The sequence below is a fragment of the Phaethon aethereus genome (assembly GCF_964289735.1).
Source record: "Phaethon aethereus genome assembly, chromosome: 2".
NCBI classification, from domain to species: Eukaryota; Metazoa; Chordata; class Aves; order Phaethontiformes; family Phaethontidae; genus Phaethon; species Phaethon aethereus.
The window spans coordinates 32562094-32634182 of NC_138582.1; the positions used below are offsets into that span (position 1 = coordinate 32562094).

The window sequence follows — 72089 nt, forward strand, 5'->3', positions numbered from 1 at the left end:
TATCGGTGCTTCTACCCCACGCACAGCAATACATACCGGTGGCAAGACAGCGTCGCAAAGCCCTGCAGCCATGCCTGCCAAGTGTCCGCTGAACCAAAGAGCGGGCTAAAGCGCAGCGCGTTCCCCGAGTCACACTCTGCACACTCTTACTGCCGAGGTCACTTGTGCCACAGTGACCTGTTTCCCATAGGGGCATGCTGACCATAGCATCGGTCCTTCTGATCCACATATGGCCACTACATGACTGCAAGTCATTGTGGCACTTATGGCAGGGGACGGAGGCTAAGAGCAGGCACACCTATGCTTCGCTCTCCTTCCTGATACTAAGCACGTGCTTTCCTCGTGCCGAAAATTTGCACAGGCTCAGTTATTATTCTCCTGCACTCCTCAGGGCTTGCAGAAAGCTGCTCGGCATTGGCTTGGGTTCAGAGAATTTGGAGAAGTCAGTTTGGAACCAAGTACAAGCTCAGGCCCATGCTAGCAACACTGTCTAACCACTGCATACGGCTGCCTAAAGAATGGATTCGTTTCACAGGTAAGCAAGGGAAACTATGGCCAGTCCTGCCAATCAGGGACATTTCATCAAAACTAATTTCACCTTTAAGCTCTGTCACTGAGTCTTTTGTAAGCCCATTATTTTCAGAACAGCCTAAAACACTGCAGCAGAAATTCCTGAAAGCCCAGAAATCTCTGCAACATAGAATTTTACCTGTTTGTGAAATATTTCCTAGTAAAGCAGGCTATGTCTTGACTGAAGGAAGCCCCAGAGAAATCTGGTAGATCTCCCTGCTTATTTGGATGCACAAAGCTCCACAGCAATACCGGTACATTTCTGAAATAGCTGATGGCAAGCCATGCTTATTTATTCGTTCAGGTCTACAGGTTCAAATTGCCTCAGCTAACTTACTTGGAACTAATGCCATTATGTATGTTTGTAAATGTCAGAGATTATCCTCTCGGCTGATTTTATATTACTTACTCTTCAGTGCTTTAAAATGATACAGAGCTGTCCTATTTAAAAGTAGACTTTTTCCAAGTACATGCAAATGCACCAAATTCAAGAGTTTCCTATTGTTTTCAAGTTTCTCAAATGGCAGAAAAAATCATCCTTCTTCCATAAAGAAAGCTTCATTGTACTTTCATTGCATTTACTTAGGGAAAACAATCTGCTACAAATAATAACTTTAGATTCCAGACCTGAGAATGTTAAAGTTCTCACCTATCTATCAGGGAACATGCATAATTAAATATATAATTTGTAGTATGCACTGAGATTAACTGCAGTTCAACCTCTCTTCCCCAGAGTTATCAAGGGAGGAAGACAGAGATACCAGTAGCACTTTCTAGAAGCGAAGACAGAGTGTTTGCTTTGAAAAGAAAACATTCCCCCCACTATTCACCTCTCTAAATCCCTTTCAGAAGAATACTTAGAAAGGGAAAGCTTATGAAAATTAATACAGAAATTATAAAAAAGTAGTCCAGATCAGGTAGTAATACAACCACTCTTGACATAAGCAACACCTACTGTCACAACATCTACCAATGGATTCAGACTCAGTGCATATTATGCTCTATTTTTATTTCTGAATTTTAGGTACACTTATATTATGCTTTGCTTGAAATGTCAAGCAATACTTAAGAAGAAATAAGGGCCAGAACTGTCAAAAGACACAAAATCAAACCTTACTTTAAGACTAAAAATTACACAGCTCTTCTGTACTTACAATCAGCATGTGCCTTACGACTTGGAGAATGGAGCTATATCCAAGTTATAAAAACAGGAATTCATATATTCAAAATCTGTGCACTTTTCTGCTTCTCCTTCCTTTTATATTCTTAAAAAAAAAAATGTGCTTCTCACCCTAGTCATCAATTATGCATATCACTGTAAATATTCAGTAACACACCACAGCACAACAACCCAATTTTTAATCCTAAAATAATGAGCAATAATCTAAACAGCAGCACATTTATTTTTCTGTCAGATCACTTAAAGAAAATCAGGTTGTACAAAAGCAAAAAGTAGCACTGGAATAAAGGAGCAAAGAAATTACTTTGAAAGAGCACATACAGAAAACCAGTTCATTTTCAATGGCCAAAAATTTGCTTCATGTTTGCATTTATCAGCTAAGGACTAATGCTGGTGATGACACTAGATATAGTCTAGAAATAGAAGCCTCACTGTTTGGAGAGAGGGAATGAGGTAACAGAGACAAACCAGCAGAACTAACTTTGAAATTACGTATTTGCCAAGAGCATTGAGTGTTCGCATATTTGAGCGAAACATCCTGTTAAACCAATCTCACTGTAACATATACTTCCTGCTTACTAGGCACAGCTTATGAAAATCTTGAGGCTGATATACTTTATTACATTCAGTAAGCCACTACATAGTCCAAAGTAATTCCACATTTATAAAATTTTCACATATGGAAATTCTGTTTACAATTGCAACACTCCTAATCTAGATAGCCAGATGTTAAAAACAGTCCTTTGTGAATACAGTTAATTCCATTCTAAAATACATCTTATATTATGATAGCAAAAGAACTCTTTTCCCGGTATAATACACATCTTCCTTGGAAGATGTGAGGGGTTCACCAGAAAATCTTTTTAAGTGATGACAGAAAGCAATACTTCTGACATCTAGAAATGATAAATATGCAAGATACAAAATAAATTCTTTATTGTTGCCTTGTCAATGAATGAGAATATGAGTTTTTTTACATGCTGGATGAGTTCATAATATCTCCCTTATGGTTTATTTGAACTTTTCCAGAGAAGAAGAATGATTTGCCTGGCCACATTTTATTACTTATAGCACAGATTAGAAGGAATCTTCCTTCCTCCCTGAGACATATTGCAGATCTCTGCCAATCTCTCCTGAACACCCTTCTTTTGCAGGAGTCTTTCTTCAAAAATGGGAAAGGTGACCCCATGCAGATGAGGGATGAGATGCAACAAAAAAAACCTTAAGCATCATTAGCTATGGAGATCACACTGTTTTAGGCAAACTAACAAAGATGAGTGAGCAGCCTGCTGGAATGTTCAATGTACTCTCACCAAATATAAGTGTGAGTTAGGAATAAGTGCATGCTAGGAATATGTCTATGAGAAATGCACATTGCAGGATCAGCACAAAGGCATACCATGCATGCCAATTCAAAATGCCTTCCTAAATCCACAGAAAAGCACCTTCCTCATTTGTTTCTCTGAACAAGAAGTGTTCTATACAGACAATAATTGATATTAAGAACTTTCCTAGGGACCACTGGATTCAACATATTATGTAAATGATGGAATTCATAACTTTTCTCCATCTAAAATGTAATTATAAATCTTTGCAGTGATATAGCAACAGACAATCCTTCTCTGCAAGAGACAATCCTAATCAGGTTAACCTGAATTTTGACATTCATTTGCGTACACAAAATATTGGGACCCTAACTACTTATGCATAAAACAGCAGTTATCTGCCTCTACGACATTTCCTACATCAGTACTGATCTGTCACCTTGCATGACTCTCCCAGCTTCCAAATTGAGCTTCTGAAGTGGTCTGATTTTCACATCACTGTTCCAAAGTCAGCAGCTATTACCCATAACTAATATAATATGACAACAATCCTCAATGTCCCACTCTTCAAATGCCCTTAGTAATTGCTGTCATTCAATATTTAGAATTATGCATGCTGGGAAAATGTGGTTCGTAAGCATAGTGTCTGTTATGGACAGAGGTTCCTCTCAAGCCTTTACTCTGGAGCTCTTGGAGCTAATATGAGCTCTGTGAATGTAAGTGCTTCAAAACAAATACATTTCAAAGCACTGTTTTCTTCTATAGAGAGCATCCTTGAAAATATAATAGAAGGAATTTCAACCAAATTGCCTTCTGTTTGCCTGATGCCAAGAAAGGTGGATCACGCTCAGTTCCTATTACTTGAGCCATTCAGGTATGCCAGCATCCCATGAGCTCTGCAGCTAACTTTGCCAACGTCGCTCTAGATTACAGAAGAGGAATACTGGCAAATAATGGCATATAATCACTGCTTGTGTTCTTCAAGTTGTGCTATCCTGCTGACCTGTTCTTTCTTTCCCAGTGTCAAATATTTCTTTTACAACAGCTCACTTCTGTAACAGAGACAGTTAATAACCTGTGTCCCATTGGGCTTAAGTGCAAGCAGCCTGATTTTGCTGCCCTTTCTCACATAAGCAGCACTCTGTCACATAAACAGATCCACTGAATCTAGTAGTACTCGTCCAGTAAGGTATTATGTGAAATTGAGTCAGGGTGGCAGAACTGAGCCCTTCCTCTTTAAATAAGTCTTAATTCTCAGGTACACACCACTACTGCTCCGGCAGCATAAAAGGGCCTTGAAATGGGTGCAAATACAAATGTTAGATCAAAACCAGGCCCATCTCACACACCTTTCTGTGTATGCATACTGCAAAGCCATTAGCAAGGTGCACAGTGTGAATGATGGAGACAGAGGTGGTGCTCCCGTGCACAGAAGACAGACAATGAGTGACTGAATGGCTGTGCATGACCAAATGCCACCAGGAGTAAAACAATACAACAGTCAGTGCTCCACTCGTTTGTCAGAGGTTCACATTGCCAGCCACAGATCCTTGCACAGAAAAGGGGAAAAGTAAAATGCCCTGCAACAGCGGCAGTGGCCACTGCAGCCCTTAGACCACCACTGGAAGTCCCTGAGACCATGAGCTTTCCTAATGCTTTGTATTATGAATTTTATAAAAAGTCGTATTGGTAATATCATAAATTTTGAGACATGACTGAGGTCCAAAGAACCATGGCTCAAAACTCAGTAAGAGGAAGGCAATGACAAATAAAAGAGGCATCACCTAAGAAGATTGGCTGTGAAGGAAATTAATTAATTTTCTACCAATGATATGCAATGTTTATTTAGATGAAGGCAAAAGAGTTAAACATGAACCAAGTATAAGGTAGAAATGTAAAGGTGTCTTCAGGCAAGCTTCTCGCCTATAAAAGACTGACTTCACCTCACCTGACTTCTCAGCATCTTGAGGCGAGACAAAGCATTAACAAAAGCAGTATTTTTCCCTGTACCCTGAAATCTTGAGACTGTGACTTGGTCAATGATCTGAGTGAACAACTCACCATCCTTCCACCATCAAATATTTGACAGGGTGTTATTTTATCAGTGCTAAAAAGCACTGATTTCTCAATTCATTGCAGAGTTTCTGAGGGTAAAAGTCTTCTCTTCAGTCTGCAAACCACAGGAACGGGAACGTTTAAAGAAATCTTTGAAAAATTATTAAAGAGAAAACCAGTCGATGTCCATGTATGGTCACTGTCCTTGAAAGCCTCCTCTGTTTGCATGGAGGGAAAAAATAGAGGATATTAGATTGTATTAAATGCAAAATTATATGTATCAGTGTCTTTACTCTGCATTAAATGAAGTATTTTTTTATATTCTTTAGTAGAAATAGTTGAATGGACTCAAACATAATGAAGTTAAATAGGAACAGAAGAGAGTTTTGCAAGAACTAACATAGCCCCATTTATTTAACAAGGCCTCTTCACTTTTTGGGATGTAAATCTATCTAAAGATCATGTTAATTTTGGTTTGCTTTAGTTTTTAAGGGGTTTTAAAGAAACAGAAAAGAAAGTAGGCAAAAAAAAAGACATGAATTGTTTAAATGTCTTGGGAAATGGCCACATTTTCAGACGATACTTAACTGGAAGCATAGCAAATGATGATAGAAAATGCAAAAGAGCTTTAAACTAAATCCTCAAGCAAGCAGAAAGCATATGCAGTTAAATGGGGACAAATGTAGAAAGAGACTGATGGGAGAAAAAAAAACAAGCTCAAAACTTTTTCTGTTGAACACAAAACATAACACTAAACTAAGAAAACATGGAGAAGAGATTAAAGACTTTGTGAGAGCACATGTACATTGCTAACAACTAATACGTCCACACTTTTTTTGTTGTGAAAAGTTAGCTCTGTAAGTGGAACTAGTTAGTCAAGATTCAAATCCTGCTTGCCTACATAAAGTTATAGATCGTAATAGGATATGCAGTCTCCAGTCTTTAGGGAAAAAGTAATTTTGAAGTATAGTGGACATACTGCAGATGAGAGAAATCTAGAAAGTGTTAAAGTAGAATTAACTATGAGCAGGATCTAAATTTCTTGAAAAATAGCCAGATTTTCCTAGTGTGATTAGATCAAATTAATGCTAAGCTTTCATTAGAAACCTTTTTTTAAAATAAATAATGGGTAATTTATTATACACTGTCCCTTTTTTATGATGCCTTTATAGTACAGCTGGGTGCTTTAAATTTATTGCCTTTTATTAAAAATTCCTATTGAAAAGATATGAGGTAGCTTGTTGCACCTTTCAGCACTAACTCAGCTACAGGAAGACAGCAATTTTGTCACCCCGGAGAAGTGCTTGAATTATTGCCCTGCTCTTGGTGTGGTTGATCCTGCATCTAAGTAAATCTCACAGGTTTCATCAGCAAATCACACAGCATGCTCTATCCAGTACCTACCACTGAATTACCTTTTAGGGACACACACTGAGATTTCATTGGTCCTATTTCCAACTTTTAAAAACAACTTTCGGAGATTGCTTGAATCTTTCTTATCTTTATGGGGATTCTCAAATTCAGACATGAGACTTACAGGAAAGCTCAAGTACATTTGTGGAAAACCTAAGGGGAGATAACAGATTTTTTAGACCACCCGGAAAGCTGGAACGCTTCACCCTTTTCTTTAACCATACTGACTAAAATTGTACATAACAATAGGGAGTTAGCACTGAAAAAGCTCATCTTCTAATTTAGCACAGCTTTGTGAAAGCATTATTCTCTCACCATTGGAAGGCAGCGGAAAACGGTACCCACACTGTATTACTCCTGAAGAGGTTGCTGAGATATCTGTAGATTCAGACAGTGAGACTGATGTTGTAAATTACAAAACAGTACCTCACTGAAAAACATAAAGAGGTATTTCTCAAAGCCAAAGTCAGAACAGACAGTCTTTCAGTGCATTTATCTAAGCAATCAAAATTCACAATTCAAGGCAACAGAGGCAGTAAAATAAGATAATCAAAGAAACTCACTTGCCACTTGTCTAGATACTTTTAATAAATAGTGTCAGGGGCTTTTTTCCTAAAGAAGAAGTGCTGATCTGTTGTTTTTGCCAACATATTTTCTTTCTTAAGCCCTGGTAGTAGACAGGCTATGTAACATTCTCTGCAATACAGAGAATGATTTGTTTTATACAAACACCTGCTTAGGGTTAGAGGCAAAGATGGACCTTCACCCAGAAATCAATCATGTTATGGTTAGTTACCCTTTTCCTCATTAGCACAACGGGCTGTAGAGCAAACATCTGGTCCAGACACATGGATCTTTAATAAGACATGGCAATAATTTGTTTTCCAATTTTCCATAACATCCCAATATATCACCAAGAGTACAGTTTAGAGTAACCCTTCTGCTCTGTATTTTCCCTCTGGAAAAAAAAAATTAAAAATATTTAAGACCACAACCAAAAAAGAAGCACAAGGGAGGACTCAAAAACTGCAGCTGAAAAATTTATGTACAGCTTATAACTATTTGCCAATAGAAATGTGACAGTTACATATTTAAGTCTGTACCATCCACTTCAAGAGATCCTGGTGCTAGTCCAGGACTTTGAGCACATACAGCATATACCTACCACTGTTCACCTATAATTCAACACTGAATTCTTAACTAATATTTTTCAAGAGAGATATAAGGTACTGTTATCCCCATTTTATTGACTTAGAAATTGAAACAGAGCGCTAAGTAACGAATTTGAGGCCCCGGAAAGAAGAGCTATCAAAGACAAGATTACACCACAGGTATCTGTGGAAAGTCTGTGCTCTGAGTAATGGGAAACACTGCCTTCTGCCTTCAGAATAAGTTTCATCACTAACATTTCCAGTGTGAATATTTAACACCCACTAAAATGTTACATTTCCTCCTTTGTTTTTTCATAGGAATAGCTTCCCAGAATACATAACATTTTGTCTTCTGTTCATCTCTGCTCTTAATCTTGTGGCCGTCAAGGAAAAGTTAACCCACATATCATTTTACTTAGAGTTTTTACATTAATTTCCTCTCTGGGCATATGAATAAAACCAAGATCCAGTCACTTCTGTAGGAGGGGACAATCTGAAGTTCAACATTTCTGAACAGTACTACATGGACAACCTGTACAAAGTGATTCAAAGCATCTCCAAACAGTTATCTCAGAGAAACTAAAGTCCTCTGAAAATGCTTTTGTCTCTGTATGGGCTATGAGGGATCCTAGACAACGATCTCAAACATAAATTTAGATGGCTAAACACAGGTAAGAAGAAGCCTTGTCCCCAAGTGGGTATGGAAAGACACTCCACTGAAGTGAGACTAGACCAGATCACACAAGAATCTAATCAGCAAAAAGGACAAGTTTCTCTATGACTCTGCATCACTCGCTTAACCCTTTCCTAGAAGGATCATGTAGCATGTCAACTGCAATTTTCTCTCTGCAATGAATCCTCCACCACTGCTTTGTCTCTGGTATCAGTTGGGTGGTATTGATCCTAGCAATCTTTCTTTTCTGATGTAAATATCTAACAGGAACAAGAATGAAACAACCAATTCATTTCACATAGATCACTGAATAGTCTTCTGGCAATAATAACTTCAACCCACCATTGTCATGGTTGGAAAAGGACAAATGACTTGGATAAGAAAGACTATAACACTGGCAATCCTTTTGCCCTCTACTTGCCCCCGCTACAACCTTTCTAAAACTTTAATCAGAGAAAGAGGTTAAGGAAAGATGGCTTGTAATGCAGTATCAGATATAGTGCTTCAAAAACTTCAGCTTTTACCCACATTTCATTTTTAATAGTCATATCCCAGATTATTTATTTTTCAGACAGCAGCTTAAGTCATTTGAACAACTTCGTGAGCAATTTCCTTTACCTGATTTCTTCACACATTTGCAGTAATTTCATAGGTACCAGCTCTTTACAGTATTTTCTAGCTCATCACTTTTACTATCATTTTGACTCAGAGCTCATTTCTTTGATGTATAATAATTTGTTGTGAGAACACAGGATATCAAAGGACAGAAATACCTTCATCATCTAATACACAGCATGATCTACATGTCAGAAAGAAATGGTAAGGTATTATTTATGCTTCCTCTCAACCATCTCTCTTGCACAAAAGTCAGATTGCTACCATTCAAATTACAGCACACAATTCATTTCACACCAAAGAAACTCCATTTAATAGCAGGCAAGGAGAATTCATACACTGAGCTTTGTGGTGTAAAATCTTGTATTCTACATTGTACAGAGCAGGAGAAGTCAAGCTCCCTTTGTCACATAATTGTCCACTGCTCTTTAGATTAATCTGTAACATCATCCAGAACATAACATTTGGGTTCTACATGTAGCATTTCTTCTATTTTTCTTTTTCTTGCTCTGGTTTATTTTTGCTCTTTCCTACTTCTCTTCACCTCTTCGGTGTGAAAGAAATCTGATTTTGCCAACCAAGACAGAACCTCTTTTCATTTCATTGTCAGCCCATGACCTGAAAGGTGGCTGATGCGAGTTTGCTGGGTCTTGGGCTGGATGCTAAGATGGCATAGTGCGCCTGTCATTCCAACTTGTGAAGCTGCAACCTAAAAATCTGGACCAACAATAAAAAGTGCAATGCCAGCTTTTGTTGTTATCTCCCCTTTTGTGTTTATTTGTCATGTTTTGTTCCCAGCAAAGCCATATCAGAACATAAACATAGGAAATACAATAGCCTGAATCCAAAAAAGACATTTAATAAAGTCTTCATCTTTATACTAGCTATAATATAGCTTAACAGGAGGAAGAACTTCCATCTAAAAACTTTTTATACAGAGAGGAAAGCAATTAGCGGATGCTGGTGAAATGAAAACTTTTTACTTTTTATTGTATTACATATTTTTATAGTTAGAAATTTTATCTTAAAATGTGTATTGAAAAAAATCACTTAAATTACACTTTAAATTCTCTAACTACTTTTCTTCTTTTTTCTGTATCTTTATTAAAAGATTAAAACAATTTTCAGTGGCAATTCTGGACTTAGTAGGCAAAGGTCTTCATGCTGAAACTTCATGTCCTTAGTATTGTACAGTGAGAGTCAGACTAACACGAGACCATTTAGGAACACTTATTCCATTGAAAGTAACATCATCAAAATTAAATTTGTTTTTAAATTAGGAAGGTATTGTGCATTTATGGGGATGTGGGTATTCACACCTGTAGTGACAAAAGACAATACTGATTTATTAAAACCTGACCATTTTAATATTGACTTTGTTCCATGACCTACTATATCTGCTTAGAAATATCTGTGACAGTTCTGACAGCAAAACTCCACCTGATATTTGCTCACCTTTCTTATAACTGCCCGTATGTTTTTGCCATGCCACTCTACGCTTGCAATGCCTGCTCTTTCCATTATATTCAGCCACAGCAATGTTTTCATTCAAAAGGCATCCTAAAGATTGCCTGTCTCCTCAGCACCTAAAAGACATTGTTCACTCATACAACTGTCTAATTTTCCCCTTAATTTAAAATTATTGAGTCTTTGGGAATGCTTCAATATGCTAGTGATCAGTTGTGTCCAAGTTTCTAGGTGAAATGACAGTTCAGGTACCTGAGCTTACTATGTCTAAGCTATGGTACCTGGGAGGTCTTCCCCAGTCTTGAGTGAGGGTGTGAGACATGGCTGTGTCCTAGTGGCATGCTGGTACCATCCCACCTTCTACTACCCTCCTATACTCTTACATTCATTGGGAAATAAGACATGTGGGCAGTTCAGAAGGAAGGAATGGGCATTCCAGCTGCTGGGACTGTGTCTGGATGACAGCAAGACAAGTAGTGCGGAACACACTGTGCAGCGGACTTGCCTCTCAGTTTCTGTGATTTGGGGGTTTCCTACTATGCTCACTCAGTGAAACTTGCCACAGCTGAGTGGCTGAGCCATTCCCACTAGAGCTCCTCTCTCCTAAGAGTCTTTGCTCCATAGAATCATAGAATAGTTTGGGTTGGAAAAGACCTTCAAAGGTCATCTAGTCCAACCCTCCTGCAATAAGCAGGGACATCTTCAACTAGATCAGGTTGCTCAGAGCCTCATCCAACCTGACCATGAATGTTGCCAGGGATGGGGCAGCTACCACCTCTCTGGGCAACCTGGGCCAGTGGTTCACCACCCTCATGGTGAAAAAGTTCTTCCTTTTATCTAGTCTGCCCTCTTTTACTTGAAAACCATTACCTTGTACTATTGCAACAAACCCTGCTAAAAAGTCTGCTCCCTTTCAGTACAGAAAGGCCACAATAAGGTCTCCCTGGAGCCTTCCCTTCTCAAGGCTGAACAACCCCAACTCTCTCAGCCTGTCCTCACAGGAGAGGTGTTCCATCCCTCTGATCATTTCTGTGGCCCTCCTCTGGACCCACTCCAACAGGTCCATGTCTTTCCTGTGCTGAGGGCTCCAGAGCTGGATGCACTACTCCAGGTGGGGTCCCACCAGAGCGGAGCACAGGGGCAGAATCACCTCCCTTGTTCTGCTGGCCACACTGCTTTGGGTGGAGCCCAGGATATGGTTGGCCTTCTGGGCTGCAAGCACACATTGCCAGCTCATGTCCAGCTTTTCATCCACCAGGACCCTCAGGTCCTTCTCACAGGGCTGCTCTCAATCCCTTCATCCCCCAGCCTGTACTGATACTGGGGATTGCCCCGACCCAGCTGCAGGACCCTGCACTTGGCCTTGTTGAACCTCATGAGGTTCACACAGGCCCATTCCTCTAGCTTGTCCAGGTCCCTCTGGATGGCATCCCATCCCTCAGGCATGTCAAACGTACCACTCAGCTTGGTGTTATCCACAAACTTGCTGAGGGTGCACTCGATCCCACGGTCTATGTCATTGATGAATATCTTAAAGAGTGCTGGTCCCAGTACGGACCCCTGAGGGACACCACTTGTCACCGACCTCCATCTGGACATTGAGCCGTTGACCACTACCATTGGGATGCAACCATCCAACCAATTCATCATCCACCCAGCAGTCCACCCATGAAATCCATACCTCTCCAACTGAGAGAAAAGGATGTTGTGGGGAACTGTGTCAAAGGCCTTACAGAGTCCAGATAGAAGACATTGGTAGCTCTTCCCTTGTCCACTGATGTAGTCACTCCATCATAGAAGGCCACTAGGTTAGTCAGGCAGGACATGCCCTTGGTGAAGCCATGCTGGCTGTCTTGAATCACCTCCCTGTCCTCTATGTGCCTTAGCATAGCTTCTAAGAGGATCTGCTTTCAACCCAAACTATTCTATGATTCTATGGCTTCTATGGAGCAAAGACTCTTTTAGGAGAGATAAGCTCTAGTGGGAGCACACATGTAATCATTCATCATGATAAATATTGTCTGATAATACAAAATTCTATGTCAAGGCCTACAGTGAGTAAGTGATTGATCCTCATGTGATAACCCTTGTTCTCTTTTATCAACTTCTGCCTGAAATATTTGTTATTATCACTTGTTTCATCCTGTTCAATATAAAGGTACAAATCCATCCAGAAAATAATGATGTTTTTCTATGTGTCTGCAAATGTTTAGCACATTTCTGGGCTCTGCAAGATAGCAATAATAGCAATCACTAAACAGTAGCCTCCAGCCCTAGAATAGCCTGCAAATGTTAATGCTAAATTAATATGTCAGTGTGCAACATACTCTTGAATTGTAATACACAAGGTACAGCTGAAAGAGAAAAAGACTATAAGGCTAAATAAACAGAAAGCAATAGATAGAGTCCTTCTGAAGGATAGAGTTTTTTTTCTTCATCAAAGCCAAAAGTCCAAATGATCTACTGTTTTTTACCATAAATGAAATACAGTGTTGTATAACATTTACCTAAAAACAACTAACTGCATGTTGCTACTTCACATGAAAAGGATAAGAGTATGATTCTATCCAGCTTTACATGCAAGGATGTCAAGTATAGCAGTATTTCAAAGTTCACCTCTAACAGAGAAGGAAACTGCTGGAATTTTGGCTAGCTGAACACAAGCTGAGCACAATGCAGAAGCTCACTTAAGTGTGGCAGTACTGAACACTGCCACCCTGGCACTTAGTGAAGCACAGGGTGTGCTCATTTCCATATCACTGTGCCACATGTTTCTCCAAGACAAAGCTGTTTCACACCACTGCTACAATTTGAACTTCGAAAATAAAGGGAAAGGCTTCTGTATTATTGTTAAAAACAATGAAACTCACAGCCTTTGTGCACAGGATACAGTTAATGAACACTGCCTTTTACAGGGCTGTATTAGTGATTGCGTACGGAAGGAGTGTATTGTAACTGATCCATGTTGTGCAGGAAAGACAAGCATCACTTTGAATTCAGAACACAGGGCTGTGCAACTAATAGCGATGCCTTCCAAATTTAGAAGACTATATTCACTGTAACTTTGTTAGCTTGCTTAATGAGCCTATAGCAAAACCTGAGAATTGACAGTAAAGTGAAATTTAAGTGATTTGTCCAAGGTCATACAGAAACCTGTGAAATAGTTAACAGAGTCTATCCCACTTGTGTGTCTGCTCATGTTTTAACAACACCAAGTTTCCTCTTTACCCCACAGAGAAACACTTTTGAGACCTCTCACAAATCATTACTAAAATACATTGTGCCATACAAAACAGTAAGCTGTAGAGCATTAGGAGGGAAAACCAAAACCTTCTACAAAGGCCATAGCAAAGGACCAGAAGCTTTGCCATGTCAAGTTACAATGCAGGGTACAGAATCACAGAATCACTAAGGTTGGAAAGGACCTTCAAGATCACCAAGTCCAACCATTAACCCAACACCACCATGCCCCCTAAACCATGTCCCGAAGCACCACATCCACAGATTTTTTGAACACTTCCAGTGATAGTGACTCCACCACCACCCCGGGCAGCCTGTTCCAATGCTTGACCACTCTCTCAGTGAAGAAATTTTTTCTAATATCCAATCTAAACCTCCCCTGGTGCAACTTGAGGCCATTTCCTCTTGTCCTATCGCTAGTTACTTGGGAGAAGAGACCAACACCCACCTCACCACAACCCGCTTTCACATAGTTGTAGAGAGCGATAAGGTCTCCCCTCAGCCTCCTCTTCTCCAGACTAAACTACCCCAGATCCCTCAGCCGCTCCTCATAAGACTTGTGCTCCAGACCCCTCACCAGCTTCGTTGCCCTTCTCTGGACACGCTCCAGCACCTCAACATCCTTCTTGTAGTGAGGCGCCCAAAACTGAGCACAGTATTCAAGGTGTGGCCTCACCAGTGCCGAGTACAGGGGCACAATCACTTCCCTACTCCTGCTGGCCACACTATTGCTGATACAGGCCAGGACGCTGTTGGCCGCCTTGGCCACCTGGGCACACTGCTGGCTCATATTCAGCCAGCTGTCAACCAGCACCCCCAGGTCCCTTTCCGCCAGGCAGCTCTCCAGCCACTCCTCCCCAAGCCTGTAGCGTTGCATGGGGTTGTTGTGACCGAAGTGCAGGACCCGGCACTTGGCCTTATTAAACCACATACAGTTGACCTCAGCCCATCGATCCAGCCTGTACCATCATGTCCAAAACATTATTACTGGGAAAGAACCACCTCTTCCCTGCAAGGAAACTGAGTGAATGCTTCAATGGCATAAAACAAAGAACATTTAAAACCACTTCTTCTAAGAGCAAACTAACCATTTTTTAACTCGAAGCTTTCAAATGCGTGTAATGAAGTTATTATTGCACATGAATATGACTCCTCAATCAAAATGCCTGAAATCTCTGCCATAACAATTTTACTTAGATTGAAAAGAAACCATGTGGTCTACTATTCAATTAACAATACTTCTTTATTCTCTACTGCCTGGGTTTTCCTTTCCTTTTCCTGTCATTTTCTTTTCATGTTGATTACAGGGAGGAAAAGAAGAAAAAAACAAACCTTATTCAGAAAAAAAGAATCAGAAAGTACTTTCAAAGATTACCTGTCAACTTGCAACAAGTTGAACTTTATTTCACCACACAACAGCAAGTGAGGAAAGCAAATTTTGCTCCCATAGCCTTCGAAGAGTAGATCTTTTAGATGCTTTTAAGAAAACAGAAATAGAAACTGTGTCTAGTATTTTTTGTTCTGCAGCAACAGCAGGATGGTAAGCCTCTAAGCTCACTGAATCACAGAAGGGTTGAGGTTGCAAGGGACGTCTCAAGATCATTTAGCCCAGCCCCTGCTTAAAGCAGGGTCAGCTAGAGCAGGTTACTCATGTCTGTGTCCAGTCAGGTTTTAAATATCATCAACTACCTCTCTGGGACACCTATTCCAGTGTTTGATCACTCTCACAGTAAAACGTGCTTTCTTATGTTCAGATGGAACTTTCTGTATTTCCATTTGTGCCCTTTGACTCTTGTCCAGCGACAAGAGTGGTGCCCATTAGCCACCTTTGCCACAAGAGCACATTGCTGGCTCATGTTCGGCTTGGTGTCCACCAGAACCCCCAGGGCCTCTTCTGCAAAGCTGCTTTCCAGGTGGTTGGTTCCCAGCCTGTACTGGCTATCCCATGGGGTTATGCCTCCCTAGGGGCAGGACTTTGCATTTCCCTTTGTTAAACTTCATGAGACTCCAAACAGCCTATTTCTCCAGCCTGTCAAGGTTCCTGTGAATGGCAGCACAACTCCCTGGTATATCAACCACTCCTTGCAGTTTTGTATAGTCCACACTCTTGGTGAAGGTGTGCTCTGTGCCGTCATCAAGGTCATTAATGAAGATGTTACTTCATCGGTTTATCTGTGAGGATGCTATGTGAGACAGTGTCAAAAGCCTTAACTAAGTCAAGATAAATAACTTTCACTGCTCTTTCTTCACATACCAAGCTAGTCATCTCATCACAGAAAGTTATCAGGTTGATCACACATGGTTTTCCATTCCTAATTGCTAGTCTTGATCACCTTTTTGTTCTTCATGTTCAGAAACAGTTTCCTGAATTATTTGCTCCATCACCTTCTCAGGGATTAACATTAGGCCTGTAACTCCCCAGATCCACCATCCTGTCATTCTTGAAATAAGAAGTGCCATTTCCTTTCTGCCAGTCCTAAGGAATCTCCCCCAACCTCTACGACCTTTCAAAGATGATCAAGAGTGGCCTTGCAGCAACACTGGCCCACTCCCTCAACATTCATGGGCATATCCCACCAGGTCACTGGACTTCCATTATGTCCAGTTTGTTTAAACATTCTGCAACATAATCCTCTTTCACCGAGGTAAAACTGTCTTGCTTCAAGCTTTCCCTTTGATCACAGGGGACTGAGAGTCCCTGAAAGTTAATTTTACCAGTAAAGACCAAGGCAAAGAAGGTGGGGAAATCAGGACCCCAGTGGAATATCATAAAGTCTACCTCTGCCAAAAGAATGCATTTTTTTCTTTTTCAGAGGATAGCCACATGTCAATGAGTCTTTAGCTGTCAATTTCTAGGATAATTCTGCCCAAACATCAACACAATCAATTATCAGAATACTTCTGTATATTCTTATTTATTAATGACACCTAATTATTAGCAGTTGGTAATCATAAATACTTGTGTATTTTAAAGCCAAAGCAAGATATACCCAGCTTGGACAGGGGCTGAAAACAATGATGGTGAGGATTAAAAGGAAGAAAGAAGGATGGATGCAATTTGCTAGGGATTTGAATACGTGCCACAGGACAGAAGCAAATGTTATAACTCTCATTTAAAAATCCACACTCAAAGTTCATTCATCTGAGAATGCTGGCCATAACACCTGCAAGTTTCTCTACTCAGAAGCAATCCCTGAGAAAGAAAAAATTACCTAAAACTCAAAGTAGACGTAGCTCTGACAGGCAGGAATTTTTTAGCTCCTTAGAGGCTGCTGCTTCTGCTTTCTTACTTGAGGACTCCCATCTAAGAAAGAAGCACAACAGACATAACTGAATAGAAAGCTGGTTAAGTCCCATTTGTAGCTCAGTGAATTGTCAGAATAATACACAGCAGCTGAATTATATATGGTCCTGCTTGACCAACCTGATCTCCTTCTATGACCAGGTGACCCGCCTAGTGGATGAGGGAAAGGCTGTGGACGTTGTCTACCTGGACTTTAGTAAAGCCTTTGACAGCGTCTCCCACAGCATTCTCCTGGAGAAACTGGCGGCTCGAGGCTTAGACGGGTTTACTCTTCGCTGGGTGAGGAACTGGCTGGATGGCCGAGCCCAGAGAGTTGTGGTGAATGGCGTTAAATCCGGCTGGCGGCCGGTCACGAGTGGTGTTCCCCAGGGCTCGGTTCTGGGACCAGTCTTGTTCAATATCTTTATAGATGATCTGGATGAGGGAATTGAGTGCTCCCTCAGTAAGTTTGCAGATGACACCAAGCTGAGTGGGAGTGTTGATCTGCTGGAGGGTAGGAGGGCTCTGCAGAGGGATCTGGACAGGCTGGATCGATGGGCAGAGGCCAACTGTATGAGGTTTAATAAGGCCAAGTGCAGGGTCCTGCACTTTGGCCACAACAACCCCATGCAATGCTACAGGCTTGGGGAGGAGTGGCTGGAGAGCAGCCCGGCGGAAAGGGACCTGGGGGTGCTGGTTGACAGCCGGCTGAATATGAGCCGGCAGTGTGCCCAGGTGGCCAAGAAGGCCAACAGCGTCCTGGCCTGTATCACAAATAGTGTGGCCAGCAGGAGCAGGGAAGTGATTGTGCCCCTGTACTCGGCACTGGTGAGGCCGCACCTTGAATACTGTGTTCAGTTTTGGGCCCCTCACTACAAGAAGGATGTTGAGGTGCTGGAGCGTGTCCAGAGAAGGGCAACGAAGCTGGTGAGGGGTCTGGAGCACATGTCTTATGAGGAGCGGCTGAGGGAACTGGGGTTGTTTAGTCTGGAGAAGAGGAGGCTGAGGGGAGACCTTATCGCTCTCTACAACTACCTGAAAGGGGGTTGTGGCGACGAGGGTGTTGGTCTCTTCTCCCAAGTAACTAGTGATAGGACAAGAGGAAATGGCCTCAAGTTGCGCCAGGGGAGGTTTAGATTGGATATTAGGAAAAATTTCTTCACTGAGAGGGTGGTCAGGCATTGGAACAGGCTGCCCAGGGAGGTGGTGGAGTCGCCATCCCTGGAAGTGTTCAAAAAACGTGTGGATGTGGCGCTTCAGGACATGGTTTAGGGGACATGGTGGTTCTGGATTAATGGTTGGACTTGATGATCTTAAAGGTCCTTTCCAACCTAGTGATTCTGTGATTCTGTGATGTGAATGTAGTATTCCACTAAAAGTCTATTAAGTCTATTTTTATTCCATAAAAAGTCTATTATCAGGATATCACCTTGAAACGAGTAGGTGTAAAACTACGAGTAAAGTTTACAGCAAGCATCAGATGATAACATATAGATGTTACCAGGCTGAGACTAATCAGTTAGGAGACAAAGGGACAATCAGTATTTCACACCTGAGGTCAAGTCTGAAATTCAAAACCTGAACTAGAACAAACTCCTAGAAAAAAAAAGTAAAAGATCTTGAACTAGCAAAGAACTGGACTTTGGGAGAACGTAGTCCTCAGCGCGCTACTTTGAACTCTGAACAAGGAGTGCAGGCTTCCAGGAGCCTATACTGCACCAGCGAGATGCCTCATGATGATTTCAAAGTAAGGCAGCCACAGAGCAGTGAATCACAGAAAGTCAGACCAAACCCTCAAAGAGTCAGCCAGCAACAGAGTTTAAAGACCGTCTCTTACCTTTCCCCCAGTCCTTTTTGACCACTGGATATCTGAAACTGCGTAGTACAACCTCCCAAGCACAGGATCTCTCAAAAGGTATGTATCGTCAACTTTTTCAGCCCTTTAAAAGCCAAGGTCCCTCTGAACATATGCTGAAGTAGCATCTCACAGACATAGGAAGTATTAAAATACATCATACACACACACACTGATATAGTATCTATGAAGTAGAGACACTTTAGAATGACACAGCAACTGCTTAAAATATTTCAGGATCACAAGTGAGGATCTGGACGCCCATATTTTATGAAATTCCCAGTTTCAACACTTATGCCTGCTTTCAAAATATCCAGCTGTACTTCTTTTAAGTTGTGTAGTTTTTGAACCTGGAAGGAGATCCCACCTGGAGCATAGTGTCCAGCTCTGCAGTCCCCAGCACAAGAAAGGCACAGAGCTATTGCAGCAGGTCCAGAGAAGGGCCACAAAAATTATCAGAGGGATCACGGAACACCTCCCCTATGAAGATGAGAGCGGTGGGGTTGTTGAACCTGGAGAAGAGAAGGCTCCAGGAAGACCTTATTGCAGCCTTCCAGTACTTAAAGGGAGCCTATAAGAAAGATGGAGAGAGACTTTTTACCAGGGCCTGTAATGATAGGTCAAGAGGCAACGGTTTTAAACCGAAAGACAGTAGGTTTAGATTCGATGTAAGGAAGAAATGTTGTATGATGAGGATGGGGAGACACCAGAACAGGTTGAAGTCGTGGATGCCCCACCCCTGGAAGTGTTCAAGGTAAGGCTGGATGGGGCTTTGAGTAACCTGATCTAGTGGAAGATGTCCCTGATCATGGCAGCGGGGCTGGACTAGAGGATCTCTGAAGGTGCTTTCAAACCCAAACCATTATAGAATTCTAGGATTCCAGAATTACAGAAATAATTGCCTTTAGGAATTAATCAATCACTTCTAATGCTGAAGACTCTACAGCTAAGAAACAAAATCGCCTTTTTTGTCACAAAACAAATATCCTCCAAGTCATAGATCTCACAGTATCTTGAGAAAGAAAGGCCCAAATCCCACTGAAATCTAATGGGATTGAATGCCAGAATTATTCTAAAATACAGTGGAATTTGAGTGCCTACATCCAATTGAAATGTAATGAGATTTGAGTGCCTAAATCCCATAACCTGACTGAAAATCTACCCTCAGCATTTCACATGATCATGAGGGCAGGTGGGGCTTTGAAAACATATTGCATTACGCCTCAGCTAGCACAGCAGAAGCTATATTTAATTCAATAACTGAGTATCCCAGAGTTCTTACCTATAGGATTATTTCTATGTTATTTTTTTACAACAGAAGATGGAATTTATGGACCGCTAGTGTTACACAATTAGCAGTTCCCACATTCTTCTTCCCTGCAGAGAAAGTGCTGGGAAGTTCAGAGAGGTTGCATAAAGTTCATTTACGTTAATAGGCTTTTCTGATTCTGCAAGCCTTAACCCCTAAACAAGGTTAAATTAAGCTAGCTAACCAGCTAGCATTAGCAAAAATCATGTCTTTGGCACAAAGGATTATAATGGCCTGACAGATTTTGATCAGGCCTATAATATATATACCAATCCTCTGGAAAACCAAATAACTAGTGGATGGAGGCAGATTATGAGTAGCATCTGGTACCAATACGTGCGGAAAAAAACCCAGCAAATACCTTCCAGTCTCTTACACATTCAGTAACTAATTTTGTTGTCCTTTCGACTCAATAAAGATGAAGTGCAAGGTATTGCCACAGGGTGGCTCATCTAGCCTGCAATGAAAGCCACAGAACTTCTGCTTACACAAGCAGCTGAAGTAAAGCGGTCTCAAAACTTTACAGATTTGCTACAGCCAGGGTACACAGGGAAGAACTACTATAAAGAGAAAACCAGGAAGGGCACAGACTCAGTTTTCATTCACCTTAATCCTGCATAGTTTCTCTCATCCCTGTCAAGCAACAGTCATTCCTGATGACTTTGTGGGTGGATAGCACCTTGTGACATGATGGCACGCAGCCCACATGCCTCAGCAGCCAAAAATCCCACTGACTTCCTTGGAATTTTCAAATGGCCAAAGAAATGCAGCCTCACACCTTGCTCCTATACATACCTGCTCACTGTGACAATGTCCAGTCCTCTTCAAAGGATTTGGGATAGGACTCTTCCTTGATCGACAGTGTCATAGCGAACACTGGCCTCACTATTGTTGGGGGGGCTGTTAAAAATTCTGTTAACTGTACAATAAATGTCATGTTACAAGCTGTTAGGATAGCTGACTAACAAAACTGAAAAACATGCATTTATAACTATCAAATGCTTCTAGAGGTGAAGAAATATCATTTGTTTTTAAAAAGTAGCTTGGTATAGGTAGAAAACTTTAAAAAAACTATTTACAGTAAAAGTTTAAAAAAACATAGAATATACAACTGAATTATTGTAATGCTCAGACATGTTCAACTACTATAGAAAAAAAATGTTCTGAACAACTGGCAGTTAAAATTCTCTTGTTTCTCACAGTTTTTTCTCTTCTGCCACTATAAATTAGAGGACATCTTCATCGTGAGTGAGACAAAATTTAAAGTTCATAATAGTTATATGCTCAGCCTATCAGGTTTGGCAGTACAATTTTCAAAATGCAATTGATTAAATTTCCTCTGATTTAACATATGCATTAATATAACGCATTTCAAAATCCAGTGTACTGTCTCTTCTGAGTGCTGCATATTTAAAACAGAATTGGGACTTTTTAAAAAGAGAATTGGATGCAGAAATGTTCCCCATGTCATGGTTTCTGAACTAGTCATTCACAAATGCTTTTCAAATCTATTCATTCTCTTCATGATGAATGCTAGCTACCCTGACAAATCTGAGGAAATTGCTTCAAAGACCAACATCCATGAAAACCACTAAGTTCAAAATTAATTCCAAACAGTCCAATGTACTGCTTAAACAATGTGACACAGGAAAAACAAACAAACAAATAAACAAACAAAGAACAAAATTCTCTAAGACCCTAAGAAGGTAATTCCAGCAGAAGAATTACACGCCGGTGGTAAGAGTAGCCCCCCGAAGAGTATACACTGACAAGGGTAATACAACGGGCTTCTACTACTGGTTGCAGTCACAGATCAGATCACCTTACCAGCATAGTTTTGCTACACTATTTGTGTGCCCATGGCCTACAGAAAGTATCAGGTTTGTTACAAACAGGCAGATCAGATGCACAGCATTCGAACAAGAAGTGCAAGATTTTCTGGAAGCATCTACTGGCTTCCAGACCCATGAACATGACACAGATGTCAGGCAGCAAGTCACAGATACTCTTCTAGCAGGCTGCTGACACCCTAAAATCCCAAAGTGTACCTTCCAGATAAAAGATCCAGAAGGGGGAAAGAGGCAGTCCCAGAAAACCAGGTGTGTGTTAACCTCCAGATGAAAACTCAACAGAAAGACTTTCTCAGAAATTCTAGGCATCACATTCTCACATGATGCATAAATAGAAAATAGACAAAGAAAGCGTACCTTTTAACCCAAATTGTTCTGTGTTCATTTTCTCCAGAATATTATACTCCTGTTTACATACCTAAGTCACTATGAGACAGCGAGATACTGTTTTATTCCCACCACTATTTAAGAACTGCGATTTTCTCCCCCTCTCCTCCCCGCGGGGCAAATTCACTAATCACTTTCATGCATTAAATTTCACGTGGCGCTCCACTACTACACCTGTTACGCTGCCACACGAAAACACCTCGCGATACAGCAAGACTTTATGGTAGCGTTACGTGAAATCACCTTAACACCCCGTACTTGACAGCTCCTGGGACTTCCGCGCCCGGGAGCCAGGAGGCAGAAGGCCCGCCGCCCGTCCCTGCGCGCCCGCGCCCCTGTTCCCCCTCCCCCGGCCCGCTCCTTCCTCCCCCTTCGCGGCGGGGGCGTTGAGGGCCCGCCCGGAGGAGGGGCAGGCTAGCCCTGCCGGGGGGCCCGGCACCCCCTCCCCGCTCCCCCTAGCACGGAGGCCCCGGGGCGGGCAGCCTGCACCCACAGCAGCGCAGACGGCCACCCCTGGAAGCCCGACTGCCCTCTGGGGGCTCACCCGCTTCCCTTAGCCACGCCACGCCACGCCCCGCAGAACTACAGGTCCCAGCGGGCACCGCGACGCTAAGGAACTACAGCGCCCGAAATGCACCGCGACCGTCTTTCTTCCCGCGCCGCCTGCCGGGAAATGAAGGCTTTACTGGCGGGCGGGGCACGCCGGTACTTGTGGTCCCTACACGGTCCCTCTCCTTCCTCCCCTCCCGTCCCGCACCGCAGGTACCAGCACGCTACCCCGCCCCGGGGCACCGCGCACCTCCCTTTCGGCGCGCGGAGGGGCGGGGCTGCCCCAGGGGGAGGGGCGGCCCCAGCGGTGGCGCGGCAGAGAGAGGCGAGCGCGGTGGCGAGCAGGTGAGCGGGGGCGCTCGTCCTCCCCTCACTGCCCGCCCGGCAGGCGGGAAGAGGCGAGCGGGGCAGGAGGTGCCTCTAGCAGCAGCGCCGAGGGGAAGGAGGGAGGCGGGCAGGCGGTGCGGAGCTCGCGCTGGGGCGGCGGGGCCGCGCAGCCTCGCCTTGCCACCGCCCATCCCGTCCCGTCCCGTCCCGTCCCGTCCCATCCCCGGCACGGCCGCCCGCCGCCGCTTCCTCGCCGCGTAGGCCGGTGGCGCAGTTCCCGCGCACCTGTGCGGAGGCGGCCGCAGGCTGTTGTGCCGGCCCGCGTCGGCGGGGGGGCGCTGTGGCGGTTGGGCCGCCGCGCGGCTGTGGCCGGTCCAGCTCGGCCGGGACGGTGGGGACGGGCTTCCCCCCTCCCTCCTTCCTCGGGGCGGGGCGGGGGTGAGAAGCAGCGCCTCACCTCGATGGTGGTTCCTCCGCCGGTGCTGCCGCGAAACCTGCCGGTTTCCGAAGCCTTGCGAGCGGCGAAGGTTTACCAAGCCGCGCAGCTGCGCGAGCCCGGCCCCTCCGGTACCGCTGGCCCGGCGGCGGCCGCTCCTGAAGTTACGTAAAACCGCGCGAGCGGCGTTCCGCGAGTGTGACCGCCCGGAGGCGGGAGCCGCGTCCCCTCCGTGGCGGCGTCGGGCGGCCGCGGTCAGCGGTGTACGGGCTGCGCCCCGGCGGCGGGTCCTCGCCGCTTGAGGGCTGGTCCCGTCGCTGGTGGCTGACCGGGCGGCAGCTACCGGTTCTGTGTGGTTTTCGTCTGTGCCAGAGCCATCACAGGCAGAGGTAGGCAACGTCTGCACATCCCGCTGTGGAATTCGGGAGGGGAGTTACCCGCAGTCGTTTCTAATGCGGTAACAGACTCCTAGGGGCCGGAGTTGCCTGCCTCGGTGCGCGTGCGAGGCGTGATAAATAGGCCCCGGGTTTGAATTCATGAGCCGGTAAAATACGTTGTTAAGTAACTTGACTGAAGTCGGTGCAAAGTTACTATTTTTAAAAAACTTTATAAAACCTAACTCAGCAAGTTGTCTCTTCAGACATCCCACTAGTTCTTCAGCTGACATGCCATGGTGGCACTTAAATCCTAACAAGAGGTCAGCCTGACTGCGCTGTCCGGAGACGTAATATATATAACCAGATCACAAATAGTATTACATAGCTAAAAGTCTTCTAAATCCAATTACGACTGTTAAGTAAGGATTGTTTTGTTTCTAATCTATTATCCTTGAAATGCGTGGCTTACATGTTTCTCCCTGAACAGACAAACCATTAGCTTAAAAAGGTTTGGAATGGCGGTAGCTGCAAGCTGGAGGCAAACCCTTTTTGAGTGGTTTTATTGTAGTCTATTTGCTTCACCCGCAGAAAGGGAGGTGGCTGTTGTAAACACCCAGTAGGATAAGTTGGTGTCATGCTGTTTTGTAGCATGTGACAGTAGGGTTCCTGGGACTCTCTCATATCCAGTTTCAGACCTAGCAGTTCAGTACTTCCAGCAAATGTTCTCTTCTTTTTATTTCATGCTTAGCTTCCAGTTGGGAATTAAACTAAACCACATATGGGTTCTGAACAGGAAACAAATTTCCTACAAAAAGTAAGGCAAGTAAATATCTAGACAAGAAAGAGAGTGTGGTCACTGGATTGCCTCTTAGGTGTCGTGAGCGAACTGTTTGTTCTGCAAGTTGGTGTGGTGCAATGATTGTACTGGTTTAGTGCCATGACATGTGAGACCGGTCTGCAGTCATGTGTGGGTAGTAGCAGACTCTACACCTAAATCTTCCCTCCTCGCTGCACCGGTGTAAACAAGGAGCAATATGGTTTGTCTAAAAGTTGGTGGGTTTTTTTGTCAAATTATTTTCTATTCCTTTTCTAGTATGAATTGGCAGTAAATTTCTGTATTCATACAAAAGGCTTGAGTCTTAAGGTTGTGATCCTCATTTGAGCATTGTATTCTTTTTCTGATGTTTAGCCTTCATAAACTGCTAATTAATGCGACTTTAAACCCTGTTGTGATTCATGGCATGTAAATATTTTACATATTTGAAATTGTGATACTTTTACAGTTAAAGATGGATTTACATATATGTATGTATATATATGAATTTATGAGTCTGGTAAGTTCTAATGTAATATCTTTGTATGTTTCTCTTTCTATATTCTTGGCGCATAAAAAAAAAAATCAAATGACAGTGTGCCCTTTGCTCACTTGACCTGACATTTCTGTTACTCAAAGAATACTCTTCCATTACTTTTCAGAGTTATAGGAATCTGGGTGTGACAGTGGTAGTATCAGCCCCTTTTATTTATCTGTGGATATGTTTACTTTGTCAGATTGAGTAAAAAATGTCCTTTAGAAGGAAATACTGTGATCATCACCATTTAATATGCATTGGCTAACAGTTGGGGTGGTTTTGTGGAGTACAAAAGAAACTAAAACAGAAAATGTAACCTGGGAGCAGGCCTAATGTAGTCCAGCTGCTAATAAGCATTCAGTCAAAGGTACCAAATTACAGCTAGTCTGACATAAAAGCTGCTGAAGCAGTTTGTAGATGTAGGTGTTGGATTCTCAGCACCAAGTGGTTTATAGGTCTGTTTGTGTTGAGCTGTGTTGCTTGCCAATATAGGTACAGCCTTTCAGTAACGCGTATGCATTTAAGAGTAGTAGTAAGTTCTTGACTGGCATTTTACTTTAAAGAAAGAAGTTCTAGAAAAGATACTGTTCACAGGTATTGTAACTGGTGAAAAGGTAATTGTGATTTCTGTTTGGTGGTTTTGGTTTTGTTTGTTTTGTTTTTTTCCCAAAAAGTGCTGAAAAACACAGGCTTTTTTCTTCTGAAAATTCCATGAACTCCTGGATGAGCTTTAGCAGATTCCCTGAGTTGTGGGCTTATTTTCCTTTCCTGGTTCAGATTCATTAAGTCATGCATCAGGAGATAACCACTTTTTTTTTACTTACAGGTCTTTCAATTTGTTGCAAACCTGAACTCAATTGGATTCTTCCATTTATAGGGATTTAATGGTACACCTCTCAGGAACATAGGTGGGGGGCACACTCTTTAAGGGGATGCTCTTAATTCCTTATGCTGGTAATGTGGAAGAGTCACTAAGGTGGCAAGTGAAAGAGTTAACTTGTTCAATGTTTTTATACAGACAAGAATACTTAATGTCTTGATGTTTCTATTAAAAAAAAAAAATTGCAAAGTTTACTGTCTGAAGCAGAAAACAGTTTCACTTACTGAGATACAGGTGGAGAAAACGGATTTAGATCCTGGTCTAGCTCCAGGAGAATGTGTTGTCTCCAAGACAGCTGTGACTTGCTTCTTTCAACCTATATGAGGCTGAAGCAGGTCAGCTGTCTGACATGTGGAATTAAGTCATACAATGAAGGACAGGACTATGCTGCAACAGAAGCTGATGGAGAGTCCAAATCCTGTGCCTGACCAGCAAAGTCACCCAGCAGGCTTTTATGATACTGACATTTCTGCTCCCTTGGATGCTGCTGAGTGTCCAGCCTCATCCCACAGTGAAGCAGAGGTGCTCCTGAGGAGTCATTGCCAGTTTGAATTTGTTCTTGTTGGTCAAGCTCCCTGAGCTTTTGGACATACAGAGTGTGTGAAGATTTCCTTATATATCTGCAAGGATGAGGAGGTTTGGTTTTTCCCTCACTCAGTGAATTCTTTCAAGAGCTTTTTTCGGTGGTTCTTGTTGATGCTGGTTCATTTCATATTTATTTCCTTATTCATGTTCTCTAAGATTTATTTAGGCGAAGAGAATTAAAGCATCACTTCACCCTGGCAATTAGGAAACTCATTTGTTTTTTGCTCCAGTAGATGATTGATTACGTATATGACATGAATCGGGTTGATGGTTTCCCATTTCACAGCTGCCTGCAACCTCGTGGTTGATTGGTATACTCTTGGGTGAAATGGGTGGTGACTTAAATCCTATTAATCCAAAAAGCTGGCATCTAGTTTGCAACTTCTAAGAGCTCTTCTGTGAGTAGTTTGTTAAAATGAGGAGGTGGTGCTTGTTAGGCAGTTGAATGCTACTGTCTTAATTTTGTTTTGCTTTTCTTAGAAATGTGCACACAAAAGATTAATTTTGTCTTGAAATGTTTTTCTTGAAGAAAAAAATATCAAATCTCTTATTTATCTTTTTTCCCCTGAACTTGTTTTACCCATTTTAAATTGCTGGAATGAAAAACTAGCTGCTGTTACAACACTGCTTTTGATGTGCATCCTTGTAAAACTTAATTGCTCCAATTCAAGCTACAGAAAATGTGCCCAGCTAACATTGTTACAAGTGTCTGCAGTGTTGTATGCAACAGAGTTGTTTTGAAAAAATATTTGGCTTTAAAAACACATCCATTGTACTTCAGTGAATATGTAATAGATGCAAATATGTTTTTCACTTAAGTTGTGTACTGTGGTGTCTTTTGATTCATGTCATGTATATTGTTGCATGCATGTTTGGCTCAGGTAGTCTGCTCCAGATATCTTACAGAAGCAATTCTGAGAAAAGCTTTGGTACTGCTTGTACTAAACAGCCACTAAAACTACAGCAGTTTCTTAGAGTTCCCTAAAAATTGCTGACTCTTTCAACAAAAGACCACATAATCATAAAGGATAAAAAGATTTTTCTCTTTTGTAATCTTACTTTAGCTTTCTGTCATTATAATTTTAATAGCTGTGAAAGACAGAACTCCTGTAAAGCTGTCTGTCAAATTATAGACATGTCATTTAAAAGCAGCATTTTATATGAAGCAAAATTCGTGTGAAAATTAACCATCAATACTGCTGTGTACCATCTCAATGCTGATACGCATTCTTCCAAAGCAGTATCTTAGTGTTGCTTTTCCTTAAAAATTACAATATTTTCTGTCCTTCACTGCAGATACTGTTCTTGAAAAGAAGAGAAAACATGGCTTATAGAGTGAATGAACCTTAAACTCCTGGACCAAAAACTGAGGGGTTTTTTCATGAAGGATGGCAACACCGTACGTTCCTGTTCCTATTCCTATTGGAAGTTCATCCTCCAGCTTTACAAACAGAAACCAAAGAAGTTCTTCTTTTGGAAGCATCTCAACAAGTTCCAGCTCCTCAAAAGGACAGCTGGAGGACTCTACAATTGGTAATTTTAAAAAGATGAGCGTGCCTGACCAGATTGGTTCTACATCATCTGTGTGTAGTAGTCCACTTGTTAGGACTAAATTTACAGGTATGGATACATCCATAGAATACTGTACTCAGCCCATAGAAGAACTACAGCAGAATGCAGATTCCAGGAGCTGGGAAGATCGACCGTCCACGCCTACTATACTGGGTTATGAGGTGATGGAGGAAAGGGCAAAATTCACTGTAAGTGTTGGGGATAGTATAGTTTATCCTGTAATGACAAGATAACAATTGGATGTATTTTGCATTCTCTTTCAGTAACTAATCCTGCGGTTCAGGGATGTTGGAGTACTTTACAAATACCAGTTTAGCTTCAAAGTACTGCCATCTGACAGGAAAAATTATCATTCCCATTTTACAGGTGGGAAGATTGAGACTCGGAAGCAGTCTTTCCCATAATTGCATACATGGAATAGAAGGAATACATTTTACTTCAGGTGTCAATTTCTGCTGGAAAAGTCAGGAATTCCCTGCAAAGTTACAGTTCCTTATGAAATTGAACTTGTAGAAGTTCTAGATAAGTTAGATAAGTTAAACATCTTAAATAAGGTTTTACTTTAAGTGAGTTGTAAGATACCCTGATATCTGTGTTTTAGAGTTATTAGTAACATACAACATTTGCATCAAAGTGAAAGCACGTAGTTTTCAGCTTCTTGCATTGCTAGGTTTAGTTTCTGAAATCCATTCTGAAAACATCCATGAGATGTCACATATGCAATAACTCATGTCAGAACACCAGCTTAACTGATTTGTATTGATTTTCCTCAAAGTGTACTGTAGATGACAATTGAACTTTTTTCACATGCCATAAATACATTAAGGCATTTGTGCCTTTTTGTGGATGTGGTTGAAACATTTCTTTGAGATACTTCAGCAATGCTTGTGGGACTGATGGAAGTTCTTTGTTATTAATTATTTATTAATTATGTCAGGAGAGCAATATTAATCACAAATAGGTAAGGAGGAGGAAATAGACCAATTTTTTCCCCTATTTTCCTTTTACATTAGAAAAGTGCAGAAATTAATGCCCTTACGACAGTTCAAATAGTAGTAAAATCATCAAGTCCTTTTTGCAAAGAATTAAATAATGCTGATTTTTAATTACCTGAGAATGATAACATGTCATAAGTTTTTCAGTTTCTAACATTCTTCACGCATAGTAACTTAAAGAGAAAAGCCAATTTTTTTTTTTACGTGTAGAATAAAAATACCTTTAAAACAATGATCAGTATTGTTAGATAGATGCACATTAGTCTGAAAATATGCTAGGACGAAGGAGTCAAAATTGTTACTGTGTGTAGAAAGCCAGGTTACAGTACAAATGAAATGTTCTTCATTGTTAAAATGCTTTTGCTCTTTCTGAATTCACTTTGGTTGCCATGTTTGTTTCTGAAAGCACATAATTAACTGTTTGTTTTCAGTTGAATGTTGAAAACAAGCTTGCTATTGTGCATTAAAACCAGCAAGTAATTTTGGTTGCTTCTGCAATGCCAAATCAATGAGATGGAAGACACTGGAAATATAAATTGAAATCATCTGTAAAAGAGAGGAGACTGAACTGCTGAACTTTTTTACTGTTTGTTAGCATCTCATAGTTCCCAAAAATATGAATCTGAATTATTAAGCTGGGTGATGTACTAACTTCAAGAATTCAATGTTAGTGCATGGCAGAGTACATAGCTGATGAAGCTTATGGGAGAAAAAACCTAGACTGAAAAACTTCTCTATTTTTGGTCTCAGATGAGTTGGAAGTCTGGGAATGTTCCATTAGCACTTCCTTTTTTTTTTTTTTTTTAAGTCAACTAGAAATTACAATGAGGTGCTGAATCAGCCAGAGAATGTTACTAAATACTGGCATGTTTTCGTTGAATATTTTGTATTTGAGGAATAAGGCAATTCAGGATTGACTGGAGTTACTTGAATTTGTTGAATGAATTTGTAGTTTTTTCCAAAAAGTTGTATGAAGGAAGTGACAGTTGTTTTTGTAGTGATCTAGTTTTTCTTGTTTACTAATTACAAATCTTTAAAAGAAAAAAAGAAAAGGAACAAAACCAAAACTTTTTTCAACTTTGTCAAGAAAACCAAAAATGTTTGGGTTAGGTTGACCTTTTTTTTTGGGGGGGGGGGGGGGGGGGCAAGTAATCAACAAGCTGATTGCACTCTTTATGATCATAATTTGTGAAGACTTTTGAAGTGGTCTAGTACTTACTTAGAAACCATTCAAAGTGAGGATCAAAATACCTGGATTTTTTTCACATGTGCATTTGTAAGCAATGTATTTTGAGTACTTTTAATAGAATAAAAGAATAGAATACTGATCAGCAAGTAAATCAGTAAATCAGCAAGCATATTCCAAAGCTTCTTGTTCTATGTTTTGTTGTGTACTAGCAAAGAGTCTTCACAATTTTATATAGCAGTTCTGCTTTATGAATTGCCCCCGGTATCAGTACAGGCTGGGGGATGGAGGGACCGAGAGCAGCCCTGCTGAGAAGGACTTGGGGGTACTGGTGGATGAAAAGCTGGACATGAGCCGGCAATGTGAGGTCGCAGCCCAAAAGACCAACCGTATCCTGGGCTGCACCCAAAAAAGCATGGCCAGCAGGTCGAGGGGGGTGATTCTGCCCCTCTACTCCACTCTGGTGAGACCTCACCTGGAGTCCTGCGTCCAGCTCTGGAGCCCTCAGCACAGGAAAGACATGGGCCTGTTGGAGTGGGTCCAGAGGAGGGCCACCAAAATGATCAAAGGGATGGATCACCTCTCCTCTGAGGACAGGCTGAGAGAGTTGGGGTTGTTCAGCCTGGAGAAGAGAAGGCTCCGGGGAGACCTTATTGCAGCCTTCCAGTACTTAAAGAAGGCTTATAAGAAAGATGAGGACAGACTTGTTAGCAGGGCCTGTTGCGATTGTACAAGGGGTAATGGTTTTCAAGTAAAGAGGGTAGATTTAGACTACATGTAAGGAAGAAATGTTTCACAATGAGGGTGGTGAAACACTGGCCCTGGTTGCCCAGAGAGGTGGTAGGTGCTCCATCCCTGGAAACATTCAAGGTCAGGTTGGACGGGGCTTTGAGCAACCCCATGTCATTGAAGATGTCCCTGCTCACTGCAGGGGGCTTGGACTAGATGACCTTATAAGATCCCTTCCAACCCAAAGATTCTATGATTTTTTTTTTTTTTTTTAATAAAACCCTGTTTATACTTTTGGTATGACAAGAAAGCTAAAATATTTGGACAAACATTTATACAGAAAATGTATGAGAGAAGAATTACTTTTTAATGCTGGCTTCACAGGCATGTCTTGCAGCCTGAGTTTTAAAAGCTGATAGCTTTTTGTTAATGACTGAAATACTGCCTCAATCACAGCACATTACTTCCATAGATGCTGCTGCGTAGAAGTGGAATTCTGTGTTTAAAACGTAGATAAGAGAAATACTTGCTGAAAAATTGCTTTTAATTTGCACCATAGTTACATGCAGTTTGTGCAACTGTCTGCAGCTTCATACATTACAGAATACAAAATTGCTAAAAACAGTCTCTGAAATGTACAGAAGTTGGCTAGCACTGTAGTTATCGCACGCTGGGACTGCAACAAGAGAAATACTTTTATCGGTTAAGACAACCTGCTGTGAAAACATGAAATACTGGGGAAGATTTTACTAAGTAACAGATTAGAAAATGTTTTAAACAGTATCAGTTAAATGCTTATAAGGGGTTTTTTTATGATTCCAAAAATACCCTTTTCTTCCGTGTATGTTACTAGTTTTAACTAGAGAACACCTAGATTGGGAAAGGTAACTTAGTACAGTTGCAGAGCTGCTTTTTCCTTACATTGCAGAAAGTAAGGTTGTGACATGAGAAACCTTCTTTTCTGGACACCGGATTAATATTTTCTAGTTGAAGTTGTGTGTTGTTAGATTCATCATGTTCAGGCATTTGAGTATCAGTCCTCCTAAAAGGTAACGGTTTGATTTTTATTATTATATTTATTTATCCATTTGGTTTTAAATAGGAGAATGGTACTGCTGTCCTGTTGTCTTGCTAAATCTGATTCAAAGGATCTATTACTTCAGTTCTACAGTACTAGTATAATTGTTCTGATGCAGTTATCTACGGATGTGGTCATATTCTGCCTGGAAAGACAAAACCTAATGTTCGAGACAAATGGAACCAAAGCAGGATGTTATTTTTAAACTGCATCACTCTTCCTTGTGAACTAAGTCAGATGAGATATTTTAAAACAATATAACACTCAGTAACTGATTATTACAGTCATTTTAAAAAGAGAGTGGTCTTGAGAATTAATGAGTAAAACTGTAATTCAGCAAAGGTTAAAGTAGGTCACTAAAACATACTTCACTTACCTCTTTGATAAATGAGTCTTGTTTTTTCCTGGGGAAGAAATCTGGATGCAGTTTCACAAACCTTTTTTTATAGACAGAAAATAGCTAACTGTATTTAGGAATTATAGAAACTCCTCTGTTAAATTCTGAAATTAATTTATACTGTTTGTACTGATAAAAATATAATCCTTAATTGGAGGGTTTTTTTTAATCATCTATGAGGTTTGTTTCATTAAGAAATAAAGGATAATATCAGCCTTCCAGCCAATGCAGCGTGAAGTTCTGCACATTTTTCTGATACTCCTGTTTTTCCACACAGGTATACAAAATACTAGTAAAAAGAAGTCCAGAGGAAAGTTGGGTGGTTTTCAGACGATACACTGACTTCTCCAGGCTTAATGACAAGGTGAGAATTATACACTGGTAAATTCTCAGCTAATTTGCCTCACTCTTTTTTTCATGTTTCATTTTCTTTGTGTCTCACATTTTTGTCACCTTTTTCTTCTCTTTTTTTTTTTCCTGCATATAAAACACATACAATATTAATGAATAAAAAACATATGATTCCTCTTTTTTTCAAAGATACATGAAACAAATATAGTTAGTGTAAAGAAAATATTTCTTCATCTGAAGCTGTTAGTGTGCTTCATACTTGATATTTATTCCTATTCTATGTGATAAAGGAAATTAAATTTTTAATAGTTGTATCCCCTGCATGGAAATAGAACTGGGGCCTGTATTCTTTTGCAGGAATGATCCAATAATTATTCAGTCCTTTTCAGCGCAACAAATTCTGCTTTCTTCATGATAAAACTGAAGTTTCGTGAATATAAGTTCTTTGTATGTTGGTCACTCTTCAGTTGTTTTTAGCATCTTTGAAGTTAATTGTGAAATATTTCATCAGATCTTTAAAGCTGAAGACAGAGATGCCAGGTAAATAGGAATTCTGTGTCAGGAACTTAATATTTTTTAGAACACTTGACAAAAAAAAATGTTTGTCTAAAAAGTACAAGGTTTTTGAATTGGTAAATAACGTTTGGCTATCCCATTTACCATTACTTCTATAGAAGCATAAAAGTAGAAAAACAGAATTACACTTTCCTTTGTTCAACTGTCCACTCCTAAAAGGAAAGATCATTCTTAAGTTTAACACATTCTATTCTACTATGTTCTTTCATGTTCGAACTTGTAACTTTTTAATACTTTTTTTACCTGTAGTAAGGGATTTTTGGTATACCTTTTCTTCTTCTTGGATCAATGTGCTTAATCAACTAAGAATTTAATTCTGCTGAAATTTTGAATATGGATTTGAACCTATATATTTCTTTAGGTTCTTGGTTTGACCTGTTTAGGTATCTTTTAGGCTACCTTTAAAACAGCAGCGCAGTCTAAAACTACCACAAATTGTTGAATGTGTATTAGTTTAGAGATTTCTTTCTGAATAAATTTCTGTGGTTTAATTCAGCCTATCTAAATTAAGGAATGCCTTGGTGTTGGCAAAAGCCTGACTTCTTTTGAGATTATGATGTTCTGTGGATTTCAACTCAAATTGCAGAAGTCAAGTCATACAACACTTTGTATTTTGGTCAGCTATGTCAGATTTAGGCTAAGAACTGGCTTACATGCATTGACTTTTAGTGTGGTTATCAGTGGTTTGAAAAATTAAAATGCCACAGGTATTAATTTTAGAATAAATATTTAGATTTTACAAATGAAGTCCTTAATCTTTGCTGTCAGATCTTTGACAAAAATGCTTGGCTGCTTGGCTTCTAGCACTATTTACAGGTATTAGGATTTCTGTTTAAAGGGAGGAACTTTATTTTTCCCTTGTTTCACTGAAGCTTTTTCATCTTTCACTATACATGTAAACTTTTACTTTGTTACTGTTCTGTAATTCTCTAGAGGTTTCAGAATTATGGTACACTTCAGTTCCTCAAGATGGCATTTCTCTATTATAAAAAGCATCTCTTATGAACTGAAGAGTAAATAGTTACATGCGTGCATCAGTGGTTCAAAAGGCATGATGCAATGCTTGCAATACTTGTTCCCTAATGACAAATACAGACATGAAGTTGCATGCATGTATACTTTCAAGATATTTCTGTACCCCATCTCGTAGAAATCCAATATAAACAAGAGAAATACTATCTCATAAACCCTTTTCCATACCGTCTTTTTGTGGTTGTTGGCAAATTATTAATTCTCTGAAATGGTATTAGAAACTTGTCATTAAATGCCAACTGAATTGAATGATAGATCACTATGTGAAACGGCTTGAAATATTAACAGAGGGGGAATGTCTTTTCAGGAAGACCAGGTAAAGATGAAAGAGCAGTATGTTTTGTATGTGTCAGGCATATAGTTACTTGCAAGTCCAAACTGAGTTGGACTTTGGCAGTGGCTAAAAATGGAGAACATAAGAGAACAGGGACAGTGTCACGATGGGGACGTGCATAGATAAATTCAGGACTAGATGAATTAATGCAGCTCAGCTAACTAATAGAAGCAGCTAGTGAACTTAGTAATAGCATTCTTTATTTGCCCTGTCTCTCAAAGAAAACAAATATGGCAAAATAAACAGCAGTAGGATCCTAGAAAGTATTTTGTACTTCCACTAGTTTCTGAAATATTTTTAGTAAGGAACAGCTAATAAAATAGAAAAGAAAGGGAATGAAAGAGCTCAAAACCATGAACTCTCCTTTTATGAATTAAACCTGCAACAGCAGTTAAGACTTGAACAGATTTCAAATGTGAGCAACAAGTCCTTTGAATGTCAAAGCTATCTACTTTCCAGGCAATGAAAAGGTTATGAAAACTATATACCTACTGAAAGAAGACAAATAGAAGATGATAGCAAAGTAACCCAATGTAAAGGAAAGATATGTTGTCAGTATGGGTACGCTAGAAGCCACATAGTGATCTCACAGCCAAAATTAATTTAAAAAAATTACAGATAGAGATCAGCACAGGGAGAGTAGTAGACTTCTAAAGACAGAGGCAGAAGTGCTGAGATGCAAGATGGACTGTCACAGGATGCTAAAAGCAATAGATAAAGGTCTATAAATCATTAGAGACAGAACTAAGGGATGGAGGCAGTAAAGTAACAAATCCATTACTTGAGAGCAAACTATGAGAAGCAAATAGTAAATGATACTGCAAAGACCGAAATACTGTATTTTGCTGTAGTAATAACAACAGTTTTAATCTTAATAGATGTTGGAACATGACAGAATTTGAGGGGTTAAGAGCAGAGGCTAAAATACAGATGTTTGACTAGGTGCATAGGTTTTGTTCGTTAAGATTCACGGAATGATAGAATAGTTTGGGTTGCAAGAGACCTTTAAAGGTCATCTAGTCCAACACCCAACAGAACACCTAATGGATTGAAGAAGTATGTGAATAATACTCATCTGTCTCAAAAAATGGTGGGGAAAGAACTTTGTAAAGTTTATTACTATGCTGGTAGAGATGTTGAACAAATAATGAAATGGCCAGTCTTAAGAACCAGGAAGTTAACCATTTCTCCCTGAGACTGTGCCTCATGTGACATGCATCATCTATTATGTAATGATGTATGGGAGAGACATCTAGAAAAGATGGTGGATCCAAGCGAGTGATCACAGCCAGCATAACTTGTCTGACCCACTGTTTTTCCTGCTGTGTCTGAGGAGTGTTCAAGAAAGAATGCCCCGGGACCATGCTGTTGAATATTGTCTGCTGACAGCAGCTAGCTTTCTCATACTCTCTTCATCCACAAAAGGAGTAATCTGTGGGTAGGCATACTCTTTCCTTAGAGGTAAATTACATGATCTACATAACCAGACAAGTGAAATTACCATTAAGGAGAAATCTGTGTGGTTGAAAATCTTTCCCAGCAATGGTTATCTGTGGTCCTCTCTACAACTAACACAGGAACTCATTCTTAAGAGGGGTTATGGAGCACAGGGGATCCTTACTTATATTGGGTTAATAATAACTTGGTAAGAGGTGAAGGAACTTTGTATAACCACAGATAAATTTAAAAATATCAAGAAGAGTCTAATATCAAGATGAAATCCAGTAAGAGAGGAGAAAAACATATACTTAAATAATTAAATGCAGAAATAGAGCAAGGCTTTGACAATAAACCATTCTATAAATAAGAAACTAGTATTTCATAGAATCACAAAATAGTTTGGGTTGGAAGGAACCTCCAAAGGTCATCTAGTCCAACCCCCGCGGTGAGTGCAGACATCTTCAACTAGGTCAGGTTGCTCAGAGCCCTGTCCAACCTGACCTTCAATGTTTCCAGGGATGGGGCAGCTACCACCTCTCTGGGCAACCTGTGCCAGTTTTTCACCACCCTAGTTGTGGTGGGCTATTTTAATACATACCTGTGATATTAAAAAAGTGCCCTTGTTCAGTGAAATGGTACTTAACATGAGCAAGGGTGATCCACTAACATGATTCTTCCTTTAAACTGTGTAGAGAGATTCTAGCTGAAATACAGTATCTGTTTTAACTTTTTTTAAAATTTAATCTGCTGAAAGAGCTACCCATTAGCTTTTCCCAAGAGCCTATAAAGAATAGTTAAATAAAGCTTATTGTCAGAAGGCTTAAATTTTGCTGTGCAAGGATCAAGACACCTACTGAAGAATTATCTCACATCTATGTAAACATTGAGTGCTAAACTGTTTTCAAGGCAGATTCTGGAATCCCTATCACTGGCACACTCATACAAATATATTAGGTGTATGCAGTACATCACTGACAGAAGTTGGCTTGACCCTGTCTTCAGAAAAAGTTGAAACAATTCTTGTGGCTGTTGGAGGAACATTAGATTTTGTAAAACCTGTTTGCTTTTTCCTGTTGCTTGTAAATCTTCTTCAGGAATTTTCTGTGCCAAGCATCCCTTCTGAGAAAAGGCATTTTGCAAAAAACGTAATTGCTTTTTATGAAAGGGTTAATTTTTTTAATCTTCATACATATTAGAGAAATAATTAATTAGCATCCTTGGACAGATCCATCATTATATAATGTTATGCTTCCATTCACTTGCGTATTTCATTTCTGAATTCAAGGAAAAATTCTAGGTATTTCTGACGTTGAGTATACCCCATTACTATTTGAGTAACTCATAAATACAGTGTTGCATGTTAGTACTAGGGTTTGAGCCACATCCATATATATTGAAATTTTAATATTCTGGGTGTACAAGGAGCTACTATCTACTAGAAGTATTGCATGCATGTGTTGTAATTAATTTTGTTAGCCCCCCGAAAGAAGACAGGTTGCAGAGTTATATATAGGTCTATAATGGGCTTTCATATATTATCTGTATAGTACTTACTATCCCCAAGTACTTTAGAAGAAACACCACTGAAATGCTTACTTATCTGATACTTTTTACTTAAAATTTTCTTATATTCACTGACTCAAAGGCACTAAATAGCAGACTCAGAGACATCAAATAACAAACAAAGTTTTTCATTCCTATTTTTATATGGTAAATTTGAGAGGTCATTTGATTGCAGCACAGCAAGTGACAGAACTGTGTCCACAATTTATGCTATAGTTTGGATTGTACTTACAGTTGACACTTAACCTTGTGCTCAAACTTAGCAAAAGACAGAAAGATCCTGTAACTCTGAGTGAAGTCAGTGCCTGTGTCAAATCCAGTACTACTTTAAATACTTTTTCTTTTGGCTTTGATTTCTGTTTCAGCTAAAAGATATGTTTCCGGGCTTTCGGTTGGCCCTTCCACCAAAGCGCTGGTTCAAGGATAATTATAATCCTGACTTCTTGGAAGATCGACAGTTGGGACTACAAGCATTCCTCCAGAACCTGGTAGCTCACAAAGATATTGCTAACTGGTACGTGATTAAACTTTGATTCTGGATTGTGATTTTGTGTGTGTGTTTTCAAACTCCTCATATAGGCTTCTAGACTCTAGCAGTATATCTTTGAGGGCCATAGTAAGGAATTTCGTTAACATTCACATTGTGTATTTGGACATTATGTGAATTATTTGGTGTCCTATTAAATTAATACTATCTTAATGTAAGCAAAAAAGGGGAATTGCAATATTTTCAATTGTACATGATTACCTACTAACTAAAACTTGTAATATTTTAAATGTTAGACTATTCACAGTTTACTGGTAAAATATTACTTCTGTGTGGTGAGTGCAGAACTGATACATTGTTAATTTATTGAGATTAAATGTTAGGCTTTCACTGGGAAGTACCTACTCTTTATGTGATTAGTTCTTAAAATGTGTATTAAACTTGAGGTTTTTATGACACATGACATGATAGTAATAGAAGTACCTTTATAGATTGCTTTACATGCGTAAATGTAAACCACAAATCAAAAAAGGCTTAAGAAGAGTCTAAAAAACATAATGTGTTTAAGCAACAAAGTACGGAAGTTTCTTTGAACAATATCTTTTTTCATACCAAGTGGAAGATTCTTCCAAAGCTGGAAGATGAGTAGAACATAATTCTGGCAAATTAAATGTAAAATCATTTTAATCTAGTAAGTTAGTTTCTAGAGGCAGAGCAGTTAGTTCTAAAAACCTTTTCCAACACCAGAAAAAGAACAATTGTGAGGCTGCTGTACCAGATATTCTTTGAGGAATGAGTCTGAGGAACAGTCTTCATCTGAAACTTTACATTATAAACAGAGTAAGAAATTTTCTAGACCAAATAGCATTCCCTCAAGAATTTTAAATGAACTAAAATATAAAATTGCTGAGCTGTGGTGTGAGACCGTATAATGCTCGTATCTACTTTAATTTTTAGTAGAATGGCTGGTACTACATTTGACACATTTTTATAAGGCATTTGACTGTTGAGTCTGGAAAATAGAGATTAGCCAGTTTGACTTTTGGTACTGCTTGTAATAAAAACCCTAAAGTGGTAAGCAGGTAAACAAAAATAATACTTGGCAAAGCAATAATGTCTTTTGCAGAGGGAAATCTATCTAACAGGTAGTTATGAGGGAGCTCATATAAAATGGGTTGAAAGGCAGGGGGAAAAGGATTGATGGAAATTTAGGGGTCTTACATATGGAATGCTGGATCACAGTTATGGAGACTGATGTTCAGAATATCTGGAAATCATCTGGAAAAGGGAATGAAAAATGAGATTATGAAGTATTGTAGAAGGATCCTGAGGCACTGAGTGACTAACATTAATTTTCATGTGATGAAGTGCAAAATTATCATACAGTACATACATACAGAATCATAAAATCAGTTGTGTTTTACAACCTGGAAAATACCTATCGGTATTGATGCAATTTTCTGAATCAGTTCGGTGTTCAGAAATAATCAAAAAGTTACATAAAAATTACTGAAGAGGAAGTTAAAAAAAAAAATACTGTTGTGGGAGTCTGAATTGTACTTCCATATAGTCCAGTGCTAAAATACAGCATTCAGTTTCAAAAGAGAGTCTGCCAGAAGTACAGAGAAAGCAAACAAGAGCAGATGAAGCTACAGACAAACTTCCTGGCAAGAGGAGTTCTGTTGTCTTTTATTCTGTCATCTGGGAAAGGGCTGGCTAAACAGGGCATACGAAATCATCAAGTGGATAGGGAAGGTAAGTGATGGATGTTAATATTTTGGATGATTCATAGTCATCACTCAGTATGTCACGCTGAATTGCAGAGCTTTGTTGTGAGATGTCAGAGACAGAAAGCTTAAATGGTTTCAAAAAGAAATTGGGATCAACCTCTGAGTTTCTCTGTCAGCGGCTATTAAACATGATTATATGTGTGAAATATGCGGCTGAGAAGTTTAAGAACTTCCTGATTACTAAATTACAAAATGATAGGTGTGCCAAAAAGAAGGAATTCTTCTCTAAATGTCACTTATGCTGCTGGAAACAGACTAGTGAGCTGGATGGACTTTGTCTGCTTGAATAGATGTGAAGGCTTTATGCTTCTTGTTGTTAAAGCTAGTTTGGCATTTCAGCTGCCTTGTTTGTATCTTGATGGTGGTCCATATTGGGCAAAATAGTGTTTGTCACAATTTAAGGCAAAAAAACCCAAAACATAACTTTTAGACTGCATCACTGATCAGATACAAAAGAGAATTTAAATGTTTGTGGACTCAGTTTGTATTTTGGTTTGTGAACAGGTACTTAACTGAAATGTGGTTTTGAAGAAAACTCTGATCTTGGCTGTGTAAGGCTCTGCATGAAGATTAAGTTTATTAAAAAAACTTGTAATCTATTGGTATGGCTTATGTTCTAAATATTTTGATCTATGGAAGGTCTGGATTCCTCAGGAAGCGATTAAAACTAGGGAGACTTGATCTGTCTGATTTTTTTTTTTTTCTTCACCTACTTATCAGAGAATAAAAGTTACCATTAATAGAAACTAACATCTGCACCTTACGTGAGCAGTGGTGAGCATCTGACCCTGCTTCCTCCTTAAAAGCTCACCACTTATTTCTGCAGTTTTGCAAATAGGTCAAACTGCTTGGGTTGCACCAAAACCAAATCATCCTTTACTCTATAAAGAGAAGTTTCTTTGGTTTCTATTTATGCACTGTATTATCACTGACACATATTGACAGTGGGAAATTCACCCTTCAGGGTTAGGAGACCTCATTTGGTATATCTTTTTTTTAATTAAACTACTTTGTGAATCTAGTTTTAAGATAAAATGTAGGGTGGTATGAAGGCAACTAAATTTAGAGTCTGCGTTTTACGGATTTCTTCTCATATTTTGCTTCTGTTGAAGATTTGGTGAAAGACTGAATTGAAATCCACCCACAGATTTTAATGTGTTCAAGAAAATTTCATATGCCCTACAAAGTGGGAGAAAGAAGTTTAACCTGCTAAACAGAAGTGTCATTTGGCTCTATATAGATGACACAGCTCTTCTCTGCCTCCACCCTGTATAAGCAGCAGCTTGGAAGGGAGGAACTCAGTCAGCTGTTGAGTCTTGCCAGGGTTCCCATGTGCAGCACTGCCCCTTGCAGCCCTTCTTTAATGCTGGTGTGCACTGGCGTTGCTGCCTCCCTTGAGAAAGGTGTCAGCTAGCATAGGGGCAAAGAAAGAAGCCATGCACAGAAATCTTTGTTGCGTACTGCAGAAGATTTCTGTGATAATTCTAAGGCAGCATTTTCTCCTATTTCTTAAATGAAGTGAAGAAGTGTAACACATGGAGGGAAGAGCAGGGTCAAAGCAGACTCTCAGAGTAAAGCTAGGCTGCAAATGAATGTTTATGCCATCAGGTGCATATTTTAGTTAAAGAAATGACATTTTCAGTGACCTGGGGCTTGAAGTTTCTTGCCTTCCTTATGTAAAATAATGAATCTAAAGCTTTCAATTTCAAGAAGTTTTAAAAATGATAGAAAAAGACACAGTTTTCTGACAGCAGCTGTAGGGAAAACAAGAAAAACTGGGTTTCACCTCTTGTAAGCAGATGATATATGCAGATTTTTTTTTTCTAGATATTTCATTTTTCACTCACAAGCATTACTGCATGTTATGCCATTTTAATGTTAGCCTTTAACACAATAAAATCACTAGCAAAATGTAGAAATTCAGTACTTTTAAAATATGTTTGAGCTGAACTAATTGAATAAGGATGAAGATGTTGAAGAATGCTGAGCAGATGTATTTCCATGTAATGAATTCTTCTGCATTAGACATATTAGAGTTCATTCAGCACAACTTTCATCTTTATAGAAAGAGCAATTCAACCATTAAAAGTGGACTTGAGCATCATGTCGGAAAAGATTAAACTATTTGGAGAGGAAAAAAACAACCCTGCTCTTCTTGAAAATGTATATTCATTTGGTTTGAGGTTATGTTTTCTAGTAATTTAACTAATGACTTGTTACCATCTATCTTTTTTTTTGTGCTAATTGGAGTGGTAGTCTTGGTTTAAGTTGCAGAATTTTATTAATTTGAGTACATGGAAAAAGCTGTTTTAATAGTACAGGTTTAGGCTATGGCTTGTACAGATCATAGATTGATGAATGTAAACCAGTGGAGAGGGCTTGAAAAAGGAAGGTTTATTCATGTTTGTCACATAGATTCAGTGGGGAAAGGAATGATCATGATGATAGGAGAAATTTTTTCAGGTTGGTGTAAAGGCTGATGAGGTGAAAGTGGATATGAAGACAAGAATTCTCACCAACCATTGTCCAGAAAAACCCATCTGTATCTTCACATGTGCAATAAGCACTTGAAAGCAGGCTTACAAAAATCCCGCAACAAAACAAAGGTTTGATATATTTTTAGATACATATTCTTCAGAGCCTTTCTAAAACTAAAAGTGATGGCGTAATCAATGATTAGTGTTTGCTGAAAAAACTCTCCCGATTTTGCTTGCTAAATCTGAAGCTGTTTCATTAGAGTAATAGCTGGGTAAAAGAAGTTTTCTTTCTTGTGTTTGTACTTCGCATCTGCCTCAAATAGAGAGAAGGAACAGAAGGCAGAAAACTACTTTCATTTGCCTTCACCTTCCCACAGGACTTAGGTTGGAGGAAGAGGCAGGGAGTTAGTTTGGATTCACATCTTCCATTTTTGTGCATTCATTGCAGTAGTGAGTACAAGCACGGAATTGCTAGCAAGTTGTTACTAGCTAATTAATTGTGAATACAGTATTCTGACTGGAAGTTATTTATAGATTGAATTAACAGCAGGAAAGGTGTATGAAGAGACATGTTTGGAGATGTTGAAGAGTTCTGTGAAAAACAATTTAAACTTGGAAGATAGAATGAGAAATGCTCAAAATACTCTGTAGTAAACCACAGCATTGAACATACTTTCTTCTTCGGGCCTTTGCAAAACAATGCATGGAAGGGGTTGACAACAGTTACACAGTTTTACACAACTTTAAGTTCGAAATATGTGTTTAGAGATGCTATGTAGTATATCCACGGCACATTAACCTTGTCACTTATTCTTTTATAACTTGTTAGTCTTGTCAAGTTATAGATAATTATATACTTTGTGTGTGTGTATATAAAAAATATATATACTGTGTATATGTCAATGGATTATGATCTTAGCAAAATAGAGACACATAAGCATGTTTCAATACCCATACTTATTCCACTTATATTTCCTGAAGGGATCTACGTAGCAGCATACCTTTTAATTCATCTTTAAATATTTATTTTTCAAACCTTTTCAATACCAAAAGGATAAACTTGCTTCTCAGTTGTCATGTAGCAATAAATTCTCTGAAGGTTTGAGAAATCATGTTTTAAATTGACTTAGTCTCTGTTTGAAAACTCTTAACTGTACTTGTGCAACTTAAGTCACATTAAGTACTGTCCCTGGTTAACATAAACAACTGAGACTTAATAGTCTGTTAACATTATTTTGAACACTTGGGAGGAAATTTGAGGATGGTTGTTTGTGTCCCTTAAAGAAATACTGCCCTTGTATTATCACATTTAAATATTGTTGCTTTTTTTGTACGTCAAGTAATGCACTCTCTTTTATTTGGTAAAGCCTTGCAGTGAGAGAATTTCTTTGTCTGGATGATCCTCCGGGTCCTTTTGACAGTCTAGAAGAGAGCAGGGTAAGTGCTATCTAGTATGATAAAAAGACAATGCAAAAGGCAGTAGCTGTTAGGATATTGTAAAATCTGCTGAACGGTATGGAATGAAATATTTTTATTCCTGTTCTTTCACAAAAATTTGCAAATGGATGTATTTCTAAAACTGACACAGTCTGATTATTGGTGTGCACTGATAATCTTTGACTGCTGTATTTGATCCCTGTCCCAAGATTTAATCTCCTCCTTTTTGCATTTTATGACCAGCGGATAAAATTTGTTTTTAAGACAATTACTTACATAAGGCAACTACTGAATATAGGGAGAGTTTTTGTAGGTTTACATTCAGCATGTTGTCACAATGCGTACACCTTAGATTTCAGGTCTTGCAGTAAAATGTTCTTGCTATAAAATGTAATGAAAGGATTAATTCTGACCACCAAAAATAGCATTCTTGCAGTTAACTGAGCAGTGTTAAGTAGTGTTGTAAAACGGCAGCCTTTCAACATGCATGTGAGCACATTGAACAAGTAATACCGTACGCTGCAGCCTGTTTTATTAGAAGTATGTTTCACTGGCATGCAGAGCTATACCAAGTCTATCTAGAACAGGTTGTCTTAGTTTCCTTGCTTTATAGAATAACAATGTGTTTTGGAATTGCTTTTTCAACTAAATTTATATTTACTAGTTTGTTTTGTGTGTAAGTGGGAGTGCCTTGGCTCTTGTTACATCTGAAGGATGTAACATACATCATTACATCTATGTACATCTGAAGGATTTGGTATGGGTTTTTTGTGTTACAAGCTTGTATTTGATTTCTATACAATCACTTTTCATCATAACTATTTAAGTTGATGAGAAGAAATAAAAAATATAGGAATTATTTGTTCAGATAATTAAGAAATTTAAGTGACACCTTCATAGAGATTTTGATCATGCATACCATGATGAAGTCTCAGGGTTATTCATTTGCCATAGGATTTTAGACAAATTATTAAAATAGCTGTGCTGTTGTAGTTTTGGCTATTAACCACTTCTATAACGTCAGACACAGCTGTCATAAAATTCTGGTCTCCAAGGGATACCTCGCTTTATTACAGAATGGTTGAGGTAGGAAGGGACCTCTTGAGATCATCTAGTCCAATGTTCCTGCTCAAGCCGGGTCAGCTACTGCAGATTGTCCAGGACCAGGTCCAGTCACGTTTTGAATAATCTACAGAGGAGACTTGACAACCTCTGTGAAACCTGCTCCAGTGTTTGATCACTATCACAGTAAAAAAAGTGGTTTTGTGTGTTCAGGTTGAATTTCCTGGTTTTTAATTTGTGCCCATTGTCTCTTGTCCTGTCAGTGAGCCCCACTGAGAAGAGTCTGTCTCCTCCTTCATTCCCTCCCATCAGGTATTTATACCCATTGATAAGATCACCTTGAGCCTTCTCTTCTCCAGACTGGAGTCCCAGTCTCATCCTCTTCTCGCATGAAAGATGCTCAAGTCCCTTAATTGTCTTTGATTATGATCTTTGAATCATGAGCCCTGGGATCGTGGTGGACAACAAGCTGGAGATCAGCCAGCTCCCTCAGCACTCATGGGTGCAACCTGTCAGGCCCCGAGGACTTGCGTATGTCCAGTTTAACTGCTCCCTGACCTGGTCCTCCTCCAATGAGGGTAAGTCTGTCCTGGGCCTTCCTTGTCTTTCCCTCTGGTTGCAGAGGTCTGGGATTCCTGAAGGCTGGTTTTATCAGTCAAGACAGGCAAAGATGGCACAGAGTACCTCAGCCTTTTCAGTGCGATTTGTCACAAGTTCCCCCACTCCATTCAGCATGGTTCCCATGGTTCCCCTAGACTTCCTTTTGCTGATTATGTACTTGTAGAATCCTTTCTTGTTTCCTTTCACATGTCTTGCCAGATTCAGCTCCAGGTTGGCCTTCACTTTCTTAACGCTGCCGTTGCAAGATGAGACAGCAGCCCTATATTCCTTCTGGGTCACCTTTCCATTCTTCCAGTGCTAGTAAACTTTCTTTTTATACCTGAGTTCCGTTAGAAGTTCCTTGCTCATCCATACAGGCCTCCTGCACCCTTTGCTTGATTTCCTACTTGTTGAGGTGGACTTTTCTTGAGCTTGGAGGTGGTGATCCTTGAACATGAATTAGCTCTCCTGGGCTGCTCTTCCCTCCAGGATAGCTTCCCATTAATTCTTTCCTCCAAGCAGATTTCTGAAGAGATTGAAGTCTGCTCACCCAAAATCCATAGTTGTGGTCCTGCTTTTTGCTCTGCTCTTGCCTGTTAGGATCCTGAACTCCTACATATCAGCATCTATATCCATTCCTCGCTTTTTTTAACAAGTGCCCAACTACATAGCAAGCAATATGGTTCAGATACTTAGTCCTGGAGTTAATTTTTAAAGATATCTCAAAAATCACTTCTGTTTTACCGTTCTGCTGTTACTGTTGTCAAACAAAGCATTGCAAAAAAAAAAAAAAAAAAAATCTTCTATTACTGTTTTCCTGATAATGGAAAGTATGGATATTCTCTATTTGTTCTATGTGTGTTCTATTATTCCAGTTCAATAAGGACTTGCCAAAACATATTTTGCCTTTTTTGGGAGGGGTACAGGTACCTCCCCCATTAGAAATCATTTAGGTCTTACAAAACTTAATCACAGAAATGTAGGCAAAATATTCACTAAAGCAGTCTTTTTTTTTTTCTTTTTTTTTTTTGTCATATCCTTGGTAATTGTTTCCATGGGTCCTTTCCCAGCCATCAGTGTTTCATGCGCCAGTGAAGAAGGAAGTGAAGCTCTCTTCCAGCTGGCCTAGTTCTGTTGCCCTTTCAGAACTTACAGGGAAAATTGGTCCCACCCTGGGTATTAGAACTGTACCAGACTCCAGGTGTCTAGCTCTTCAAGGAGCAAGGGATCTCATTACATACAATTCCCTGATAGGTCTTTCTCAGCTTTGGTTCACCTTTCTGCTATTACGGCATCCTTCAGAATATGTTGATGTTCTCGTATTCAGTTGTCAACAGTGACTTCCTTTCCTTGGGCAGCTAGAGATGAGTTTTTTCCAAAAGGCTTTTTTTAGTTCTTATGTAGAACAATAAAACAGTTCACCATATGTGGAATATTTGTATTTATTCTGTGAATAGGGAAATTTGCATGTGCATAAATCTAAAGGTAGAAATAATATAAATTAATTATATTCTGAAGGAAATAATGTCCAGTTTTGAGGTAGGGCATCAGCAACCCTGAACAATTTCACAAAATACACTAGAAATCACTTAATTGGTTTGGATGAAACAGGATGACTCCTTAACTGGAATGATTGCTAAAGCAATCACTAAAAATACTGTGTGAAGAATGAATTGCATGCCATGTGTTCTCAGCTCTAGAAGATGTGAATAAAGCTGTGGCTTAACTGATGTCTTCAATGCCTGTCAACCAAGATAAATTTGCTATATGAGTCAATAAAATGAATCAAAACTCAGCGGAAAAAAAATCAAAATGGTTATTGGGTTGAAAAACACTGCATTTTTTTAAATTGTATAATTACAGGAAAACTTAACATTTTAAAGAAGTTGATAAGTCTGCTTCAGTTAAAGCAAAGAATAGGATCTTCTTGGTGTTTGTAGCCCATTTTAAAACTTTAGGAAAACGGTGTCTTAACAGCATTGTTCTTAACTGAGCTCATAAAATGCTTATATTCAGTGGATTCTGGGAATTAGTAGTTAGTTGCATGTAATGTTAAGCCAAGAAAGCCTCCTATGTAGGTTTCTTATTTAGTGAGAACATGTAAATTATTAAACCAGAATTGCACATTACTGTTGTTAGACTTGCTCTTTCCAGTAATAGATCAGCAGGCTCAGTGCCAACGCTTCTGCCACTTCCTGCATTCAGTGGATGTTACATTGTACGTTGGCTCTTCACATTAAGTTTTGAGATTGCTCACTGTCAAATTCATCAGCGTGAGCTATATATATGTCATGCTCAGCAGAGTAATGCAACATACTTGTCGTGGTTGAGTAGTTAGTGTTCTTCGCATTTTGTTAAACTTTTTCAAAATGTTTTTCTATTCGTCTTCTGATTTTCACGATTGTTGTATTTGTAAGAGGTATTTGGTACAGAACTGTACAACTTTGTATTTATCCTAGGTAGGGGAAGAACATGCACCTTATCCAAATATTCCTAGCATCTTGGGAATTAATTAGACTCTTTGAAATTGATTTCCAGGTCACATGAAAGCAAATCTTGTATAAGGGGAAAAGGGAGTAGGGATGTTGTTTCATGTAGGCATAAAGGTTCAAAACTAGGGACTGGGCATCAAAGGCAAGAAAACTCTTTCAAAAGTCTCTCTTGAAACAAATGATGCAATAAATTATTTGTATTGCAATTTGTCATAATAAATTCATTGTTCAAAGCAAAGCAGCATTGTTTTATTAAGGACAGAACTTTTTTTGAAGTTTATATAGCTCTTTATAGTAATCAATACAAAGAAAAGCCGCAACAATTCTGTTATGGTTTGATATTTCTAAAAGAAAAACCAATAAAGGCAGTCCACTGAAGTTAAATGGAAGATGTTCTTAAATTTTGTCTTTTAGGCTTTCTGTGAAACTCTGGAGGAAACAAATTACCGTTTACAAAAAGAACTGCTTGAAAAACAAAGGGAAGTTGAATCGCTGAAGAAATTGTTAAGTGAAAAGCAGCTTCATATAGATGCTGTTGAAAGAAGAATTAGGTATGTAGAAACTTTATGGCTTTTAGGAGTTTCTTTCCATGAAGGCATCTTCTTTATATAGTTGCAAGCACCAGCTTTAAATATATTCTTGAAAACAATTTTCCCTACATAACCACACACAAAGCAGTATTTGCAGTAGGCTCTTTCTCATATGCTGGCTAAAAAGCTGTTTTTTGGTACAGATGACTCAGAAATTGTTGTCCCATCTTTTCCCTTTAAGGTAACTGGGATTATGTTTCTTAATCCTTTAAGTCCTGTAAAGATGAAGCAAAGATTCTATTCTGCTTTTGAAATGCTGGATATGTGAAACGCCCCGCTAGAGATGAGAGCAGTGGAAAAATTGCTTTGAGTTATAAAATTTTGGCTGTACTCAAAGCTTTGACAGCGTATAGTGATCAAGCCGTTATATGTCTGTGTTAATGTCTTTAACGTTGTTCTGAATTGCCGGAATGATGCCACTGCAGATCGTCTGTTTAAATACGAGGAAAAAATAGTGGTATTTTATAATAAAACTTTATGGTGCCTGTCTGCTAAATTTTGTAGCAGTCCCAGGGGAGTTGATGTTGGGCTATTCAGTGTCCCGCTAGACCTGCTGAGTCAGTCATTGTGGGGTTTCTTTATCAAAGGAGTAAATTCCCATGGTCCCTTCAGAAGTTATTTTAATACTGCTTGGGTTGTTGAGTCTAGCATATCCAGCTTGACTAACAATCCCATCTTTGGATATAAGGTTTAAATGAACTACATTTGGAAAAGGATTTAAATGGAATTGTTGTGGCTTATTGAAAATTCTGATCTCAATACCATACTCAGTTTGTCACTTACTCCTGAAGGCAAGTAATTACATTTGAAAGATGCTTTCCCTGTTTGATGAGAAAGTTATGACGTACTGCTGGCTTAAACAGTGAAATAGTCAATAAAAATTAAATTGCTCGCATCTGGCTAAAACGTTATGATAGGAAATTGTGTGACTAAAATAAGAAGGCATGAGCAGCAAAAAATGATTTTATTTTTTAGTGCTTTCCCTGAAGATAGATTTTTTTTTTTAAATATACAAACACGCTGCCAGTTTCCCAGACATGTAAAATTATTGGAAATCAGCCAAGTAGTGTCTGAAGTCTTGATGGAAAATAACTCTTGTGATACTTAGTTGTAAAAGTTACCAAGTAAACTCATCATCTTGTTTAAGGACTTTAGCTTGTCTGATGGGAATTGAACACAAAAGAAACGAGTCTGTCTTTGGCCTTGTTGAAGTGGAATTTTGAATTGCTGGCCCAAAACAAATTAAGCATCTTGTGCCTTTATGCTCTAAAGGCCATGTACCTAATATGTTGGTGAGGTAGGAGGGGACAACTGGACAAGGCATCAGACTTGTAGGCCTTTACGTGTGCTGGATTTGGCCCAAACATAGACCAGTAATCATGTTAGAGAATACTGCTGCAGTATTACTAAAAATGCATGCATTAAAATAAAATTATAGAAACAGTAGTAGTTACAGTAATTTTTTAAAGGAGGTGAAATACAGTAGTATCACTTCCAACACAAAATTTGTTCAAGCTTTTCTCTCCAATTAAAGTGGCAGCTTTCAACACTAAATTGATATTTTTGTTTGTTTGTTTCCCCACACAGAGTAATATTTTGGAAATAAGTATTTGGTAATTTTACATGACCATATTCCCATCTGTAGCCAGGCTAGTCTGACTGCCAATTCATGTTGCCGTTAAGAAAAAATTTACCTGTCTCTTTATCATTAATAGGAAAATGTATTGCTCTGAAACTTAATATGCGATTCTAAAGTTACAATGAGAAACTGTTGAAGAAATCTTTTTATCATCCTGCCTGTCTTCCTTCTGACTATGTTTTGGTTATAATCCTTTGGTCATTTAGGCAAGGTGCGTGTGGCTTAGATCATCTGCTTGTCATTTCTTACCTAAAGTCTTAATCACTCCTCTGGGACTTGAATTTTGTGAAGCTACTAAATTGTGATGCAACCAGAGGATTGAATTTAGTTTGGGAATAAGCAGCTGGAGCAAATAAACGGTTTTAAATAGCTACCCAGTGCAAGCCCTGCATCTCTGTAGTAATAAGGGAAATGGGGTGTGTAGGAGTGAGATTGAGAGGTTCGCAGAAACTGCAAGGTTTAAAACAAAACAAAAAGCTCTTCAGTGGTGAATGTTTGCTGTATGGATTGGTGGTACTCTGTTCTTATTTGTTGTAGGGATTTATCTTTAGGAAAAATGACTCGTCAAATGTCAGGAGAAGAAAGTGAGTGCAGTGGTGAGGTGGAGTCTTCTGCAGTAGAAGCAGACCAGGGTACCCTGGGTGAGGACAGCTGGTAAATACTATTATTTTACTTACAGCATATTTTAGTTTTTCTTAAAGTATGTTTTTAAATGTTTGGTCATGCATAAATTCTGCACAGCTGAGGAATTCAGCATGTTATTGTACCTATCTGCTGCATAAAGGCCCTCAGGATAGACAATTTTAGATCTGGAATAAGTGACGAGTTGAACACCTTTGTAAATGCTTTGCTGATTGCTGGCATAAAATGACTACGGAGAATCCTATTAGTTTCCATTTGACAAACCTTATTGATCTGTTGCAGCTCTGATAAAGAGAACCATGAAGCATGCTGGAGTGGCTCTTTGGCTGAAAATTCTGTACCAGAAATTGAAGTTGCTGAAGTAGCATATACCGCTGATGAAGAAGACTAGATCAGTAGCAGCTGCTGTTATCTGGGAAAGGTTCATGTTTGGGACATACTCTGTGGGTATGAGCATAGAGTGGCTGTGAAGAATTTACAGCAAAGAGCAAGAATGCACATACTGAATGTTTACATAAATCCTTACAAATTATTAATGTAAGAAATATACCCAGTGCTGCTTTGATTTCAGTTTTTATCTAGCCTTTATATATTTAATACATTAAAGTCTAATAAGGGCTAAAATCAGCTGAAGTTTAGACAGTGTATATACACAATTTGGCTGACTTCCTAGTGGAGTGACAAAAGCTTCATGTTAAATCACCAAATGCATCTAACTAGCATGTCATATGTTGCCACTGCTGTGACACATTTGATATGTTCATGTGTTTGGTATTTGTGTTTTCATATTCTTATAGCCATAAATTTAATGCTTGTTGAAGTAAAAATGGACTCATCTTACGTTTAATAAGATTGTAGAATGTGTTGTTTTTAAAGTCTAAAGTTGAAGAATATTTCTCTGGAAATTTTAATGCAATGCAATAGGAAAACTTACAGTACCAAGAGAAAAGTAGTTATGAAATGGAAGTATAGTTGGACATTGTTTTAAAAACTAGTCATTTTTGCTGAAGGAACTAATATGAGACCCCCCAAAACACTGTGTATTTGCATCCCAAGATAGCATGCTGTAATACTTTTTGTTCGGTAAAGCTGCTTTGAAAATCTGGGATACCTTTGCTAAATACCCATGTAACAATAAAATCGGTGAGTTTGCCTTTTACTTGGAATACTACCTCTTACCATCTTGCTAATGCATTTATGTTTGTTTAAAAATATTCCAGATTATATGGAGGTTATTGAAAAACTTGTAAAGAAGCCATATTTTTTCCTGCACAGTTCATAACTAGATTGAATCTAGTTGCAATGTATTTTTGTTTCAATATATTGTACACATGGGGATACTGCTACATGTGTTCTATAGCCTATTTTTCAAAATGTATTAAGACAGGAGATGCACTTTATAATTAAGACTCCATTGTGCCAATTCAGTTGGCTAATTGGTTGAGAAAGGGGAGTTGCAGGGAGAGGATTATGTAGTGCCTTTTTGTATTTTACTTGTTCATTACTGTAGAATTTTGTTACAGTGCTCTGGGTCAGCTCTGTGGAATCTTTGATACAGCTTGTTTATGTTAGTCACTTATTTACTGAAAGTGCCTTGTTTTATTCTGCTTTTCCAGTAGGAAGAATGCTGTTTTGTTTTAATCATCTTTTTTTTTCCACCCTATACCACCAACATCGTTGTTTAATGTTGTCAATATGCAGTGTCTTTGTGCTGGAGTTTTCAAAGGGAGCTTTGTACTTCAGGCTGTGCATACAATGACCTTTATGCAGAACTGTATAAACCTTCCCAGTGAAATAAAACTATGGACAAAACACCTGTCGTCTTTTTTCCATTGTAGGGAAAAAAAAAACCAAAACAACATTCAATGCCTTGTCTAGTAGAATGATAAAAATACTATTAGAGACATTTCTTACCTCAGTGATTTCCTACAGTTACTCAACTTTTGGTCTGAGTTCTGTTTGTCTGTGAACCAAAACTGTCTGCCTGAAAGCAAATGACACTGCTGTAACAAGCCACCAGAAAATTTACTATACTTCTGTTGAAGATCAAAATAAAAAAGGAACTAATCTTATTTTAAGTTCTGCATGATTCCTCATATATGTTGAGTGAACTCAAAGTTTTGACACCTTAATGAAAATTCATGAAATATTTTGTCAAATGTCACTTACACAGTTGAAAAGAAGATTGAACTATGTATATTAACATAGTGTTAGTTTTACAACTATAAATGTTTTTAAGATCTTGAGAAGGTGCTTGGGTCATACATGCTAGGAATTTCTCAAGTACTTTGGGTATATCTGCAAATCGAGTCACAAAAAGAATAAAATTTTACAATTTAGTCATGAGAGGGCAAAGGCATGAAAATTTTGTTGTGCTCTGTCTTTAAGGTTTATAAGATATTTTGCTGATCAGGAATATTTTGTATTACATGAATAGACACTTTTGTTTAGGGGGACCTTGATTTTTAATTAAAAACTGAGGTGAAACATATGAATTTGTTCGGCAGCCATATGGTACCACTTGACCTATGTTACTGGTTAATGAATAGTTATCCCCCTGCTAAGGGACATGCAAGAGTTGATGTGTACAACCCGTGGTAGCCTTCAACACTCATCAAGGTGCTTTCCAAGTCTGTCCCATACTGAATTTTTTTTCTGGTGCACTTACTGCCATTCTGGCACTATTTCCTACCAATTTCCTTCTCATTTCACTTGCTGCAATTTTAGTACAGAAGAAACCAACTTTCAATTATTTCATTCATGAGACTTTGACAGTGGAGTTCTGTGCTCTTTGCAATGAGCAGAGGAGTATTCAAACTGGAATTGCAGCAGAGTGATCTAATTAGAGTTGCAAGCAGTAACGCTTTGTTCTTTTCTGTTGTACTTAAATCATTCCAAAGGTAATTGTCTTAATAGTTCAGCCACTCATTTACAATGGGGTTTTTTCCCCCTTGGTTTTAGATTTTAATGCATTGTACCCAGCTTAATCTTACTGGGGGTTTGCTTTTTTTTTTTATACTACATCTTAAATTTAATAATCCTGCAGGATTTTTTTTATCCCTCAAAGCACTTGCAGTCTGCCCACACTACTTCTCTGCCTTTGATTTGTGCACTCCTAAATCAGTTAAAATGCTGACTAGTATTGAATCAAGAATGAGTCCCTATAAAACTCCCACTTCCCCACTGCGACAACCGTTAGTTGCTGCGAGTACAATGGTCCCATTGAACCAGCTCAGCAGTTCACAAAGCTGCACCTGGCAGTTGTAGGAGAGAATCGCCTACCCAGGGTGTTTTCCAGTGGGCTACTCTTCATGTTGAGCATTTCGTTGTGGCTCTGGGGGCTCGTAGTTGCGGAGAAAAGGGACATGGAAAGCTCCTGTTCTAGGGGGTGTGTCTGTCCCAAATTGTTTCCACTCTCTGTATCTCATTACCACTTAAGTAGTTTGATTTTTCTCACTGTTTTCTGTTCCATTGCTGAAATGTAGCTATGAAGCAGTAACAACTATCCTGTCAGAAATTTGCATTTCTAGTAGAACTGATAACAAATGAAACTTCCTATAGGAAGTTTTTATGTGGTTTTGCTTGTGGGGCGCTTTTCCTATGCTATAGCAGGCTGTAATGCACACTGGGGGAGGAATTCTGAAGAGTTATGCTCTGAAGTTGCTGCTGCTGCATTCGTTTATTTCAAGAAATGTCAGATAAATAAATAGTCCAAGGTCATGAATCGCCAAGCAAGGGAAGAATCCTGTAGGAAACACTCCCTTTATGGAATACCAGGTCTAGGGGTCTTTCTTCCTATCATTCCTTTCTATATTTCAATTAAATCTTTGTCTCAGAGATAAGTATATTCAGATTACTAGACAGGGCCAACATTCAATACTAGGTATGTACTTTTTCCTATAAAATACAGGACTTGCTTTAAGGGGTGCTGTAATAACAGAACTATATCCTCACATACATGGTTTTTTGTTTTAATCATAGAATCATAGAACCATTTGGGTTGGAAGGGACCTTTAAAGGTCATCGAGTCCAACCCCCCTGCAATAAGCAAGGACATCTTCAACTAGAGCAGGTTGCTCAGAGAACTGATCATACAGCTGTCTCCAAAAGATGTCTCTCTTAAGCAGTTTGTGTTCTGGATCAGCAGTTGATGTACTGACTGGTGGAGTTTTTCATTCTACATTTTTATTTATCATCTTCATCACTTTTTTAATGCATAGGATCTTAACGCCCTAGCTGAAGGAAAAGATGAGAGAGTGGAAAAGGCAGAGGAGAAAGAGGGGATTGCCTTGTCCATAGTTTACACTTGAGGTTTTTTCCCCTTTGAAAGTGAAACTTCATTCAATCATTTGCTAATCAGAATCGCTTCTCCACTAAATGTTATTTTCTGTGTTATCGTAACCCATTCAGGAACCCCTTTCTAAGCTTTCATCTTCCACAGCACTGGTGTCTCTTTGCAATCCCTCCTTGTGCTAACCTTTATCCTAATCTTGTTTCAAAGGACAACTTTTTTTATTTGGTCCTCTCAGGTTGTGCATTACAAGGAAAACAAACCAAGCTAGCGCTTTTGTTAGATGTTCTCAATCTTCTTCCACAGTTTGACTTATCTTTTGTTTCTGATGCAACTGTACGGATTTGGAAGAGTGGAAGGGTAGGAAAAATGCAGTCCTTTATTCTAAACAATAAAAGAGTAACGTATTCTTATCTTGTAACGGATATAAATGACAAACTTATGTCATCCCCACTTAGAGTAATAGTGACTGTTGGCCATATATATCCTGCTGTTACAGATTATTCTCCAGTTGGATAGCTTGAGTGTTATACTGGAATAGAAAATGTTTATCTCAAAATTTCTCCTTGGGCTGATGAATTCAGAACCATTCTGATGCTCGTTCCAGAGTCAGGAAAAGGCTGTCATGAGCTGTGTCTAAGCATAACCCCACACGTCACGAAGCATCTTTTTTCTTCTGGTGGGCACATTTTAAAGCCCCAAAGAGCAGTTCTATCTAGCATTATCAAAATGAAGTGATACTAGGATTGAAGGACGCTGTTTAATGTGGTTCAGTCAGAGTAACACTGAGGCTGCCCAGAGCACAGGTTGTGCAGACAGGGTGTTTCTGAAAGACAAGCGTTTTTCACTATCATGTAGAGGTGACAGGAAGGCTGAAGGACCTAAGCAAACAGCCAAAGTTACTGAGTCCTCAAATGTCAGTCTGCGTAGCTGGATAAATCAGAAAACCTGATGTGTAGGCCATTCTTACTTTGGTAACAGATAATGAAATTTTTTTAGCATGAAGTCTTTCTGCAAGAGAACAGCACCTGGCGCTAAAATTACAATTCAGGAGAGCTAATGATGTACTAGCTGAACTGGCAAAGCTTCTCTTTCTTTTTTTATGCCTTTAACCTCCAACCAACAGGCAGAGAAGTAGTCTGCAATGCATTTGTCTCATGTACACCCTCTTCCTGTCCTTGTTTGTGTGACTTGTGCCTTTTCTGTCTCATTAAGGATATCACAGCACCCAGCCCAGGCTGGAGTTCTGGTATCGCTTGTAAGGATCCCAAACTGCAAGCAGGGCAGCGTGGCCCTGGAGAAAGAGGAGACTTAGAAGTGGGAGTGATAAACTTCAGTAGTAATTTCAGTCCTCAGAAGTGCCATCACTGCTAGCCAGAGCTGAACCCTTCAGCTTCAGGAGACAGGAACATGCATCATCAGAGATCAGAAACCATCAGCGTGGGTCTTCCTGCCAGCGGGAGCTGGGGCTCACCTGGATTAAAGCACTGGCCTGATAAAAGGGATTCTGGGCTCAACTCCCAGTGCTGTCTGCGTCTCACCTGTCTTAAGGGAAATTATCAGGTTCTGCACAACCCTTTGTTAAGCCTTCAGGAGTAGTACTCTAACCTGTGTTTTCATGGTTTTCAATACAATCTTCATGGAGACTTTTCCCCTTTTTACCCTTTTAAGCTCTTCGTGTAGATTTTAAATGCTTGCTGATTTGTACTCAGCACTTCTGCGACTTGAGGATCATTAAGGTGCTCTCCAAATAACGAATTTGTCTCCACTTTGTGTCTGAGAGATAGGTATTGTATTTCCCTCTGCTTTGCAAATAGGGAAAATGAGGAAGAAAGCAATTATATGATTCACCCTAATTGCACAGTAAGTCAGTTGGTGTAGTCCTAATGTTACTGCTGATCCCACAGACTTGTCAGCAGGTTAAAATTAGATGATTCGTTGATCCGGTGAGGCTCGTGTCTGTATAATACAGGAACTGTGTCTGGGGATATCTTGACTGTGTTTCGAGCAGGTCTAAGTGTCCTTGCTCATAAATTATTAGTTGCTTCTAGATTTTATAACATTCCTTTCTTCTACCAGTTCAAACTGAAAACGCTAGGATGTTTGCATTAATGTGGTAGAGAAAGAAGCTTCTGCTCTCTGTAGCCCCTGTGGATTAATGCTTTTCATCTAGAAGAAACCGCAGCTGCCACAGCTGTTTTATGGAAATGTTGAGGATGACTGTGAAATGCTGCTCAGTTGTTTGTTTGGCAGTTATGTGGGTTTGTCAAGCATTGCTCATCTGGCAAGTGCCAAATGGGAGAAGGTTGCACATTGACCTTTCAAGATCTCATTACTGCTTTACATGTTCAATAAATAAAGATAGGCAGATTGATAAATTTAGTTTAGGAAGCAGTTGCAACATGTGTCAAACCTCCTTCAGGATCTCTCCTTCCAAATTTCCTGCGTCTTTTTCCTAGATGTTCTCCATGTTTCTGATAAGGGGGTTATGGGGTGCATAGTTTGTGATGTGAAGGCGTCTCCCTTTCCCCTCATTCTGTACTATAAATATGCCTGTGCCAGGGATAAGCAGAGGCATTGGGCAAGAGATCTACCCTATTACTTGCCCTGAGAATTTTTTTGTGTGTGTGATGTGCAGTGTTAATTTAGAAATCTTAACAGCACAGTTCGCAGGATAATGTAAACCTAACAAAAAATCATGAAATTCCTCTTAGATTTGAGTTGGACAAGGGGATAACTTGCATGGGAAGAGGCAGATGAAAAAAATGTCTCATTCTATGTAATCTTTTGAAAAACAATAAAAAGTCAGCTATTCATTAAGATGTTGATGTGCCTATAGAGGTTTTGTTTCTGCCTACATGTACAAGAGCCCAGATAAGCCCGCTTCTCATGGAGATCACTGCTTTTTCATCTCACACCAGTCAGATCTGACTCAATCAATCATCCCTACTTAAATAGGCAATTAAAAAATAAGTTGAGAGTGTTGCAAAATTAATGTGCAAAGTCATGTGTTATGAAGGAGTATTAAACAATGAAAAATAAAGCTCAGCCTTGCTGTGAGTTAACCTGAGAAACAGAACATGTGCAAATAATTGCTTTTATCTATCTCTGCTGTTGGCAAGCCATAGTCAACTATTGGCATCCTCTGTGAGGTATGTGTTTCAGTTCTGAATCTAGAAAACCATGCAAAGACCAACATCTTTCACTTCTCAGATGACGTGACTTACACAAGACTCATGATCATCCAAAGGTCAGAGCACAAGATCTCTCAACAAAGAGGCTGCTCTGTTCTGCTCTGGTGAAGCAGCTGTTGGCTCAGATTTCAGTTTATTCAGACACAATATGTGCTCTAGATAGAATCTTAGGCTACACAAATTAATGTCTCGACTACTTATCATTTTCCTGCATCGTTTTTTTTCTCCTATTGTCTTCTTTGTGAAATAAAACCCTATGTGTTCAACCACAAGTGTCTGATACAACATATAGATAAGATCTATTGTCAGGTTAGTGCTATTACAAACCTTTTCCAGAATTTCTTGGTCCATGCAGGAAGATTTTTTTCCTAGCTCAAGAAATGAGACACATTTCGCTGACAGAGCTTGCAAAGCATTGGGAGCTGAAGGTTTTAACCTGAAAAGTGTGAGATGGTCTCTGCTACCCACGTTCAGCTATTAACTGCTGAAACTTTGCATTACAGCCATAGGAAGGTCACTAGCAACATAATCCATTTTACTTGTGCATCCATATACAGTTTCCACTGTATTTGTTTTTGTTTTAGCAGAAATTACCTGAGCCCAAGGCAGTATTTTTTTTTTCACCTGCTCTTGTGACCAAATTTGGTATTTGCCACTGCCACCATTTCTAGCTTAGCCAAGACTTTAACAGCCTCTTGTTGCAGATCTGAAGGGCTTTTTCGCTCACGCTCTTGCTTGTACAGCGTAAAAAGTACGTTTGTAAAGCATGGTGAAAGAATCAAAGCATTATCTAGATGATTTATTCTCCTTGTTCACAGGACATCCCGAGTTGGAAGGGACCCATAAAGATCACCGAGTCCAACTCCCTGCTCCTTGCAAGACTGCCTAACACGAACCCAGACATCAGCACGCTCCCTGCTGTCCTCACGCTCAGGACCTTTGGGCTACAGCTGCCAGTTTGTACTGGGATGGGGCCAAGGGGATCCAGTTTGTACTGGGTCGAGGTCCAGTCTGTACTGGCATGGGATATTCTTGCATTATGGTTTCCTTTTTCCAGCCTGTTATCTTCCTTCAGAAGGTACTGAGGAGGATACATGAGGTGCTCCACCGTATAGTGATACTTCTTCAAGCGTGGTAAAACTTTTTCTGGAGAGTTCAGTCAGTGACCCTAGTTACCCATAGGCATTGCACTAGCACAACTAACGGGGCTGCAGAGTTTGTTCCTTAGTGATCAAAGAGCCCAAACTCAATTCAGCTCTACTGTGTAGCCAGTCCTGAAAATGGGGCAAATTTGCTGATTGTGTCAGTTCAGACCGAATTTCCTTTGACAAGACCTCTCCTTCTTTGTAAAATTACCTTTAAGATTCAAATCCTCAATAAATCAAAGTCACCAATTCTAGACTTGAACATTCTCAACAGCCTCAAAACCAACAACTACAATTCCTGTAGTTCCATGTGTTCCCACCTAGCCCAACATAGCACTGACATCATTACCACACAACTGCAGAGATGCTGTGAACCCTAGCAAGGGCTGAGACACACACTTGACCGAGAAATCCCTCTTCACAGTTCAGTGTCTTCAATGATGTGCTGCAATGACATCCAGCTTGCAGCTGGACCCTGCAAAGCACAATTAGCTGAACCAGTATTAAAGAGGTGAAGTCCCTTCATCACGCTGGGTTGAACTTCTCTTACAAAATGGGTTCTTTTAACTGATAAATCTTTGAGTTGTAGCTCCAGCTTGTCGTGGTGTGAGTGCTTAAGGAGAGGGCTGGCAAATTTCTGCATGAAGGTCCGCTGCTGAGATCCTGCTGTCCTGCATGTTGGCAAATCCAGAGCAGGGAACCAAGCTGGGTGCCTTGGACAGGGGAAGGTAAGAGAAGAGACAGAAACCAGAAAAGCAGCTGAAAAGGTGGGTTACTCTTTAAAGGGGCAGTTTAACTTCGAAAAAGTGGCGATTTGTAGTGCATGCAGGGAGGGTGGGAGGGTTCTCCCAAGCTTTTTGAGCAGCACTTCTAAGCAGGCTCTTCTCCCTCCGGTATGAGCAATAAGAAAGACTGAAATTGGGTCCTGTGTGGAAATCACAGCCTTCCGAGCCTGTTGGGAGTTCCTTGCTGTACGCTGAATCCAGAGCTCCTCCTGGAGGTCTGCAGAGCCCAAGCCCTGCTGCTGACAGAGCTCATCACTGCTGCTGGGCACAAACAGTGCACCAGGCACTCCCAACAATCCTATGTACATACTAGGTATATACAATAGGTAGGTACAGGGTAATATAGTAACCCTACACATACCTGTACATAGGCAGTCCTAGCTGACTTCAGTTAGTTCAGCAGCTGCACCCAGGTCCCTTTGGTAAGTTGAATCCAATCACAAAAGTAAATAAAATACTCTGAATATATTTACATATTAATATATCTGAAGACTTACATTTCTCCTAAAGTGCATGTTTTATTTTTTGTGGAAAGGGTTTTAAACGTGGGGTCCATGTAATCCTGTTTGAACCCACAAAACACTCCTTACCCACTAAGGCAGTATGACTTTGAAAGCTGATGATGTCATACCAATGACAGATACTGAGATTCAGTACCTGCGTGGGATAAGACCGCTAGCTCAGACCAAGTAGCTTCTCACCTATTTTATTAAACTTAGCTCACTTACAAACTGCAGGTCCTCAATTCTGACACACATTGCCAGTCTGGGAGAATGAGATGCCTACTCTTTGAGAAAGCCAATTGAGTGGGTACCTACACAGCCCTGCTGCCTTAAAAATGGCTTGGCTAACCCCAGCTGGTAAGAGAGCACACAGGGTGTAAGGGTGTTGGGTGAGTGGATGCCCAAACTGTCTGAGGGGGCATTCGCCCAAAGCTCATCTTGGTAAAGAAGAGGACAAAGATGAACTGTATTGAACCACAACCAGGGAATTACCAGGAGACTGTTAGTTGGGGAGGTGGCAGGAGAAGTCAGCTAAGCAGACATACCCACAAAACATGAAAACTCAAGGATGTGTAGCATGCAGGAGAAGAGGGGAGCAGGGCAGCAGAAGGGCCTGGGTGACCCTGCCAGACACAGCCACCCTCGCCATACAAGGATCTTTAGAAATTTATAGGCACATATTAACATTTTGTAACTATATTGCTAGCTTTATCTGTTGCACTGCAGATATTGATCCCAAGTGTATAGTTCAGTGCCGACCAGTTAATTACGTTTTGATAACAAAACAATAAACCACTTAAAGCATCATCAGTCACATGAACCAGGCAGCTTTCCCCTGGTAAATCTGACTGAACAGCACTATGATGGTGGGTCTTGCAACGGTCTCTGAAATGGGGACAGATGTGAGAAAATACATCAGCTATGTAAAATTAGACTTAGGATATTTACAATTTTCTTAAGATGTTCAAACTAGTCTCTGCTGTTAAGTCATTTTTGAGACTAAAGCTTTCTCCTTATTTTCTAAAAAAATTACATCATTAAAATAATTTAGGCTCTACCTCATAAAAAACTGTGGTATTTTCTCATCGGAAATACTCATCCTATTCTCCCACACCCCACAGCTGTACACACAGCAGGCACATGTACATACTGGAACAGTTCCTTAACATTTTGTGATGAAGCCTTTAAGCTTTAGAAAGAGGCAAAGACAAGCTGCCCAGGCAATTGAACCCTTTCCACACCAGATAATGAATGATGGTCTTAAATCACTGCTCCAACACTTTATACATATGTTTAAATATACATGTGTGTACATAAAATGTGAGATACTATACATGCACAAACTTACTTTACAGAGATTCTAATGAGATGCATGAAAAAATGCATTATTTTATTTGTTTCAATTCATCCTTGCCTATAGTAATTTTTCTTTTTCATGTTTAAAAGACCTGACCATTCTTCCTTTCAACTAAGGCCTGGAAAGTGAAATACAAACATTTCTGAAACAATGAAGAGAGCTGGGCGGGGGGGTGGGGTGGGGGGAAGTGGCAGGGAAGATAGGTATTTTGGGCACATTAAAATAAAAGAAACTCTTGCAACAGAACTCTGAAGTGTGAAGGAATGCAGCCCAAACACCATAGCATACACTGGGTTTGGGTTTTTTTTGTTGGTTGATTTTTTTAAACCAAATCATGTTTGAAGAATTCTTGAATTCTAACCTGATGCTGAAAGATTAATACATCAAAAAATGTTTCAAAATATCTTTACATCCTCTAAAGAGCACTGTATCCTAATGACAGTGTAAAAAGAGTTCTTACAGTTTTGCCTGATAGGAAAATAAATTTAATACAATCATATAACACAAATATGACACCAAAATATTTATTTACAGCACATATATATTAATTCTTTTTACTATTTATTAATATATTTTCCCCTTTTAAAGCTATACAGATTAAAAATGTCCAAGCCTCTTAAGAGAAGAAAACATTCTCAAAATAAATAAGAAACAAGAAAGGAAGTCAGCTATAGTACACCATCTGCTGCCACAGTCCTCTTGTAAAGTATGTTTCAGTTAACAGAGAGTACATTTACAATAACACCCTGACACTATTCACTCTCATCTGCTTACATACTAAACAAATATCATTTTGGCATGAAAAGAGACATGTTCAAAAAAGGAAGAGTCATTTGTGCCAGCGTCATCTGAATTTACACAGGAAAGAGCCACCTCAGCTGAATTAAATCCCTAGAACACCTTTGCTTTTGAAGAAAACCAGTCATCTACTGTCTCCCCAACTGAACAAAATCCCAACAAGCACTCCAGTGCTGGAGGTCCATACTGTGTTGTGGTTTGTGTACATAGCTGTAGTATCTCTGAGTATAGCTTCACCAACCTATTGAACTGGTATGTGACGCTGTCCTCCAGAATCACCAGCCACTGCACACAAACTTTAGACACGCTCACCCGAATAACCACAGTTTTTCTTCATCCTTCACAAATTTTGTTCCTGAAGTGTCTGGTCTGAAATCAATAAGCTGAAAACAGCTGAGGCTTCCCAGGATCAACACTTGGCCAAAACGTTGCTGGAGGTCAGCAGTTAGACACTAGCTTACAAAGCAGAAGATCTTCCTTAGGATTTCTTCTCCCCTGCAGGGTGTTCACATGGAAAGTTCTTGCACAAAAACAACAGGTCCACATTCTCCAAAGCAGACTGAAAATCAACGGTTTCGAACTGGAAGCTTAGAGACCTATTTTGGTTAGGTTGTAGAACACTTTAAATATGCTAAATGCTATGTAAGTGCCAAGTTTTGGAAAGCTACTAATTCAACCAAAAACAGATGCTAGAAGCCAGGTTTTCCAAGCTAAGCACAGGACTATGCTGGCATTGCCCCACATCTAGAAATACCAAATGTATCCACAAGCACACAGCCAGCCTCGCACGATGATGCAATCGGTGTACGCTAATACCCAGTTCAGGGACTTGCATAGACTGCATACCTTGAAAACAGGATTCCGGACAAAACGATTAGCAAATGGATTCTAAATAACTCAGAATACTTGTTATTTTAATGAGTATGCCTGCTTTCAGCTGGCATCTCGTCCTGAATTTCAGCAAGCATTAAAACTGAGTAACATTTTGTTAGTGTTTGGTTTCCTACTGAGAGTTCAAAATGTCTTTTTAAATTTAAGGCAGTTCTTTAATTTTTTTTTTTTTTTTAAAGAAAAATTCAATAGTTCCAGGTTTTCTGTACTCCAAACAGAAAGGGACAATTTTCCTGGTACCTCCAAATTTTGTGACAGAATTAACACACAATTTTCTCCAGTAGGAAATTTATCCGAAAGGAAGTGGCAAAGCTTGATTCTCCTTTTGTATGGATGCAAGCCAAAAGCAATTCCACTACAGAGAATGAAAAATTCTTGAAAAACTAAATCTCTCCACAGGGTTTGTAAATTTTGGGTTTCATCCATGGAACTCAACTTGAAAGATTCTGAGTGTGCCAGCAGGCCATGTCCAGAAACACATGTTAGCTTATGCTTAACTTAAAACCCAATAAGCTGAAGCCTACTGTAGCCTATCAAAGCTAAATACCCAGCAAATCACAGGCTAAAGCCCACAGCAGAAGGGGTCAGTCTTCTGCTGCTATAGATCTACAGAAACCAAGTCTCTCACTATTACCCAGGTGGTTCAATCATCAGTAAATTTAAATTAATTTGAAAACAAGAAAACTAGATCAATGTGACTCTGCTTTCCACATCCCTAGGAACTCCACAGTGTTTTACTATTCCCTTGTGACTGACAGCAGGCTATTAGCATAGAGCTTAAGTTGTATTTAATACATTTTTTTAGTACAAACCAGCCTATTTAATTTTTGTTTTCTATTTGAGCAGTGTTTTCTCTAAACATGTAGTAGTTTAGCACTCACAGTGGCATTTATTCCTTAAGCTAAACAGCTGTCAGTTGGACAGTAACACGTCAACGTTACAAGTAATCCAGAATCAGCTTTTAAACAGGGTTAAAAAGGCATTTCAAATACAACACAATGGCACTTCTGTTCAGAAACTGAATAAGAGAAAAGAACCAAAAGTTCAGAAATTTAAATTATTTAAAAATTGTAAAATAAATGTGGTACTAATTCCTTTGAGGATAGATATATCATACAAAGTAAAGACTCACCCTAGAAAGACACAGTAGAGGAGAGAATACAGGAAGGTCAAATCTCTTCTGTATTTTTGACAGGGTTAGCGGAAATCAGTTTTGTTTGGCAGGGATCTATAAGAACTCGGACATTTCATTTTCCACAATCACTGTAAAACTGTTCTTTAACCGAGTTGGAAATAGTTCAAAATACAATTCAAGTTGACCTACAGAAGTGCATGGGATATTCTGGCCAAAGTTAAATCAAAACAAAAATCTATCCCACTTCAAAAAAAAACCAACAGAAGAGACTCCTTTTAATATCTAGGACACCATAAGTTGCTCCAGGCAGACTATTTAAATCTCCAGGCCCAAATGAACGGCTATTAGCTCTTGGGCTCAAAGGAACTTGCAAGTCAGGACATGCATAAAGCTGGTTTGCTAATATTCAAATAGTTTGAACCAAATAACCCTGTAGGATAGGGCCTTGACTTATTTAAGTTTTTACTTCAACAATGAATCCAGTTGTGTGCGTAAGTGAGGCACACAGGTTTTACAAACCAGCCAGATATAGTAAGACATTACCTAATAAAAACTCATACTAATAACAAAACCAGTATCTATTCAAGGCTGAAAAAAAAATTTGATGCTTGGAGGTTTTGGCAACTATTGCATTTTTTTGTTTGTTTCTTTTTAAACTAGTTTTGTAAGGTGTCAGTAACACTATTCTTAGCAAGATTGGCCATAAAAAACACCAGCCTGGATGAAATGCAACCACACTAAATCGGTACGGTTATAAAATAGCATTACAACTCTAATGTTCGTTATTATAAAAAGACCATGCTCTTATGAAGCCCAGGCAGCCAGCTGCTTCATTTCATCTTCATCTTCCGCTCTCTTCCTGGTCGATGCTGCACAGAAAGAGAGATTAACAATAACCATCAACTAAGGTAACAGTCAGAACCATTTTATTTGTTAGCATGAGGACTTGCATTGTGCTTTTCAGTTTGAAGATCTCAGATCAATTCACTGAGTAGCAAGCTAAACGTAGGTAATGCAGTAATGAAGCTGATAAGAGATGTGACTATTTTGCCCCACCGTTCTCACATATAACCCTGAGGTTAACAATATAGGTCTGATGTAACTCCTACTGAAAGACTCCTACAGAAAACACATTTAATCTCTAAAAGCTGTCACAGAAAGAAAGCATCCACAAGAATGCTGACAGTTCTCTCACCGCCACTTGAGCAGGCATAAGTGACCTGCCTCTGGCCAGCATTCCGCTACCTTTCCAAATACAGCTGAAGAGTTCTGCATGTGCAGGCCGTGTCCAAATGGACTGACTTCATGTTAATGAGAGGTGTCATTTATTAAAAGGGAGAAAGGAATTCCTGAACTTACTTTGTTCAGGTCACATCAGTTAACTGCTGTTTTCACAGCAACAGCAATCCCCAGCTCTGTTCCACATTCCACACATGCTTTCTCTTTTTTTAACACAAATCTCCTATCATGCATCTTTCACATTCACTGAACTAAAACGTCACCCAAATAGTCTTCATTCACTGACCTACAAACCAAATACCCTATAGCCAAGGTTCAACCTCAGGCTGTCTCCATCTGTGGGATTTGCATTCCTCCAAATGTCAGTGGAACACTGTTATTTGGTGCAATACCCTTATGTGTACGTTTACAGCAGCCAGTTGGCTCCTGCCTGTGGCAGCCATACAGCTGGGAGCCAGTGTCTTGAAAGGGGCTGCAACTACCACCTTTGAGGACTAAAGGTGGGTGAAGGACATGGGAGACCAGGGGTCCAGTCCCTACTCTGCAAGTGCCACTGGCTCACTGTGCAGCTGGGGAAGGTCACTATGTCTTGCTCCATCTCAGTTTCCTCATCCCTAAAATCAGGAGGGTAACATACATCTCCAATTAGAAGTGTCATAGAACCATTAACTGCTCTTATTTTGCTATTGCTGTGTGACAGTAAGCAGCAAGTTTCAGAAAAGGTAAGCTGTTTTTTGCAAGGCCTTAAACTATATAATTGTAACCAGCTAATTTTGTCTGAAGCAGCCATACAGACAGATGAAGTAGCAAATTAAGATAGTGAGAAACACATGGAGATGGCCTGTATTTAATAAAAATGTCATGTGGCACAGCTGGATCTGCAAGAGCATGTATGAACAAGCCCAGACTGCAATTTGCACTGTTTTCCTAAATTCCTTCTTTTTTTTCACTAGCTGTTCTGCAACTGACTTCAGTAGATGAGGCCACAATCCTAGTTTGAACATTTTAAGCTGCTTCTGATTTAAGTACCGTCTGCCAAAACACACGTAACAGTCTCTGAGCTGAGCTGGTCTAGGTAACCTGTTCTGCAGCAGAATGCACCATAAACAACCTGTGTGCTGTTCTCTTATATGATATTTATACTCTTTTACTAGCACTAGTACACAGCAAGTATTTCAGCTGATAGAGGACAAAAGGGACACAGTGAAAGGTGTAGTAAGAATTGACTGTCTCTGGCTTAATTCAAAATGAACAGGGGAGAACTACAGAAAAGTAAGACTACTGCTTAATACCAGGAATAAGTCTATTCTGTAGAAAGAAAGCAAAAGGAATGACAATATTTCTTTAAATGTGTACTTCCTGCTGCCTCCTTAATGTCTAATTAAAATACCAGTGGCAAATATCAAACCACTACCCTATAAAGCTGCATCTTTGTGACGCAAACATTTTGAATCTAGGTCAGACTCTAATTAAAAAAGACTAAGGATTTAACTACCAAAAAGAAAAAAAAATAGTCTTCCCATTCCTCAGTGATCTGACTACATATCAGTAGCAGAGGCATCAGTATATGTGCAAGCTCAAGTTCCCTGACTTTGTCTCCCCAAATCTACAGAGAATTTAGTCCTAGATGCTTTCATACAGCAAATCACAATTCCACTCTGCTTTTTCTGATAAACAGATAAGAAAATAGGAAAAGGAATCTATAATACTTTAAAAGTTAAAACAGAGTTAAATACATATCTGAAACTCTCTCTTTCTCTCCTCCTTCTCACAGCATGGCTTAATAATGAGAAATGTAAAATGGCAAGCAGGCAGTTTACCAGGACGAGAAGGCAACGATGTGGACGGAACACTTGGCAGCCTGACATCTCTCATTCCCTTGTTCAATTCTTCTTGCTCCAATTCTTCTAATTCTGCCATCAACTCATCCTAAATTCAAGGAAAAAATTATTTACAAAGTCATTGTTCTGGCAGTGATCTCAGACAAGGGCACATTTAACCACCATGAAGCAAAGCACTACTGAAAAAACAGTTTACACCTGAAAACACATATAAAAGACCACCATATCACAAGTATAATTTCCACTAAATGTGAGTGATAACAATAAACCTTAACTGAAAGTTGGAAGAAGGACAACAGAAGTTAGAAACAGGACAAGGAATAAAATCAGGAAAAAACCTGATGGCAGTGTAATACCTGTCAAAAAGGCAAACACAGGGAAAAAAAAGGTCCCTCTGCCATCCTCAGATTTGTTCCTGGCAAATCTGAAGCCTGTACTCTTAACAGATTCTAATTTTAATGTATGATTTCTCCCATTATAAAAAGCAAACAGCTTCCATCGGTTATAAGGTAGACTGTCATTAAACATTGTGCTTCAGTCCTATCACACAAGTCCAGGATTATACATGATTTCAAAGCAGCACTGGAATCAGAGCTGTCCTCCTGGGTCCTGTTGTTCACTCTTGAAGCACATAACACTCTTGGGCTTTCAGCTGCAGAAGCTGTTTTGGACAGATGATCTAATCCGCTTGTATAATACTAAAAATAAAAAGGCTATACACTTTTGAAAAAAGCCAAATATTTATTCCTTGTCCAGAGTTTCCCAAAGAAAGGAAACTAAGTATTACGTATTTGTACAGAAATAAACTTTTGCCACATTGATAAAATGGTTTAAAAAGAAACCATGGGGGAAAAGTGGCTGTAACAAAGCAAGACCTAGTAGGTATTGAAATGGACTTTGCCTACCCATTTATACCATGCTTATCACCAATATGGAAGTTAAAATGATAATTACATAGCCACCACAGGCCTTGCTAGACTTACTTTCTCATGTTTTTCATATTTTAAGGTCAAAAAAAGGCTATAGTTTGCCCACCTGGCCTAGTCCCCAGTGCAAATCCTAGGATATCATCTAAAAATTTCAGCATCAGGTCTACACTTGATAATGTTCAATTCACAGCTGATGTCTCAAGGAAATGTGCAAGTTGGGGCCCCATGTATAACTTAGGCATTTAGCTGACGTGCAGATGTGTCTATAGTTTAAGTGCCTTAGTCAGTGCTGTAAATATAAGCTTCTTAAAAAGTTAGTGTCCCAATTGTTGTAAAGTCAATGGAAACAGGTATTTCTGAAGACACCTAGATGGTCATCTAATCCTCTCCCACAACAAATTAGTCGTTACCAACCTCTGCTGAACAAGTAAACAAGTAAACAATTAAGAGGTAGCATCAGGCACAACAGGTTCTCTCTAAAAAAAAAAAAAAAAAAAAAAAAAGGAAAAGGAAACCACGATGATGACCCCTCCACCTTTAACATGATACTGTAATGACGTAATGGCTAGAACATTTGCTCTCAAAGTGGGAGACTCAAGTTTTAAGTTCTTCTCATCCTCAAGCATGGATTTAAGTTGTATTTCCCACAATTCAGGAATTGCTGTACAACTAGGCTGTGGAGTATTGCAATAGCTATAACAAATCCCCTTTCTTCTCTTGAACCTAGGCCAAAAATAGAGCAGAGGGAAGTTATCATCTAACTCTCAGGTTCCAGGCTTTGTCCACTGGAATGCATGTATTTTGCATTTGATTATCAGAAACAGGCCTACAGGCAAGGATCACACCTCCCAGTGAGCACCCTACTTAGGTAGGACAGAGCTTTTTTGCATTCTTCATGACATACACTGTGCCAACCCAGGGAGAAAGAACCCTTATGTATTTGCGTCTTTCTGGAGCAACAGAAATTACATGCTTCCATGATCTCCTTACACCCATGGCACACATGTGAAGAGGAAATCCAAGTGTGTGGTCAAAATGTCCTTCAAAAAAATAAAATTAAGTATCATCCTCCAACACAAATCACCTCATAATCCAGCAATTAAGTCACTAATTCTAGCCCTCTTAAGCTGAAGTGGCTTGCAAACCAGGTTTCCCAGTTACTGGACAAGTGCTAGAAGTATTAGGCTCCTATGCAAAGGCAGGTGCTGGTACAATGATGCCCCATGACAGCGGCTTATTTTCCCAGAACAGGAAACATGCCCATCAACTTAGACTAGTATCTCTTAGGAACTTCCAGGTCAATCTACAACATGCTTACTAAGTCTAGACTCCTAAAAGTTAAGCACCAATGAAAAGTAAGTGACATTATATAGCTGTTTGGGATGGCAGTATATTTTTCAGTTGTTTGAAGCCCAGTTTATACCGGCCAAGTCCCACTCCTTGTGCCAGTATTGATTAAATGTTTTTTGAAAAGTCTATTTACATTCAAAGTGGTAAAATAGGAAAGCGGATAATGGGAACAAAATACAAAGAATTACTACTATTTTCAAGAAATTGTAACAGTTGAAGGAAGCAAATATGACATAGCATATGTATTTTTCTTTGTTGTCCATTTGGGCATGCAGGAACGAATTATTTGGGGAGAGAGTAAATTGTTTGATTCTTTAGGACATTCTTCAAATGATCCCTAGTACTTGATCATTTTAAAACCTAGTTAAAAACCGAAACCAAGCTGGTTGTGACACTGAGCCTGATCCCCAGCTCTGCATTCCACAGACTGCAAGAATTTTAAGTATACTTGACTCTTGAGTCCTCAGGCATGCTTGGATCAGAAATAAGTAATGTCCTGTTTAGATATACAAAATGAAGTCCAGGGACACTGGATGAAAGCCACTGCAACAAATTTTCAGAAGGTCGTAAGTGCCTTGTGGGGGCTTCAGAAGAGAAGAGCTCAAGGAAGAAACCTTATTGCCTCCAACAGGAATTACGCCTACCTAATGCATCTACTTCTGTAGAAAATCTGAAAAACAGGGAAAGGACCTGCAGCTCCAAGTAGCAAAAATGACCTTAAAAAACTGGTCCAAATATTCAGAATTGTGAACAGCAGCCTGTCCATGGCATAGGAACATGCACTTAGTCAAACGGATGTCTATTTCGAGCACAAAAAATTACATGTTTCAGTGTCCACCTGGAGCAGTACAAATTACATATTTTAGTGACCTCCTCCTTCCATGGTACAAATGAAAATAACTACCGGAGTGCAGTTAAAATTGCCTTTCTTAAAATTAATATATATATATAAAAGTTTTCTATTTTACAGATATGTATTTACTTATTATATATTATATATATTATTAATTTAATTTAATTTTTATATATACACACATATCATAAAAATGTCCCAAATAGGGTAAGCTTTGGAGAAACAAACCACTGGAACAAGTCACCGCACAACAAAATAACTATGGAGTCATTTAACAACTAAAACTCACAGGCCTGACATACTAACCTCATCAAACTCATCACCAAAGGCAGCTCGGTTTGAGATAGCATCTGAAATTTCCTGGGCAACATCTTGCTGTTCAGTGATATCTTGCATCAAATCATCAATTTTGTTCAAATCCCTGGCAAGA

At 39.5% G+C, this 72089-nt stretch overlaps 2 protein-coding genes across 2 annotated transcripts in view; one reads left to right on the forward strand and one right to left on the reverse strand.

The window, feature by feature from the left end:
• Positions 1-28266: 28266 nt before the first annotated feature.
• SNX16 (sorting nexin 16) lies at positions 28267-51739 on the forward strand (the record flags this gene model as incomplete). The annotated part of the gene is made up of 7 exons (XM_082015084.1): positions 28267-28639; positions 33114-33200; positions 38498-38646; positions 44254-44323; positions 48892-49028; positions 51244-51360; positions 51631-51739. The coding sequence occupies exons 1-7, from the start codon at positions 28268-28270 to the stop codon at positions 51737-51739; spliced, it is 1041 nt and encodes a 346-aa protein (XP_081871210.1). The 5' UTR covers position 28267.
• Positions 51740-66251: 14512 nt separating this feature from the next.
• Positions 66252-72089, reverse strand: part of CHMP4C (charged multivesicular body protein 4C) — a gene marked incomplete at both ends in the record, with an annotated part of 14174 nt that continues 8336 nt past the window's right edge. Inside the window, 3 exons of the mRNA XM_081996676.1 lie at positions 66252-66316; positions 68507-68615; positions 71966-72080. Of these exons, the coding sequence (XP_081852802.1) occupies positions 66252-66316; positions 68507-68615; positions 71966-72080 (289 nt within the window). The remainder of the gene's footprint in view (positions 66317-68506; positions 68616-71965; positions 72081-72089) is intronic.